The sequence below is a fragment of the Rutilus rutilus genome (assembly GCF_951802725.1).
Source record: "Rutilus rutilus genome assembly, chromosome: 19".
Lineage (NCBI taxonomy): Eukaryota > Metazoa > Chordata > Actinopteri > Cypriniformes > Leuciscidae > Rutilus > Rutilus rutilus.
The window spans coordinates 24,103,024-24,173,558 of NC_140232.1; the positions used below are offsets into that span (position 1 = coordinate 24,103,024).

General features: G+C 38.7%; 6 protein-coding genes across 8 annotated transcripts in view; 2 read left to right on the forward strand and 4 right to left on the reverse strand.

Annotated features, from left to right (window-relative positions):
• Positions 1-9,556, reverse strand: part of fhad1 (forkhead-associated (FHA) phosphopeptide binding domain 1) — a 20,802-nt gene extending 11,246 nt beyond the window's left edge. The window contains exons 1-7 of the mRNA XM_084389900.1: positions 9,458-9,556; positions 9,196-9,297; positions 8,799-9,005; positions 8,390-8,549; positions 8,201-8,295; positions 7,842-8,072; positions 6,987-7,110 (exon numbers count right to left, since the gene is read on the reverse strand). Of these exons, the coding sequence (XP_084246026.1) occupies positions 6,987-7,110; positions 7,842-8,072; positions 8,201-8,295; positions 8,390-8,549; positions 8,799-9,005; positions 9,196-9,291 (913 nt within the window). The 5' untranslated portion in view covers positions 9,292-9,297; positions 9,458-9,556. The remainder of the gene's footprint in view (positions 1-6,986; positions 7,111-7,841; positions 8,073-8,200; positions 8,296-8,389; positions 8,550-8,798; positions 9,006-9,195; positions 9,298-9,457) is intronic.
• A 3,925-nt stretch (positions 9,557-13,481) lies between these two features.
• On the reverse strand, positions 13,482-16,076 carry ela2 (elastase 2). Its single transcript, XM_084389702.1, has 8 exons — positions 15,991-16,076; positions 15,757-15,845; positions 15,513-15,610; positions 15,247-15,369; positions 14,270-14,406; positions 14,026-14,171; positions 13,741-13,893; positions 13,482-13,620 (listed from the first exon to the last, which is right to left on the reverse strand). Exons 1-8 carry the CDS (start codon positions 16,061-16,063, stop codon positions 13,603-13,605), a joined length of 837 nt encoding a protein of 278 aa, XP_084245828.1. The 5' UTR covers positions 16,064-16,076; the 3' UTR covers positions 13,482-13,602.
• A 3,153-nt stretch (positions 16,077-19,229) lies between these two features.
• ela2l (elastase 2 like) lies at positions 19,230-21,821 on the forward strand. The gene is made up of 8 exons (XM_084388748.1): positions 19,230-19,365; positions 19,561-19,649; positions 20,163-20,260; positions 20,352-20,474; positions 20,571-20,707; positions 20,797-20,942; positions 21,480-21,632; positions 21,730-21,821. The coding sequence occupies exons 1-8, from the start codon at positions 19,329-19,331 to the stop codon at positions 21,745-21,747; spliced, it is 801 nt and encodes a 266-aa protein (XP_084244874.1). The 5' UTR covers positions 19,230-19,328; the 3' UTR covers positions 21,748-21,821.
• A 375-nt stretch (positions 21,822-22,196) lies between these two features.
• alas2 (aminolevulinate, delta-, synthase 2) lies at positions 22,197-28,558 on the reverse strand. 2 transcript variants are annotated; one of them, XM_084388746.1, is made up of 11 exons: positions 28,445-28,558; positions 27,396-27,557; positions 27,035-27,205; positions 26,187-26,264; positions 25,628-25,850; positions 25,228-25,412; positions 24,867-25,046; positions 24,010-24,174; positions 23,619-23,887; positions 23,359-23,521; positions 22,197-22,912 (listed from the first exon to the last, which is right to left on the reverse strand). In XM_084388746.1, exons 2-11 carry the CDS (start codon positions 27,544-27,546, stop codon positions 22,746-22,748), a joined length of 1,752 nt encoding a protein of 583 aa, XP_084244872.1. In that variant the 5' UTR covers positions 27,547-27,557; positions 28,445-28,558; the 3' UTR covers positions 22,197-22,745. The 2 variants fall into 2 exon arrangements, with proteins under 2 accessions (XP_084244872.1, XP_084244873.1); XM_084388747.1 differs by lacking the exon at positions 28,445-28,558 and adding an exon at positions 27,743-27,803.
• Positions 28,559-28,724: 166 nt separating this feature from the next.
• Positions 28,725-58,818, reverse strand: itpr3 (inositol 1,4,5-trisphosphate receptor, type 3). 2 transcript variants are annotated; one of them, XM_084388900.1, is made up of 59 exons: positions 58,402-58,818; positions 57,329-57,399; positions 56,290-56,411; positions 55,996-56,082; positions 53,928-54,086; positions 52,599-52,697; positions 52,238-52,321; positions 51,866-52,012; positions 51,054-51,149; positions 50,935-50,973; positions 50,662-50,801; positions 50,450-50,549; positions 49,659-49,819; positions 49,366-49,507; positions 49,087-49,248; positions 48,735-48,907; positions 47,596-47,715; positions 47,333-47,515; positions 46,870-47,121; positions 46,293-46,437; positions 45,820-45,964; positions 45,322-45,515; positions 45,123-45,243; positions 44,579-44,633; positions 44,313-44,478; positions 43,899-44,066; positions 43,735-43,812; positions 42,870-42,989; positions 42,652-42,774; positions 42,341-42,541; positions 41,796-42,047; positions 41,462-41,587; positions 41,253-41,378; positions 40,643-40,763; positions 40,279-40,460; positions 39,811-39,959; positions 39,587-39,695; positions 38,974-39,024; positions 38,710-38,797; positions 38,325-38,500; positions 38,067-38,229; positions 37,468-37,616; positions 36,800-37,000; positions 35,497-35,607; positions 35,315-35,410; positions 35,132-35,233; positions 34,683-34,769; positions 34,497-34,577; positions 33,698-33,890; positions 33,435-33,557; positions 33,120-33,292; positions 32,864-33,028; positions 31,999-32,188; positions 31,760-31,840; positions 31,545-31,666; positions 31,293-31,458; positions 30,479-30,639; positions 30,136-30,297; positions 28,725-30,031 (listed from the first exon to the last, which is right to left on the reverse strand). In XM_084388900.1, the coding sequence occupies exons 1-59, from the start codon at positions 58,491-58,493 to the stop codon at positions 29,909-29,911; spliced, it is 7,974 nt and encodes a 2,657-aa protein (XP_084245026.1). In that variant the 5' UTR covers positions 58,494-58,818; the 3' UTR covers positions 28,725-29,908. The 2 variants fall into 2 exon arrangements, with proteins under 2 accessions (XP_084245026.1, XP_084245027.1); XM_084388901.1 differs by lacking the exon at positions 38,974-39,024.
• A 7,663-nt stretch (positions 58,819-66,481) lies between these two features.
• gpr37l1b (G protein-coupled receptor 37 like 1b) lies at positions 66,482-70,174 on the forward strand. Its single transcript, XM_084389191.1, has 2 exons — positions 66,482-67,287; positions 68,174-70,174. The coding sequence occupies exons 1-2, from the start codon at positions 66,661-66,663 to the stop codon at positions 69,014-69,016; spliced, it is 1,470 nt and encodes a 489-aa protein (XP_084245317.1). The 5' UTR covers positions 66,482-66,660; the 3' UTR covers positions 69,017-70,174.
• Positions 70,175-70,535: the final 361 nt, after the last annotated feature.

Here is a 70,535-nt window from a genome sequence, read left to right on the forward strand (position 1 = left end):
CTGTCTCTACTGTGGGAAGCCGGATCACTTTCGCTCGTCTTGCCCTGAGCTTTCGGGAAAAGTGCAGTCCCGTCCAGGAGGGGGAGTACTGTGACGGGAGCAACTCTTACTCCCACAACTACTACCACGTGCCTGCAGATTCCAGTCAAGATTTCTTGGGGACATCAACATCACCACACCCTGCAGGCTCTCGTGGACTCCGGTGCTGCTGGGAACTTCATGGATTCCTCCCTAGCTAGTGACCTTCATCTCCCTGTAACCAACCTGGACGTCCCTCTCACTGTGACTGCCCTTGATGGAAGACCCTTAGGTAAAGGTACCGTTGACAGTATTACTACTCCTCTTCTGTTGTCAGTGGGTGAAAGACATCATGAGAAGGTCCAGTTCAACCTCATTCAATCTCCTGAGTTCCCTGTTGTGCTTGGTTTTCCCTGGTTGTATCACCATAGTCCCCATATCAACTGGTCTTCAGGAACTGTGGTTGAGTGGGGCCCTAATTGCCAAGCTACCTGTCTTCTCTCCAGAGTCTCCCCCTGTGCTCCTAAGTCTCTTGGTCCTCTCGAGTTGTCCCGAGTCCCCTCTGAGTATCATGACCTGAGTGAGGTTTTCAGTAAGAAGAGAGCCACATCACTGCCACCTCACAGACCTTACGATTGTGCGATTGATCTTCTTCCAGGGGCCTTCCCTCCACGTGGTAGAATCTTCTCCCTCTCATCTGCTGAGACCAAATCCATGGAGGAATATATCACAGCCTCCTTAGAAGCTGGAATCATTCGTTCATCATCTTCTCCTGCTGGAGCTGGATTCTTTTTCGTTGGTAAAAAAGATGGCGGTCTCCGACCCTGCATCGATTACCGTGGGCTAAACAAGGTGACTGTGAGAAACCGATATCCTTTACCACTAATGTCTTCAGCCTTTGAGTTGCTTCAGGGGGCAACAATTTTCACCAAGCTAGACCTTCGCAATGCCTACCATTTGGTTCGGATCCGAGAGGGGGATGAGTGGAAGACCGCTTTTAACACTCCAACAGGACATTATGAGTACTTGGTCATGCCCTTTGGATTAACCAATGCTCCAGCTGTCTTCCAGGCACTCATCAACGACGTCCTGAGGGATATGTTGAACAGGTCTGTCTTTGTTTATCTGGATGATATCCTCGTGTTCTCCAAGTCCCTACATGAGCATGTTCATCATGTCAGACTCGTTCTCCAGCGTCTTCTGGACAATCACCTTTTTGTGAAGCCGGAGAAGTGTGAATTTCATGTTTCCGAGGTGTCCTTTTTGGGATTCATCCTGTCCAAGGGAAATCTTTGTATGGATCCCAAGAAGACTCTAGCTGTACGTGACTGGTCTCAACCCACCTCTGTCAAGGAGGTCCAGCGCTTCCTTGGATTTGCTAATTTCTACAGGAAATTCATTAGAGGATTCAGTTCAGTGGTTGCACCACTGACCAACCTAACCAAGAAGCGATCGGGTCCTTTTGTCTGGTCTCCAGAAGCTGAGCGGGCCTTTCAAGCTCTGAAGGTGAGGTTTATTTCAGCTCCAGTACTTACCTTACCTGACCCTTGTCTCCCTTTTGTTGTTGAAGTAGATGCTTCGGATGTGGCAGTGGGTGCGGTCCTCTCCCAACGTCTTGCAGATGGCAAACTCCACCCTTGCGCCTTCCTCTCCTCTCGTCTCTCTCCTGCTGAAAGGAATTATGATGTGGGTGATAGGGAGCTTCTGGCGATCAAGATGGCCTTGGAGGAGTGGCGGCATTGGCTTGAGGGGGCCCAGCACCCTTTCCTGGTTTGGACGGACCATAAAAATTTGGAATATGTGCAGAAGGCCAGGCGTCTCAACCCTCGACAGGCAAGGTGGGCCCTTTTCTTCAATCGTTTCAATTTTGTGCTCTCTTATCGTCCTGGCTCTAAGAATCAGAAGCCAGATGCTCTGTCCAGACTCTTCCAGAACACTGACCATGAAAACACCCCGGCAACAATCCTTCCGGATTCCAAGATTGTGGCTCCTGTGAAATGGGGAATTGAGACGCTGGTACGACAAGCCCAGAGGATGGAGCCAGATCCTGGTAATGGTCCTTCGGGACGACTTTTTGTTCCAACCTCTGTACGCACACAAGTTCTACAATGGGGACATTCCTCCCAGTTGACTAACCATCCAGGCACAGGTAGGACGTTGGAGTTTTTGAAGAGGCGGTTCTGGTGGCCCAGGATGAATACTGATGTCAAGTCCTTTGTTGCTGCTTGTCCTGTTTGTGCCCAAAACAAGAGCCCCCACACCCGCCCCCATGGCCTGCTTCACCCCTTGCCCATACCCAAACGGCCCTGGTCCCACATCTCCATGGACTTCATTACGGGACTTCCCCCCTCCCAGGGTCATACGGTCATTTTAGTTGTTGTGGACCGTTTTTCCAAAGCCTGCCGTTTTATTCCCTTACCCAAACTCCCCTCCGCTCAAGAGACTGCTGAGCTTGTGTGCCAGCAGGTTTTCAGAACATTTGGCCTCCCTCTAGACATTGTCTCGGATCGTGGGCCCCAATTCACTTCTCGGTTCTGGAGAGCCTTTTGTAAACTGATTGGGGCTGATGTCAGTCTCTCTTCTGGCTTTCATCCAGAGTCAAATGGTCAAACGGAGAGGCTCAACCAAGACCTCGAGACCACCCTCCGATGCCTGGCCTCCACCAACCCTTCATCTTGGAGCAGGTATGTCATTTGGGCAGAATACGCTCATAACACCCTGTGTTGCTCTTCTACAGGTCTCTCGCCCTTTGAGTGCCAGTTTGGGTTTCGACCTCCACTGTTCCCAGACCAAGAGGCAGATGTTGGGGTTCCTTCAGCCCAGAACTTCGTCCGGCGGTGCAGATCTGTCTGGCGTAAGGTCCGGTCGGCTCTTCAAAGGTCTACAAGACAATACCAGCTTCAGTCCAACCGCCGTCGCAGACTTGCTCCACTACTACGCCCTGGGCAAAGAGTCTGGCTGTCGACACGAGATCTTCCCCTGCGGGTGGAGTCCCGCAAGCTGGCGCCTCGGTTTGTGGGTCCCTTCAAGGTCTTGAGGAGAATTAATCCTGTCTCCTACCGTCTTCAACTTCCCCGGGCCATGCGGATTAACCCTACATTCCACGTCTCCCGTCTTCGACCTGTTGTCACCAGCCCACTAGCGCCTGCAACAAGACCACCACCGCCCCCTAGAATCATCGATGGTGAGCCGGTTTTCACGATTAACCGCCTCTTGGATTCCCGCCGAGTTCAACGAGGTCTTCAATATCTGGTGGACTGGGCGCCTGAAGGCCCAGAAGAACGATCCTGGGTCCCAGCTCGAGATACATTTACATTTACATTTATTCATTTAGCTGACGCTTTTATCCAAAGCGACTTACAATTGCTATATATGTCAGAGGTCGCATGCCTCTGGAGCAACTAGGGGTTAAGTGTCTTGCTCAGGGACACATTGGTGTCTCACAGTGGATTCGAACCCGGGTCTCTCACACCAAAGGCATGTGTCTTATCCATTGCGCCACACCACCCCATGTAGATATTGTAGATGAGATATTCTGGACCCAGACCTCATCAAAGACTTCCATCAGAGACATCCTGATCGCCCCAGAAGGAACGTCAGGAGACGTTCGTAGGAGGGGGGGTCCTGTCATGAATTATGTGACTGTTGTTCCTTTTTTGGCCATGTGAGGTCCTCAGGGTTTTTGTTTGATGCCTGTCACATGTTCAGATCACATGTTCTCATTATTGATTTGTTAGTTTCACCTGAGCCTTGTTAAGTTGCCTATTTAAACCCCCTGTTGTCTTGAGTTCTTTGCTCAGTCTTGAGTTGACACTGGTGCAGTCCTGTAGACTAAACCTTTCCGTGTGTTTTTCCCTGTGATTGTTTGCCTGTTACTGACCTTGCCTACCTGTTTCTCGGATTACGAGTTTGCCTGCTGCTTTTGGATTGTTCTCTGTTTCTGACTGATTTTGGATTTTGGACTTTGCCTGGATTGTGACTTTGGATTTTTGCCTGTTCCCTGTTGGATTCCTTAGCCCTGCTTTTCAAATAAAGACCTTGAACTGAGTTAACGTGTCTCTGCATTTTGAGTCTCAACACACCACCTTGTGGCACCGAGGTAGAGCTCCCACCTGCTACGCCGGAGACCCGGGTTCGATTCCCAGTTGATAATAATAATAATAATAATTAATTACATTTATATAGCGCTTTTCTAGGTAGGCCTACTCAAAGCGCTTTTGAGCCTTACATTATGTACTTGAAAGAAGTCTTTATGCTCACCAAGGCTGCATTTATTAAATAAAAAAATATACACTAAAACTACAGTATTTATTTCTATTATAATTTCAAATATTATTTCAATTTAAAAGAACTGCTTTTTTTTATTTGAATTTCTTCCTGTGATGGCAAAGCTGAATTTTCAGCAGCCATTACTCCAGTCTTCAATGTCACATGATCTTTCAGAAATGTTTCAGTTATGATGATCTGGTGCTCAAATTTTTGTATTATTAAGTTGGCTTGAGAAAGCCAACTTACTGATATTGTACTTAAACTTATTATTATTATTATTCTTCTGTGAAAAACTGTTGACTCAAACTCGTCCTAGAGCTTTAACTCTACATACTCCAAACTCGGCTCAGACACTCAAACTGATCTGAAGTTAGTTGCTTTATCTTTTCAGACTGATCGGACTTACGGTTTTCCTACAAATGACGATCAAAACTCGGAAAAACTCCCATTGACTTACATTGGGGAGTTCTAAAAAATTCAAATCCAGATTCAAACTCACCAACCGACAAAAATTCAAATCTAAACACCTTGAAGACTAAACCAAACTGCCGTTCTATATATATTAGCCAATGAAACTCATTTAAACTAATAAACTCTAATCTCATACACTTATAAACTAATTAACTTAAATTTAATAACTAATTAACTAATAAACTCATGAATTCATAGACTTATGAACTCTTAAACTCATAAATTAATAAACTCTGAACTCTAAACTCATTTAAACTTATAAACTCTAAACTCAAAAACTCGTACACTTATAAACTCATCAGTTTATTCACTTATAAACTCTAAACTCATAAACTCTGAGTGTGTGTGTGTGTGTGTCTGAGTGAGTGAGTGTGTGAGCGAGGTAGTCTGTGAGTGTGTGTGTGTGTGTGTGTGTGTGTGTGTGTGTGTGTGTATCTATCTAACTTATTTATCTATCTATCTCTCTGTCATAAACTTCAAACTACTTTAAACTTTAAACCAATTTAAACTTCTTAAGTTTAAAGCTCCCAGCTCCCAAGCAACTCCATAGCAACCAAACTTGAGTACCCTAGCAACCGTTTTGCAAGACCTATATCTCTGTATCAGAACATCGTATAGAGATGAGGTTTGGCTCTTTTGACTCATGCTAGCAAACAGCACTTCCAACATGCTACATATGCTAGCAGTGAATAGCTACATGCTAATAGCGATTAGTTAAGTGTTAAATCATGCCAAGATCATGCTAAGAACTCTATAAAAACTCCATAGTAACCATCTGTGACAACTACCAACCACCTAGTAACACCATATCAACCGCCCTGAATACCATAGCAACCCCCCAGAACACCCTAGCAACCGCCTAGCAACCACCCAAAAGACCCTAGCAACCACCCAGAACACCGTAGCAACCACCCAAAAGACCCTAGCAACCACCCAAAACACCCTAGCAACCGCCTAGCAACCACCCAAAAGACCCTAGCAACCACCCAAAACACCCTAGCAACCGCCTAGCAACCACCCAAAAGACCCAAGCAACCACCAGAAATATCCTATCAACCGCCTAGCAACCACCCAAAAGACCCTAGCAACCACCAGAAATATCCTAGCAACCGCCTAGCAACCACCCAGAATATCCTAGCAACCACCCAAAACAGCCTAGCAACCACCCAGAACACCCTAGCAACCGCCTAGCAACCACCCAAAAGACCCTAGCAACCGCCTAGCAACCACCCAGAACACCCTAGCAACCACCCAAAAGACCCTAGCAACCACCCAAAAGACCCTAGCAACCGCCTAGCAACCACCCAAAACACCATAGCAACACCATAGCAACCACCCAGAACACCCTAGCAACTGCCTAGCAACCACCCAGAACACCCTAGCAACCACCCAAAATACCCTAGCAACTGCCTAGCAACCACCTAAAAGACCCTAGCAACCACCGAAAATACCCTAGCAACCGCCTAGCAACCACCCAAAAGACCATAACAACCACCCAAAAGACCCTAGCAACCACCCAAAATATCCTAGCAACCGCCTAGCAACCACCCAGAATACCCTAGCAACCACCCAAAATATCCTAGCAACCGCCTAGCAACCACCCAGAACACCCTAGCAACCACCCAAAAGACCCTAGCAACCAACCAAAATATCCTAGCAACTGCCTAGCAACCACCCAGAACACCCTAGCAACCACCTAAAATACCCTAGCAACCGCCTAGCAACCACCCAGAACACCATAGTAACCACCCAAAATACCCTAGCAACCACCCAAAACATCCTAGTAACCACTCATAACACCCTAGCAACCGCCTAGCAACCACCCAGAACACCCTAGCAACCGCCCAAAATACCCTCGCAACACCATAGCAACCACCCATAACATCCTAGCAACCGCCCAGCAAAAAAACGTTCTCCTCCAAACTTTCTCAAGCCAACTTAAAGTTTGTCTCGACGAACTTTCGCATCTAGTTAATGTTGAAAACAGTTCTGCTGCTTAAACTGTGATACACTTTTTCAGGATTCTTTGATGAATAGAAAGCTCAAAAGAACAGCATAGAACAGTAGTGTGTTTATATTAAAAGAAGTATAAAAATAATTCTATTGTATATACTTACAATTGTACTTTTATACAAATGGATATATAATAATAATAATATAATCATAATATAATAATACAGTAATATGAATGACTCACATATATCACCCCTATAATATCATCATCATACCTGTAGAGGAATTATTTTCATTCCTCAGTTTATTCATCTGTTCTGATAGACTACGTATCTTCTGATCTCTCTCTGTAACAGCCTGTCCGAGCATCTCTCCTGAACGTCCCTGAAGTTCCAGCATCTACATCCATTAAAGAGATAAAGCTTACAAAAATGCACGGCAGTTAATTATTAAATAGCACATGAAAGATTTCCAAGGGATTTTCGAGAGAGAATAAATAGGGCCTAGCTTTATAAAATAAATGTGTCTCTCTTAAATTGAATCTTGAAACAAAAAATAAATAATGAAACTTGAAACATTACAGTCAAAAATGGGTATTTTTGCTACAGAGTGGATGCTTTCTCAAGGACCAGTGGCCTTCTGGATAAGACATCAGCATATGGCACTGGAGATTGTGAGTTCAAGTCCCACTAGGGTCATTGCCGTTTTTATAAGAGATTTCCTGTTTCTTTTTTGAGATGGAGACAATGCATGAAGTTTTCTGTGATCGCATTCTAGTCCTGTAGCATAAAATTGGGGCTCTTAATCCCAGACTTACCCAATGTAAATGTTTACTGTCTTGCCATATGAATTAAGTTGTAACTCAAATGGCACGAAAAAGGGCACTTTATTTTTGTTGTATCATGAAATCCAACCTGCAGCCTTTGTATTTGTACATGACTATGAATCTACTGCTAGCAATTAGTTGCAGAAGACTGAAATAATCTAGGTTAGTACTATTCTTGAACTCCTTCAAAATAGGTGAGACTTGAAGTCACAATCCCCTGTTCCTGAGGCTGATGCTTCATCTATTACATAAACCAGTCATAAAGCAGTAAATAATGTAAAGTGAAATGTAACAAAGCAGACACCTGCTCCTTTAGCTGCTGTATCTGATCTTTCTTCTCTTTGATGTCACTCTCCAGGCAGCGAAGTCTGTGTGTGACATCTGGATCACCCTGCGTCTTCTGAGACAGCTGGAGCTTCAGAGCTGACACTTCCTCCTTCAGGGCCATGATCACATCATCCTTCCTGTGGGACTCATCCTCAAAGCACACAGACACACGAACGTGTCCCTCTCCGGGCCAATGCAACCTCTCCTCCTAAGAAAGATCACAGTTATCAGTGTATTGTTCAAGCCTTTTAGCCCTGTGAGATGGCATAACAACAGCATGGATGGTCCAGTGAGCAAACGGACACTAAGGTTTTTTTAACAGGATGTTACACTCACCTCCTCCATTGGCAAGGAGTTAATGCTTTGAGAATTGTGAGGTTGTGTCTTACTTCTTAGATAACATCCTTTTCCTGTATTACCACTCCAGCTTCCTGCAAAAATAAATAAATAAAATGTATTCAGTTTGAAATAAACTAGGTAACAACGTTTTTTACTTGTGTGCTATAATAAGATTTTAACTGCTACCTGGTCTGCTGGACTGGGTTTTGCGATCAGGTGTATTTGGACCCCGTTTAGACCCAGCGCTCATGGGGCGAGGTCTGGTGGGAGGCTGGGGTGAAACAGAAGGGGTACGAGCTCGTACCCAGGCCTGGGGAATGGGAGACTGGGCAGCCAGAAGAGGAAACTGTTTGGGAGTAAGGCCAAAAAAAGTATTTTATTAAATATTAGATTGTTATTTATTTATCATTATTTAATATAAACTTGAATCAGTACATTACAGGTTTACGATAATGAATTTTCTGTGTCTTTGAACTTTAACTTAAGTCAATATAAAATGCTACAGAAACAAAACAGATATAAAAAGACACATAAACATAAACAAAAAGACACAATGTAATTTCTCTTATCCGTTCAAACACATCAAAAATTTTACTGATTTCTCGCTGTCAGTGGAGAGCTCATAGGTTGATCCTCCATAGCCAAAGTGAAGCTGGTCTCCCGGAGAGAGGCGCACAGTGGCATTGTGTATCCGGCAGTCATTGACGTAGGTCCCGTGGGCAGAGTTCAAGTCACGAATAACATAGCAGCTGTCCGCTTCACACCAGTCAATAGTGGCATGACACTCATCCACCCCACTATTCTGAGTAGATGAGATGAGACACACAAAAACATTCTAGTGACGTGTCTCGTTGGAGTCAGAATGTCATATCCACTATCAGATCATCATCTCATCATCAGGATATATAATTAAATGTTGAATCAATAACCCTGTGAACTGACATAAGTGGACACACCTGGGAAAGAAATAAAGTTTAGGTCTAATACAGTACCTGCAGACAGAGGTCAGAGTCTTTGTGTCTTCCTATAGTAGTTCTTTTAGGCTGGAGTTTAAATACCCAGTTTAGAGTTTTGAGGTAACCCCTCATTTCAACCTGAAGTGCAGAGAAAACTATTCAATTGGCATTCAACCGGTACTGAATTTCTATGTATCTGTGTCTTTTTTTTAAACCTATGTTACTTGACCGCAGTACATAATAGGCACCAGCATTTTTTTAAACTGTAGATTGCAATGATTGTGTCTTGACAACTCACCAGTACGAGTTTTCATCTGCATTCGTCCAAACTGTGTACGACCCTGCTGCTCATGGGCATATTTCTTGCTGTCTCTAAATAGGTTGTGTACGAGTGTCATAGTAACGTCAAAAGAGCAGAGCCCCGCCTTCAACACAGCGTGCTCTGGTGCAAGTCCGTTCTGTCTGGGTGAGCAGACGTCAATCTTCCACCGTGGAAACTTTCGAGACGCGCTGGTGCTTGAAGGTTGTCATTTTGTCAAAATAAATAGAATGTTGTATTTAAGTCCTTCGTTTAAAATATATAGGCCTATTTTATGCACTTATTATTTTATTTCTAAATTTCGTTTTATTCTAACATTACTTTGTATTGGTTATCACATCAGGTTGGTTCGACTAGTTAAATAACATTTTGTCAGTAACAGTGAGCTTGGCTAATTTTCTGTCGCGCGAAAGCGAATGTATTTTGGCGATGCGAGGTAACGTATAGCCTAATCACGTTTTAAACTAAATACAACATTTGTGAATATTTATGAATTGAGCTAAAACCCCAAGTGGACCTCTAGGCTGAAAAATCGTCAATGCAAGAATGTGAGAAAATAAATATTTTCTGGTCCCGTTTGAATTGTGCCATGAATGTGAACATATGTTGTCTGTGAATTTTTTATATAATTTTTCATGTTACGAGTTTGACAGTATATTGTATGATTCTTTGGCTAGCAGTTGTGGAAAAGACATAACGAGAAAGACTACATGTCGCCTATGTGACGTCACCCCATAACACATTTTCCCTCCACTTGTCAAATCACGGTGCTAATGCTGCGATAATCTATGGAGACAGATCGAGATGCCTGTGTGTTTTGTACCCAAATGTCACCATTCAAACAAAATGGGCAGTTCTTTCTTCAGATCCCCGCGTCGAAAGCAGCGAAGAGTTGTAGTCCACAAAGTGCTCTGCTCTCACACAAAGTCTAACCGTATCAAACTTCTACCCGCTAAATTGTAGCATTCTTCACACGAAAAATTATATTAAAAATTCTATAGAGCTGGTAAGTCCCGCCCCTTCCGCTAACCCCACTGGACCTCTAGGCTGTAAAATCGTCAATGCAAGTGAATGTGAGAAAATAATTATTTTCTGGTCCCATTTGAATTTTGCGATGAATGTGAACATATATGTTGTCTGTGAATTTTTTATATAATTTTTCGTGTGAAAAATATGATAAATGAACATCACTAATATTAATACCTTTCATTTTTGAACTGTTGTATAAAATCAATGTCACATTTGCAATCGTGTGGATATTAGATTAATGTGATCAACATTATAATGTTAATTTAACATCTCTATTTTTAGTGTTTATCTTAAATTAGACATGGACACCACCGTCTCCAGCACAAACACCACCGTCTCCGGCACAGACACCAACGTCTCCTCCGGCAGGGACACCAACGTCTCCGGCACGGACACCACCGTCTCTGGCACGGACACCACCGTATCCGGCAGGGACACCAATGACTGGCACGGACAACTCCGTGTCCGGCACGGACACCATCGTCTCCGGCATGGACACCAACGTGTCCGGCACGGACACCACCGTCTCCGGCAGGGACACCAACGTCTCCGGTACGGATACTAACGCCTCCTGCACGGGAACCAACGTCTCCGGCATGGATACCCCCGTCTGTGGCACGGACACCAACGTCTCCGGAAAGGACCCCACCGTATCTGGCACGGACAACACTGTCTCCGGAAAGGACACTGGCACCGACACCACCGTCTCTGGAAAGGACACCAGCACCGACACCACCGTCTCTGGAAAGGACACCACCGTCTTTGGCACGGACACCACCGCCTCCAGAAAGGACACCAACGTCTCCGGAACGGACACCATCATCTCCGACACGGACACCAACGTCTCTGGAAAGGACACCACCATCTCCGACACGGACACCAATGTCTCCAGAAAGGACACCACCGTCTCCGGCACGGACACCAGCGTCTCTTGAAAGGACACCACCGTCTCCGGCACAGACACCGGCATGGACACCAACGTCTCCGGAAAGGACACCACCGCCTCCAGCACGGACACTGGCACGGACACCAACGTCTCCGAAAAGGACACCACCATCACCGGCACGGACACGTGAGAGAGCTTCAAAGACGGCCGTTGTCACGGTCTTGCGACCAAAGATAGCCTGCGATAATTTTATGACAGGGTCAGAAATGCATGATCAGGCTTGTTTGAGATGCGCCTCAACTGAAATGTAACGGCAGTGAGGGGAGGAGTGAAAAAAGTGCAGGCAAGATGGACAGTTCTCTCTTCTCGTAGTGGAACTGACACCTACGAGATCAAAGGCGGATATTGCGGGATTCACGCTCATGCGCCGTGTGAATGATAAACTGGACGTAATTTAAGTTCTGTTGCTTTTATATGAAAATAAATATAATGATTAAGACACCCAAAGTCCATCCATCCATCCATCTTCTTCCGCTTATCCGGGGCCGGGTCGCGGGGGCAGCAGTCTAAGCAGGGATGGCCAGACTTCCCTCTCCCTAGACACTTCCTCCAGCTCTTCCGGGGGGACACCGAGGCGTTCCCAGGCCAGCCGGGAGACATAGTCCCTCCAACGTGTCCTAGGTCTCCCCCGGGGTCTCCTTCCGGTGGGACATGCCTGGAACACCTTCCCGGGAAGGCATCCAGGAGGCATCCGGTAAAGATGCCCGAGCCACCTCAGCTGGCCCCTCTCGATGTGGAGGAGCAGCAGCTCTACTCTGAGCTCCTCCCGAATGACCGAGCTTCTCACCCAACCTCTAAGCCTAAGGGATCGCACAGCCACCCTGCGTGAAAATGGTTGTGCGTGAAAATCCCAGTAACTGAGCAGATTGTGAAATACTCAGACCGGCCCGTCTGGCACCAACAACCATGCCACGCTCAAAATTGCTTAAATCACCTTTCTTTCCCATTCTGACATTCAGTTTGGAGTTCAAGAGATTGTCTTGACCAGGACCACACCCCTAAATGCATTGAAGCAACTGCCATGTGATTGGTTGATTAGATAATTGCATTAATGAGAAATTGAACAGGTGTTCCTAATAATCCTTTAGGTGAGTGTATATATAATATATATATATTATAAATATGAAAACAATCAAATAACCCATACAGAGGTCGGACTCTTAGAGAGTTTGGGAATATTCACACATAATTTACACACATAAAAACATGATATCACAGTTTTAAAATCAAACAAAGAGAACAAACATCGGTTTGTTTAAACCAATGAACATTACGTTGTGTCGTCAGTAAGTCGTTTCCCGTCCCGTCGTGCTTTCGATCAGCGCAGTCGGTGGAGAGCAACAGCGCTGGACTGCAGAATCCGACACGTCCGCCTTGCGGTCGCGAGATTTTTTTGACATACCTCAGCATGACATCAGAGCAAGGCGGACCGCACTCGGACACATTTCTAACCGGCATGCAACTCGCGGTGATCACCGGTGATCGGTTCTAAGCAGATTTTGCTCATCTCAAACAAGCCTATCATCTCACAGTGTGTTTGCTGCTACGATACATCTACTTACTAATTATCCAATAAAAATGCAACATGAAATTGCATCTTGATGAACTCGACATGGCGCTAAAACTTAAAACTACCTCAAGCTCCAAACTTTGCATGCCAAGTTGGCCTCTTTTCCCTAGCCATGACCGCATCCATGTTCTCCTCTTTCGCTTCCTCCTCGTTTTTTTCAGTGCGATTCATATTGCTCTATTTTGTTTACCACTAGCGCATTCTGATGATCATCATAAAGTCTACATACATGTCATACCCAAGTTTATTACATCCATGTCGTACAGTGTGATTTGTAATGATCTTATAAGATTGCCGAAATCGCACAGTCTGCAGGCAAAGCGCTAGAGCAATGTTTACCTCGGCATTTGTAACTAACATTATACACCATAAACCCACAGCACTTTAGCCGATGCATTATCTAAATTAGATATTTAATTGGAAACATATATTGATTAGGCCAATAAAAACATAACCACAACAAGAAGAGGTTTTTATTTTTTTTACTTCTTTAAAGGCAATTAGACAAGAATTTTGAATTGTTGTTGTTGTTTTTGATGATGATGATGATGATTTTGAAGTAACCACACCTTCCACACTTTAATAAGAGGTCATCACCTGAAAAATAAGAGGCCATATAAGTATCTAATATGTCTTAAATTTATGTCAACAGGATATGTAAAAAAAAAAAGATGGTGTGTGCTCAGAAAAAGACCAACAGTTTTGTAGTGTACTCACGTTACTGATCCAGGAACTGTAGCCAGACACACGGGTGAAAACGGAGGGCTTCTTGGGGTAGTTGCAGCCCAAGCTGGAGCCAAAACTCACAATGCCGTGAACATCCCAGGTGCCGTCACTTCTCTGGCAGTTCAGAGGGCCACCAGAATCACCCTGCGCGAGTGAGTAACAAAAGTTTACATTATTAGGGTGCATTTTCACACATACTGGTTATAATGAAATATCAAAATATAAACACAATGACAGCGTCTATAAATAAATAAATAAAGTGTGCATCAAACCCACATTGCAGCTGGACACAACTCCATCTCCACCAGCGCACACCATGAGGTTGGTCACGAGGTTGCCCCACCAGTCAGACCTAGTGCAGGTAGCGTAGTCCACAACTGGGAGCATAGCCTGCTGCATGACATCAGCAATGGGACCATTGGCTGAAAAAAAAAAAGAGAAAGCAAAACGTGTTTTTTTTTTTTTTTTTTTTTTTGCTTAAAATTATAAGAAAATAGCATTGCAGTGGACAGGCACATACTCCAGAGGCGTCCCCAGCCAGTGACGTAACAGGAGAAGTTGTGAGGCAGGATGCTGCCAGAAGTAGGCAGGCAAGCAGGGGAGATCTTGTCGCTGAAAGTCACTGAAGTCGACAGCTTGATCAGGGCAATGTCATTGCTGAGGAACACACAAATGCATCAAAAACACTCTTAGTTTAGACATATCGTCCTGGTCAAAAGTTGAGAATAATTACGATTGAAAGAAGTCTCTTATGCTCACCAAGGCTGCATTTATTTGATAAAAAATTCAGTAAAAACAGTGATATTGTGAAATATTATTACAATTTAAGATGTATTTTATTATTTTAAAATGTAATTTATTCCTGTGATGGCAAAGCTGAATATTCAGCATCATTACTCCAGTCTTCAGTGTCACATGATCCTTCAGAAATCATTCAAATATGTTGATTTGGTGCTCAAGAAACATTTATTATTATTATCAACGTTGAACAGGGTTTGCTGCTTAATATTTTTGTGGAATCTGTGATACACTACCATTGAAAGTTTGGGGTAAGAAAGAAATTAATACTTTTATTCAGCAAGAACACAAATGTATCAAAAGTGATGCAAGAGTGTTGCAAAAGATTTTAAATAAATGCTGTTCTTTTGAAGAATCCTGAAAAATGTATCATGATGTATTCATGAAAAATGTATTCCACACAAAAAAACACCAAATCAGCATTTTAAAATTATTTCTGAAGGATCATGTGACACTGAAGACTGGAGTAACGAAACTGAAAATTCAGCTTTGACATCACAAGAATAAGTTACATTTTAAAATATATTCAAATAGGAAAGAGTTATTTTAAATTGTAATTATATTTCACAATATTACAGTTTATACTGTGTTATTGATCAAATAAATACAGCCTTTGTGAGCAATAAGAGACTTCCTTCAAAAACATTTAAAAAAAAACATTTGACCTGTAGTGTACATTAAAATTAGATAAGGACCAACCGGATATTGTAGGAGTCCCAGTTCTCGTGCACAATAATCCTGGCAGGAGAGATGGCGAGAGAGCCGGACTCACTGCTGAGTGCCAGGTTGTGCTTGCCCAGGTAGACTCTGTAAGTTCGGCTGCTGCTTGGCAAAAGTTTAAGACATAGTTTTAGTCCTTCTCACAATGCAAATTAAGGAGACATTCATTACATTCCTTAAATGCCAGCTAGAGCAGTGCAGCGTTATGTTTCATGCTGCCTATTGTGACAGAAAGAGCAGTGTACCCAATGCAGTGAGCAGCGGTCAAGACCCAGTCCTTGGCGATCAGGGTGCCACCACAGGTGTGATAAAAGCTGGAGCCACTCTGGTACTGGAGAGACACCTGAAATGTTGAGGAGGTAATGAGTGTTGAACCGGAGCTCTTTTCAGAGCATTTAGTCATACAGTCAAAATTATAATAAAAATAGCATTGCTGTAATTACTATTTGATTTTAGGATGAGATTACTGAACCGTAGCATTCACAATACCTGCCATGGCCAGCTGTTTGGTTTAACATCAGTTCCACCCACCACTCTCGAGGCGAGAGGTTTATAGGTGGGCTGCCCACATCCGTAGGCTGTTTCAAGACAACACACAATGATAAATTACAATGCATGTGAATGTGAATTGTGCAAGATATCCCTGCTTTTTCCAATGCTTAGGAACCCAAGAGAATTTCTGAACTCTTTTTAGAGTTTAGAGTAGACAAATGATCATCTTACCGCCAGCAATGAACAGAGCCAAGATCAGATATATCATGATGCCTGATTTCAGTGGCTGCAAGCGAATACCCATGACTTATATACAGTAACTAGGGTTGCCAGATAGCCCAATTTCACAGTTTCCCATGGAATTGGGCTACTTTTAATCTGTTGCCACAGGTTGATTTTTTTCTCCCCAGCAGGTTAAAGGTTTATTTGACTGAAATGCTTGTATTGAGATATTTTACCCATTTTACATTCTAACAATGATACAACTAGATTATGAATTTTGTGTGGAAGCGCACTAGAAGGGAGCTCCTTTATGAAAACAGACTGTTTATGATTACTACTATATAATGATTTTCTATCTGCATCTATATAATGCATATAGTGACTGTAAAGTATGCATTTTAGGGATGGTAGTGGCATAGTTTTCATATTTGGGATAGGATCATTGGGTTTGTTTTGGGCTACTTTTGATTGGCTATTAGACTAGTTATCATGCAGACCTGGCAACCCTGACAGCAACTAACCTGGACAGCAAAATAGGCTAGTTACAATTCCTGCAGCAATGCACCGATAGCATTTCCAGTATCATTTAACCTTGTAGATAAATTTCCCAAAATATCAGTTATCTTACAGGTTTTATGAATGTGGCCTGTGAAATGCACAGATGTGATACAGAAATCCCTTGCCAAAGCCAGATGGCTTTTTGTGCTTCACATAAAGTTTTTTTTTTTACTATTAACTGAACAATTAATATACATGTAAAGGGTAAAGGGTATACATTAAAAAAAATGTAAAGGGTCATGTCTTTTGGATTGGGTCTTGATCTGAAGTCGTAAGAATTCAAAGAAGAGAAAAAAAGATTATTCTGCAGTCAGACTAAATGTGAGAACAGACCGTCAACATGTTAATCAACTGCAAAATTATTTTTAACTGATTAGATCATACCTTGTGAAATATTTAGTTCAAGGTGTAACTACTTCTGAATAGTTTTTCTCTAAAGCAATCATTCATGCCAAAAGAGTAAGTTTGTGCTCTTGGCTTTTCTAGTTGTTGGAGGTAAGAAGTCTTAAAGACTGATAATATAGTTTTTTTATTTATGGTAACCACAAGGAGAGTAGTATAATTATTAATTATCATGCACATGCTTAGGGGTCAATGCCAAATTAGAGTGTTCATAATTAAGAAAATGAAGAATCTTTTCAAAGGAGATTTTAAACTAAAACCTAGTGTAGAACATGTGTCAAGTTCTTAAAAATGTACTCATTCTATTTAATTTTTTAATTTTTTTATGTTTCAATTTAATGACTCGTGGAGTAACCATCAGGTAAAAGGTCTTAAATACATAAATGTACACATTTTAATTAAAATTTTCACTTTTATTTTTTTTATAAAAAAATATTTTATATATTAAAAAAACAAGTTTAACTAGGGATGTAGAAATCAAGTGAAGGGGGTGCAGAATTACAATAGGTAATTAAGAAATTAAAGAGCCCCACATATGACAAGCAGGAAAAAAAAATATGTAAAAATTTATAATACAATTATAATACAAATTTGTAATTTGTCGGCACGTTTTACTAATTCATTTTAAGTAAATCATGTGCACAATATGATAATTTGTTCCCTCGTTTTACTAAAATCATGATTACGTTGTAATAATTTGTTCTCTTGTTTTAGTTAAATCAAAATGAGATAATGAATTATTTCAACGTAGCCACGACCACAAATTAATTAGTTATGGGAACAAATTCTTAATTTATAGCCACAATTTAACTAAAATGAGTGAACTACTGTAATTAGTAAATTTCTAATCAGCCAATCCCATGTCAGCAACTCAATACTTTCAGGCATGTAGACATGGTCAAGATGATCTGCTGAAGTTCAAACTGAGCATTAGTATGGGGAAGAAAAGTGATTCACATGGCATGGTTGTTGGTGCCAGACGGGCCGGTCTGAGTATTTCAGAAACTGCTGATCTACTGGGATTTTAATGCACAACCATCTCTAGAGATTGGTCCCAAAAAGAGAAGATCTCCAGTGAGTGGCAGTTCTGTGGATGAAAATGTCTTGTTGATGCCAGAGGTCAGAGGAGAATGGCTAGACTGGTTTGAGCTGATAGAAAGGAAACAGTAACTCAAATAACCACTCGCTACAACAGAGATCTGCAGAAGAGCATCTCTGAACACACAACCTTGAAGGAGACGGGGTCAAGCAGCAGAAGAACACACTGGGTGCCACTCCTGTCAGCCGAGAACAAGAAACTGAGGCTACAATTCACATCGGCTCACCAAAATTGGACAATAGAAGATTGGAAAAATAGTAATTCAGTAGTATAATAGTATAATGTTTGAGAGAAACATTATTCAATAAAAACTCAAAGTGTGCATTTGCGGTTGAGCCAATCTCGATCTGTATAAAAAAAAATAAAAAAAAAGTCCTTGTTTATTCAACACCAGTACCATGTACTTATGTATCCTAATTTTTATGTTATGTTAGTAATGACATCGCCCTGATCAAACTGGAGAGTCCCGTCACCCCAAGTAACACTATAACACCTGCATGTCTTCCTACGGATGGGTATATTCTGCCCCACAATGCTCCCTGTGTGGCCATTGAGCCTTTGCCCCTTTTATCGCTAATAGTATAGTGCCCTTTCGGTTGTATTGCATTGGCCCCCCGAAATGCAACTTTACACCTGCCCCAGCAGAGGTCTGTGCACACCTCTGACCGATAGTATTTTCATTACCTTTTGACTTTGTAGATAAACGTCCCAAAATATCAGTTATCTTGTGGTACTGCATGTGAAAGCGGCCTGTGAAATGCACAGATGACATCCTGATATAAACAATAACACCTTGTGCACAAAGCCCGTGCTTAACAAATATACATTTCATAACATATTAGAATTTTTTAGCTGAATCTTGTGAGAGGAAATTAGCTATTAACAAGAATTTATAACAAACATAGAGGCCTATATAAATAAATTAGCAGTTAATAATATCATGTCTTTTCGGTTTGGTCTTCAACTAAATACATTTATCCAAAGAAATGGTGAAAATAAAGTGGCAAACTGTATAAAAGGTGGTTCTGAAATGAAATGAAATGTGAGAACGTAACAAATGTTCAAGGTGTTAATCAATAGCAAAAATGACTTTAAATGATTTGATTATTTGCGGTGAAATATCAAGGTCAAAGTGTATCAAGTGGGGCTATTTTATTTGTTTTTCCTAAAGCAGTCAAGGACATTCGTTCCAAACGATTGCTTAACCGTGGTCATACATTACGCTGAAAGTGATGTGGTGAGTATATAAGCCACAGCAGAGAGGGCAAACGTTGAAGATACATCCACGATGAAGTTTCTGGTCTTTGCTGTTCTGGTTGTTGGAGGTAAGAATCCTTTCAAAACTGATAATATATAGTAGTACTATTTTTAGGGTCTGGTAATGCCATGCAGCATCATTATTAATTTTTATTCAAATGATTAAAACTTTTTATTTATTTTTATAATATTTAAAAACATGTTTAATTAATTTAAATATTTATTGCAATCAAAAAAGCATGACGTGTTATGTTTTACCTCAGCTTACGGATGTGGGCTGCCCACCTTCCCTCCTATTGTGACGAGGGTTGTGGGCGGTGTGGATGTCCGTCCGCACAGCTGGCCCTGGCAGGTAGATGCACATTCAATTCATTTTTTAATAGAAATGTTGACTGAAACTTTTGACAAAACATTTTAAAATCAGCACACTTGCTCCCACAAAAAAAAATCATATGTATATATATATATGTGTTTGTGTGTGTGTGTGTGTGTGTGTGTGTGTGTGTATGCGTGAACAAACAAATAAACGTTCCTCAAAAGCCTGATGTATCATATTTGATACATTTTAACATAATTTCTTTTTAAATTATGTATGGATAATCAGGTAAATCTAAGTTGCTTCAGTCTAGTGAATGTTCATCTTTCAGTTATTTACTTGACCTGAAGAGGGACGTTTTTGGAATTGTACTAAAAGGCTATTACTAAACTATCAATCAGACAACAGAAGGCATGTAGTAGATTGTGTCCAACAGGTGTTTCAGCAAAGTTTTTAGAGGCCTTAGAAATGTATTGGGTTCATATTTGCCGACTTACAAACAAAAGGACACAAGGAAGTCAACTGACCCCTGTTCTGTTCTTCACCCAGGTCTCCCTCCAGTACCAGAGTGGTAGTAGCTGGTACCACACTTGTGGAGGCAGCCTTATTTCCAATGAGTGGGTTCTGACTGCTGCTCACTGCATCAGGTTAGTCTGAGGAATAGGCTGATGATCTTAAACATGGCATTACTTACCACTTGTTTCTGAAATGCTTTGTTTTTCTCTTGTGGCCTTGCAGCAGTAGCAGAACTTACAGGGTGTTTCTGGGAAAACATAACCTGAAGGAGGAGGACAACGGATCTCTCGCCATTTCTCCTAGCAAGATCATTGTCCATGAGGACTGGAATTCCTTCAGAATCCGGTACTTGGGCCAAAAGACTCCTCACAAAGAACAGATTTAAACAATTTAGTAATGAGTGCAATGAGATTTAGTTTTAATGTTGTCTCTGGACCGCAGTAATGACATCGCCCTGATCAAACTGGAGAGTCCTGTCACCACTAGTGAAACTATCACACCTGCATGTCTTCCTACGGATGGCGATGTTCTGCCCCACAATGCTCCCTGCTACGTCACTGGCTGGGGACGTCTCTACAGTAAGTAACGCTAATGGATATGGATCATGTTGTGTTGAACTGAGACAGGCAACACAATCACAGAAAATGTTTCTTCTTTTCTTCTCTAGCCAATGGACCTATTGCTGATATCCTTCAGCAGGCTCTCCTGCCTGTGGTGGATTACGCCACCTGCTCCAAGTCTGACTGGTGGGGCTCTCAGGTCACACAAAGCATGGTCTGCGCTGGTGGAGATGGTGTTGTTGCTGGATGTAATGTAAGGAGATCCTTGTGACTTACATATAGCCTACTGTGCAGTACACGCGTTAAAGCTGGAATACACTACATGAAATCTGAACAAATTTTTAAAACGCTAGGCATCATCACTTGCTGACTTCGTAATGAGAAAAACTGAGTGACTGAGGATCACACCCTACCAGACCTTCAGGTCGTTCTGAACATAGTCATGCAGAAACATGGAGATAAATGGCAGATGAAGTTTTGAAATCGGCTCAAGATATCCAATATGTTTTGATATCCTCCGTCCAGACAGAATCAGTGTGAAGCTAAAAAATGAAATCGGAGTCTTTGCCCGTAATACACTACGTGATTTTCTATTAAAACAATCAACGCCCTGACTTTCGGCAACTAACGTTGATTCGTCCAGACTGTAAATCAGGGCAAAAAGCTGACCAAAAGTCATGTAGTGTATTGCAGCCTTTCATTTCATACATAAAGTAAAAGACATGACGAAATGTTCAATAAATGTAAAGGATATTTTCATCAAAAGACAAAAACAATTGTAACACAACAGGGCGACTCTGGTGGCCCCCTGAACTGTGCTGCTAGCGACGGCACTTGGGAGGTTCATGGTATTGTGAGCTTTGGTTCAGGCCTGAGCTGCAACTATTCCAAGAAGCCCACCGTTTTCACTCGTGTGAGCGCCTACATTGACTGGATCAGCAAGGTAAGTGTTTTACATTAACAAACACGCTAAATAACTTGTCATTATGGAAAATACTGTAATACAATTGAAAATCTTTTCCCTTTTTAATCTCTTACAGAACATGGCCAGCTATTAAAGATCAAACTGAAAAATGGGATTTGTATCATCGATGTTTTGAACAATAAAAAGTATTAAACGACACATAAGAAAGTTGTGTAATGTATTTGCACTATAAGTAAATTTTTTCATTATTTATAACATTATAAATACACGAATGAAATGCACTAGTAATTTCAGTACAAATTTCTTGTCAGTGGTGTTTGTCAAAATTATGAGATCTCGTAGCTCAGTAAGTCACATTTCCAATAGAGTCCGGCAGGTGGCAGTGTGGTGTTTCATTTTGATTGGGTCCCATCCAAGACGATTTTATATGGTTTTAATTTTAAGTCACAGTTGACCATCGTTTGTTAGTGTTTTGCAAATGTTCTTCAGGCATAAAATTAAACATAAAAATTCATAGTACAAAATATATACTGCTTTTTGGGGTTTTTGTAACCAAGTGGTTGTAAGTAGTTATCAGAGGCATTTTGTTTAAACTGACCATATTTATTGATTTTTTTTTTTCATTCATGAATTTGAGTGCAAGAGAATAAAACGGCCCAAAACAGGAAGGGGATATGTGGCATAGTCGCAGTGTAAGCTGTTATTAAACATGATCTTTCATGCATATGTATAGCCAACATACAATAACATCTTGGGGTATTATTGAAAATCATGATTGAGATTCATATATTCAATAATAGTAAACTACCAAAAAGTGCCCGTGTGCAGGTTTGCGGTCATGCAGAGGGGACACACAGTTAATGTGGAATTCAGTCAAGTCTTAATATCTCATTTTAGTGGTACACTTATGAATGTGAAAACAAATTCTTCTTGCATCATTAACAGTCACAGCAAACAATACATAAACACTACTTTTGCCACAAACATTGCTTTATATGATTTAGGACATTTTGAGCACCCTCTACATTTATTTTATATACCATGAAAATATTCTAGATTGGAAGAGGATTTTCTTGAAGATTCAATCAAATCTGATGAATCAGATCTTCATCTTGGTCTGTTGAAACTCATTCACTGTGCAGCCACAGTGATGTACCTCGGCTCCATGTTACCAAAGTAGGACTTCTCCCACTCGCTCATGAGGTCAAAATGGAGAGGCCGATCACAGAAGGTGCATGAGGCCATAGCCGGTCCATTCAGCGGAAGTCCAACCTCCTGCCAGACATCCAACAGTTTCTCTGTCCAACATAAAATATGATTAAAAATACATATGTGAATCATATTCAGTGTAAAATGAAACCACGTCTGGGGACATCCCTATGACAATGGCAGATGTCGTGTAACAAATTAAATTAAGATCAGAGTGTTACGAAAACCTATTTGAAAACTAAACTGCTATTCTGTATAGTGGCCCCAGCATTATAGAAATTAAACTATAGACCTTATTCAGGTGTGAAAGCGAAGCTTCCGCTTTGGCATCCGCCGTAAAAAGCTGTATAAAGCTCCTCGATCACTTATCATTTTGGATAACTCGTGTTGCCTGTAGTTTTTTGTCATCTGAAATTCCTTGAAAATATATTTTTGCATTGTTTCGTGAGCAGAACATTATGTCTATCCCTCACAGCCTCGCTTTCATTCCCGTTTAAAAATTCCTGTGAATAAGGTCTATCGCATGACCACTCACCCACAAAGTAGTTCATCATAATGGGGTTGTGGAAAGGAGAAGGAGCCAACCGCAGTAGCTCCTCCCCACGAGGCACTGTCGGGTAATTTATGGCCTGCACATAGATGTTGTGTTTCTCCAGCAGAACATCACACACCTTGGAGTTTTTCGCTGCATTTCCAACCTGAAATATTAGATTTAAAGTTCAAACATTTATACTTGTGCGGACCAAGTCTGAGGGGTGGTTTATACATATACAATTAAACTAATCAAACACTGACCCGTATAGGAATGATGTGGCTGGGGCAGTTGACCACAGGCAGCCCAGCGTCCAGCAGCAGCTGTCTCATGAGTTTGACGTTTCTCTGATGGGCTCTACGCAAGGCCTGGCCCTCTGCGCTCTTCAGCACTCGCACCGATTCCAGAGCCCCCGCCAGCACCATGGGAGGCAATGAGGTAGTGAAGATAAACCCGGCGGCGAACGAGCGCACAGTGTCCACCAGGGCGGCAGTGCTGGCTATGTACCCTCCCACACATCCAAATGCCTTGCCTACAGATATTTCAAACAATGTAACCATCTTGATGAAAAGGATCAGGGCAAGAACACAGGTGAATGACATTGACTAGTACTGGATAAAATCATCCACTTGACATTGACTGCATCTGTCTTACCCAGAGTTCCAGAGACAATATCGATCTTGTGCATGATGTTGTCTCTCTCTCCTACACCTGCTCCATGAGCCCCATACAGTCCGACAGCATGGACTTCATCCACAAAAGTCAGAGCACCATATTTGTGTGCTACGTCACACAGTTCTTCTAGAGGGCAAATTGCACCTGAGAAACAAATTGAGATTGTCATTCATTCAGCTGTATTTAGTTGAATCAGTATTACTGACTGATGCAGCATCAGGCAAAAGCAATAGATTTCAGTTACAGATGGAGAGTAGAAATGCACTATAATCAGTTTGCCATGATTCATTTATTCCATGAGCCAAAGAGTCTGATAAAAGGGTGGTTGCCAAGAAAAAGTGAGTAGTATTTGGCTGGTCATGTGATCTCAAAATGGCCGCCCCAATAAGGCTCCATGTAAAATAAAACAGTATAAGGCTACTGATGAGTGGGATCTTCATTTTATGTGAGTGTACATGATACTATATAATTTATTTTTAATAAGGAAAGAAAATTCTGAGTGCACTTGTTTTCAATTAATGTACTTTTTTTTTAGCATCACTAATTAATGATACAAAAGTAACCCAGCAGTTTATTATAGATGCTTCATTTTACATTTCTGCATTTGGAAGATGGTTTTATCCAAATAAGCTTACATTGCATTCCAGTTTTACACCGTATCGGTACATGTTTTCCATGGGAATCGAACCTATGACATTGGCGTTGGTTTTTTTGTCAGATTTTGCTATTTTGAATTGGAATTATAGCCTATATTTTTCATGATTCATGCAGAATTCATCATTTTGATACTAGGAAACAAACTCTTTTGAATCAATTGTGTGATTTCTTCTACTCACCATCCATTGAATGCACAGTCTCAAAAGCCACGATTTTAGGTGTGAGTGGATCTGAGCGGCTGAGTAGTTCCTCCAGGTGACCGGCATCATTGTGTCGGAAAATGAAACGTTTAGCCCCACTGTTCCGGATGCCCTGGATCATGGAGGCGTGATTGCCCATGTCTGAGTAAATCTCACACCCTTTGCAGAGAAAATACATTTTTAGAGGAATTTCAGAAGATACACTACCGTTTAAAAGTTTGGGGTCAGTAAGATTTGATTGTATTATTATTATTGAAATATAGTCAATATAAAACCTAAATTCCTTAATTAATTCACACATTCATTAAGCAAAGGCAGTTCATTCTGTTTTGTTTGATACCTGGGAGCATTTTAGCCAAAGTAAAAAGGGTGGAATCATTGGCAACAAAGCAGGAAGAAAAGACTAGTGCTCCATCTTTCAGGTGTAAACGGGCCAGCTCACTCTCCAGGGCCACGTGATAGTTACTCGTCCCAGAGATATTTCGGGTTCCACCTGCTCCTGCACCATGCCTCTCCAAAGCCTCTCTGAGATACAATGAAAGTTGTGATCAACCAGTTAGCTTTAGCAGCCATACTATATGTATATCCAAAAGCAAACAATTAGAAACAATCCTACAGTATATTTGAAAATGTATAGTTTAAGTTAGCGTCCTTTGCCCAAACCTTCATTTGTTCTTTCTCTACGTATAATAACAAATGATGGCAAACATTTGTTTCATTGTCTGTTTTATGTTACTGACCTTATGGCCTTGACAACTCTGGGATGTCGGCTCATGCCCAGGTAATCATTACTGCACCATACAGACACCTGGGAACCCAAGCGTCCAGGGATGGAGTAGTCCTCAGCAAAAGGGAAAACCTCTGCAAAACGGTTCACCGTCTTAAAGATGCGGTAGGTATGGTCATTCATCTTTTCCACAATCTTCTGAGTGAAGAAGTCATCGTAGTTGAAACTGGCTGTGGCTGAATTATTTAAAGAGTAATTACCACAGTCAATAAGTGAGGAAGAAAGGCAGGAATGAAAGAAGATTGACACTAAGTGCTGCAGAATATACAGTATATATTAAACAACAGTCTTGGATCAATTTGATAACTTGCCTTTTACTCACCATCCAGTATTCCTAATTATGTCATATTATCATTCCATTATTCCATTAGGTCAGTTATAAAAACAGATATTTTCAGTTTTGGCAGTCTAATCAAACTATGAAACAAAAATTTGATGTTGAATATAATACTGCAGATTTAGTAGTATACCATTGTACTGTAAATCATTAAGGAAAATGCGGCCAGACTCACCAAAATTGTCCTGGAGAAGGTGTGTAGGACCAGAGGACTGGTGACTTTGCAAGCCACTGAACATCGAGCTCATTAAACCTGGAGAAAACAAGGCATCAGTTTGTCAGAAATTCATCAAACAAACACAAAATCCAGTTTCTTCGCTCTGTTTTCACACTGAAATCACTTTAACATGCAAAGTGTAGTCCCAGACTAAAATGCATGTTTGAGCTGTTTTAACTGAAAGCAACTTGCCGTAGTTTTGTCCCAAGATGCACACCAGTAATGTTTTTTTATAAGGCACGTTTATAAAAGCTACTTAAACGTCCTAATTGAACTAAGGCCTAATCCTGGCTTAATCTAAGCCTGGTCTGTGAAACCAGGCCTAAGTGTTTTGCATTTAATGCCACTGTTTAAATCTTGTCTTTTCTTTAAATTACAGGCTATGCAGTATAAACTATATGCGCAGTGCTTCAAAAACCAAAAACTACAATTTTCCAATTACGGTAGGTATTATTTTGTAGTACACATGCGGCTGTGTGAAGTTTAATCTGTAATGTGATTGTCTGAAGACTAGCTTTTGTTACATCAGCAGTCTGAGTCATCATCTGCCTGCTATTCACAGCTGAGGAGTCTCTCAAACTGGAGTTAAATGGTGCAAATTGCAGAGAGGAGAATCCTCTCCAAGCTGCATGCTATTATGTAAAATGCATCCAACCGCTGCATGATACCACTCAGACAAAAGAGCCTCTTCAGCAGTGACTCATTATACTGTGGTGGCAAAAAGAGACATGCAGGCAAATAAGATGCTAAAAGACATCAATCAGTCATTCAGTCTATGAATCTATCACACAGAGTTCTTTTTTTACCTGTGGTGTCTTGATTCTCTAGATTAGGCTGAACATCCTCTTGTACTTGAGGACTTGCTTTGACCAGTCCAATCTTCGAGGAAACGAAAGGACAGCTTTGGGACATGGAGATCGCCACCTGAGTCGCTGTGGTCGCCAGTTGTCGCTTTGGCTCCTTGTGAGGGACCAGGCCTGAACACAATAAGTAGACCTACATGAATGTGTCTATCTGGGTGCTGATTTAGAATAGGCCTACTTGGTCATTGTACATCAAATTTGAATTACAGAATATTATAAATATGGAAAATTATTGTCATTATTGTATCTGGTATAGTAAACATTACAATGATACACTATAGAAAATATAGAAAACAACAGCTACCATTTCCCTCAGAGGATTGGGTGGCTTTTACAGAGATCTGGCGGACAATGATCGGACATCGGTCAGCCAAGCCGAGGTAAGCTGCCACATTCCTTAGAGAAGGGCCTGGAGTGGACTTCAGGAATGGGCAGTGATGCAGAAAAGCAGACATTGTTTTAACAGCTGTAAACAATGGAAAAGATGTTGGTCAGTGGGACGAATATTTTCAAAATGACTTTAGCCTATTAGATTCAAAGGAAAGAGGGCCAGCTAAAAATAATGATTAGGCTATAAAATATTAATATGTAATATGTCACCCTCAAGTGACCCTATCCCAAATTTCGAGCAGTGGATGTGTGGGCGGGCACCTGGGCGCGGCCGATAGCGCTCCTTATCTGGAACGCGCAGACTCACGCTTTTCACGGCACGCCGTTCTAAGAGTTAAAAGCTGACGTCATATATATTGATAAAGGCTAGATTATACTTACCGAGAAGTTTCAACCATATTACAATGGCCCAAAACAACAACAAAGAAAAAATTTAAACAAACTAATTTCACTCATATTACATTATTATTTATAATAATAACAATAACGACATTGTTGTTAATATAATGATAATCAGCATAATACTAGGCTAATAATAATAACAACAACAACTTAATTTTATATTATGTGAAATAGGCTAATATAATAATATGCTATAAAACCACACACACAATTCCTTTTACCTATTTATCTTTCTAGGTATAGTTGTTGTTGAAAGACCTAATATGTAGTGTCTTTGTTTAATATTCCTGTGGCTGAGGTAACATTCAAAATCACTTATGAGCATCAATGGATCAGAAAAAAAACATTTTCTATTTTTTTTTATATATATAAATTAAGGCTTGACAATTAACTTTATAGCCTTATTTGAGACTGATCATGTCTTTTGAAATAATGTAATTTACAGAATTTTAATTTCCAGAAGGTGACGTTATACTTGTAAAGCCTTTGTTGTAAAATTATGCGACACAGATTGTTCCCATTTTAAATATTGAGTTAATATTGCGGAAAACATTAGCCTACCTGTTGACCTGCACTGAGGACGAACTTCTGAACGGCGCACGACACTCAAACGAACAGCGAAGGAATAGAGCCCGTCAGTCACTCTGCTCACACCCTAATACTGCGAACTGTGCTGACAGAAGGATGTAATCTCACACAAGTCAAGTCAATGGACACAACTGCACTATACCGACTACAAATTACTTTTACTTTGGGAAAAGAATAAAAAAATCGTAGTATTGTGTATAATTAGTTTATTTTACTGTCCTTTACCGTTTAATAATCTTGAGACACAAGAGGTGAAATGGCCGAATGTTTTATTTTGTATTTTGTGCAAACTTGGTGAGGCTCATATCAACATAAACAATATTAGTATAAATTGAGAATTATTTGGAATCAATAGTACAACCAATTAATTACACACTGGCTGTTAATAATAAGGCCGAAATACAAGTATGTTCCAGCATTCTTTTTGTGGCCATAAAAATCCACTTGATTTATAAGTCTTAGTCTGGGGCTAGTTGCATAACCATAACCATTATGTTAAGACTGAGTCTTAAGAGCTAGTATGAACAACTAGCAGTTAGTTAGGAGTATTCAGTCTTACTTTTGGGTTTCAAATTAGACCAATATACATTTTTAAGTTATAAACAGTCTTAAAGAAAAAGAACTGATGACTAACTATGACTAGTCTTAGCAGTTTATGCAACCGGCCCTCGGTTGCACAATGATTAAATAGACCCATATATAGATATACATGCATTATGTCTATTAAAACCATTAGGATGTCCGGAAAACTGATAAATAAGAAGTTGCTATTTTCCTGAGCAAAAGTTATGTTTTTTTAAGTCATTTTTAGGCACTTGTGACTTTTAGAATTAAAGCTGTATGAAATTTAACCATGGTTCTATACATTATTCCATTTATACAACACAGATTTATCTATATTAACATGTTAGCATTCATCATAATGTGGTTAAGACAGATCATGATATTACCCAAATCATCTCATATACAGTACATATCAAGCCAGGCGCATGAAGCTCATCCCTATAAATACAGCATGTGCACTCTCATCAGTGCATCTTAAAATGAACCATTTGACGATATTAACATACAATTATTCATGGTCTAAAACACATCAGCCTCACTTACAGTAATGCTACATGTATCCATACATCCAACAATGTTTTTGAAGATAAGCTATCAAACATATAAAAAAAAAAAAAAATGCTCTTAAAAAAAAGAAAAAGAAATAAAAACTTCATACTTTAAATAGAGAAAATGTGTGCATACTAAGAACTTTAGGTAATCAGCCCCTCAAAGAATGACTATTGAGTCAAGTAGTGCTTTTGTGGGTGTGTAGATCCAATCCGTCAATCCGTTTCAACAGTTGAACGCAACTTTTCCACATTGAGAAGTACACCAGCATCACATGATTACATTATTGCTTCTATAAAGTCACTGCAAGGTTAGATGGAGGAATTAGGCCTTGTAGACCTGATGATTTCCTCCAGCAGCACTAGGAGGCAGAGGCATCCCAGCGTTTGAGCCAGACTGTACATCCACAAAACCCATCCGCTGCCTTCTCTTCCTCTGCTCTGTCATCTAAATCAACCCATACACAACCATTATTTTATATGCTTGAGAATAATCTGAGAAATTAACAGCTTATTGTATAGTGCTGACTAAAGCTACATTGAGACATGTACCTGTTCTTTTAACTCTGTTAACTGGCTTGTGAGGTTCAAGACCACTTTCATGGTGGAGGTGAGCCTATCCTGCAGGTTCCTCATCTCATTCTGTTCTCCATCTCCCTCCGTTACAACTAGAGACATGGCCTGCATGCGTGGGAACCAATCCAGGTTCTTATTCTAACAAGAGGCGACAACAAGTCTGAATCAAAACCATTGCAAGGTGAATAAGAAAAATATAAAATTAATAAATACTATAATAGTAATCAAATAGAACTAAAATGACACTGGTAATAGTTATTAATACGTTGAGTGTGAGCGTTATCCAATCAGCTGGAGCTTTCCATTGTTTTAAATGTACCTTTATCATATGGGCCACGTAGCTCTCCGGGCCAGTGTAATCGGTCTTGTTTTTCTCCCGTACCAGCACAATGAAATAGAGGTAGTTCCAGATGTTGTGCTCCAATTTAATGTGTTCCTCGAACGACACGGTCTTGTTATCAAACTTGTCCCTCTCGAGACCTGTTGAAATACAAATATAGAGCAACTGCTTTATATAAAATTGCTTTATATTTGGGTGACTTTTATAAAGACTGTCAAGTACTACTTGGGTCATATTTAAAAAAAAAAACATATATATATTTTATATAAGGAGCATTGAGGTATTTAGTGCATCATGACATTTCAGGACAGTTTAGCATATTTTACCCCCCAAATCCATATCATAACAAAAATCAGTGTTGCATTGCAGTAATTATGCAAAAATGGGGTGGAAATGTGCTTAATTTTCATAAAAATAATGTCGCAATGCAAAAAGAAAAAATCTTTAGGGTCCTAAAAATAGGCTTCAAAAAATGATATACTATACTACTATTCAAAGGTTTGGGGTCAGTAAGATTTATTTATTTATTTAATAATGCAATTGTTTACAACATTGAAAATAATAAGAAACCAAATCAGTATATTAGAATGATTTCTGAAGGATCATGTGACACTGAAACCTGGAGTAATTATGCTGAAAATTCACCTTTGCCATCACAGGAATAAATTGAAATTTGATTTAACAAAATGTATATATATATATTTATATATAATAAACTTGGATTTTTCTCTCAGACAAGCAGTCACATTATCAGGCTGTAGCAATAACATGTATTTATCCATTGATTTCCTACCACAAATGAAACAGGTGGTCTTCAGTATCTCCTCTTTCTTCTGTTTTTCACTACGCAGGTCAGCGAAGGTGTCAATAATCACACCGAATATCAAGTTGAGAACAATAATGATGACAATGAAGTAGAAGAGAAGGTCATACACTACACGAGCAGGGAACAAAGGCTCCTGTAAGATGAACAACATAGCGTCAGTTGGGTTAGATTTTGTATTCAAATGTGCACATATTTAATTATGGTTGTGGGTCTCCATACATTCTTAGAGGGTTTGCGCAGAACATCTCCTACACCTCCTCCATTCCTCAGCCCATGATTCAGCACCGTAACGATACACATGAGGAGAGTGTCACATGCTCTCTCTGTGTTGTCTTCATCTTCTGCAAAGCCATACAAAAAAAATCATCACAGCCGAGTTCTGATGCCAGTACAATAATGATTAAATATTGTTTTGTTTTTAATGTTCTACTCACCCTCTGATGGTGCAATCATCCCAGTTTCCTCTGTGCAGTCCAATCCGTCTGCACTGCAGCTGCTCATGGAGTTATCTCTACCTGCTCAGAGGACAAATTACACCATAAAGCCTGTCAAAGTGGCATCAATGAATAATAAATGGTATATTTTAGTTCAAATTCATTATAAATGCTGGACTTGATCCTTTTCTGCAACATCTGTTTGGCTAAAAACTATTCGGATGGTGCATGCAATTTACCTGTATCTGGGCTAGCAAGCCTGTCCACTTCCATGATGAAGTCATTCCTGAGGAAGAGGAAGCCCACGATGGAGAACAGATAGACCAGGATGATGGCCAAGACAGCGGTGAGGAGAATAGAGCGGCCGTTACGTGTCACACTCTTGATGACGTTAAACAGAGTCTCCTCGCGGTAGATCAGATCAAACAACTGAAGGGGGTAAAAGAGGAACAAGAGGGGAAGTAGAGGATCAGTCTTTTAGTCGTAAACAATCATGTTACGCCACAGTTTCACAATTTGTTTCAAATGTATTCTGTTTCTACTGGCAAGTACAGCATCTCAGTTTTATTTATTCACCAAAAGTAGATTTTTTTGGCAATCAGCAATGCAAAAAGCAAACAAATAAAAAAGCTAGTTTATACTACCTTTCAAAAGCTTAGGGTTGGTAAGATTTTTTAATGTTTTAGAAAGAAATCCAAGTGAAATGCTTTATTTATGTTTTGTTTAATATTACTACCATTTAAAAATAGCTGAATTTTCAGCAGCCATTCATCATCCAGTCTTCAGTGTTACATGATTCTTCAGAAGTCATTCTAATATGCTGATTTGGTGCCCAAGAATAATTTATTATTATTACAGTATCACAGTTGAAAACAAATGTGCTGCTTAATATTTTGTGGAAACCATACTTTTCCCCCAGGATTCTTTGATGAATCCTCAATCCTCAACCACATTTATTTGAAAGGATCATTTTTAACACTGTAAATGTCTTTTGATCAATTTAACGCATCCTTGCAAAATGAAAGTATTCATTTCTTTGAGGAAAAAAAAATTCGTAATGACCCCAAACTTTTGAACGGTGGTAAAATAAGTTGACACACCCACCAATATGCTGTAGAAGAGCTCGTTGACAAACAGCCCCAGTGTGCTGGTTAACACATAGGCCAAGTGGTACAGGAACTCTACATCCATTACCATGGCTTTGTAGCCCATGATGAAGGTGCCATTGTTTCCCACAAAGCTCACCACAAACACTATCTTATTGATGAGCTGGTTAAAAAGAGAAAGAGGCACATTTTTAATGAAATCAGTTCACTTTGATTTAAGCAAACATACAGTAATATGTATTTCTAAGACTTACATTTAGAGCGCCCAGCAGCATAAGAGTTGGCCCGATGCCGAAGTGATAAATGCAGCGCAGGGTGATGGCGACAGTGAGGGACTGGAACCCATAGCGCCTGGATAACAGGCCCAAAACAGCCAATCCAGCGAAACACCAGAACAGCATAATCAGCAACGAAGAGTCTATGCTGCCTGGAGGCACAAAAGCAATTTACAAAGCCAACTGTTGGTCCAATAGTTGTGTGCTTTGAAACTTATGCAAAATGTAGCATTTATTAATATAAAACAATCAATATTCTATAGCTACCAACAGGTAATGCACACATGAACATACCAGGGCGACCAGAGTCATGTGGGTAGAACAAAGCGATAATAAGATTGATGAACACAGCCAGATTGAACGATATGGTGCCCCAGAGAGACATTCGGCGAGAGAACCAGTACAGCACTGGCATGCCTAAAACACACAAACATCTCACTAAACCTGGTGTAAAGCTCCTTGCTCATGCACATATTTGTAGACATTTGTACTACCATTATTTGGGGTGTCAGGTCTTTAGACACTAAGCCACACCACACCTCAGGCCCAATACTTACTGCGAAGTTTTTTCTGCCATTCCATCTCGTTGTGCAGGAAGGAGGTCTGCTCGAAGAAGTGTGTGACCTTGCTGCCTTGCTCATCCTGCTCTGTGGTGGTAAACACACGGAACTTTGAATCCTCCGTCAGGAATTCGCAGATAGGGTGAACAGGAAACACTATCTGCTCCATGCTGCGGTCCTCCCGCACAATCTGCAAGTGACATACCGATTATTTCACAACTTCTCAAAATTACAGATTCATATTGATCACATTAAAGGTTAACCAGTACCATAAAATGTAATTGGTGACATTAGTAGAGCACAAATTACAATTCGGACAGACACAAAACAATAACAAAAGCACTAAGTAGAGTTCGTCAATGACGACTGCCTGATGGCCCGGGGCTAGCTTAAAAGACGCTTGGGACACTGGGTTTATCATTTGCGTGTTTTTAAGCCTTGCCAATTGAAACATTCAAGTGCAAGAAGTCGAGAACTTGAGCGCACTTTATGAGAAGTTTTGTACAGTACAGTAATATACAGTATTGGGATCAATGTGTTGTCCTGCTGCTGTCTGTTTTTAATGTTAATCAAACAACAAATCATTCTTGACTGAATAACTTTTGTAACTTTAATAAGGATTAATCTTTATTTAATTTAAACAGTGAAGATTATATGCAGTGTTATTTTACATTTGATTAATTAATTCGATTTCTGTACCTGAAAACTAGACCTACCTGAAAAACTTTATTTATTTGTGATACAAACTGTGTGTATACACAGACACACATTTATGTTTTTTTTGTTTTTTTATTACCTCAATCTGAGCAGTTTGATGGTCATAGTGCTCTAATGGATCCTCCTGTTGCTCCTCCTGCTGCTGCTTGTTCAAGTTGAGCTGCAATAAAAACAAGCAAAAACTCAAAAACAGAAAATTCCAGACAAATGCATTTTCTAGAAAATATTACAAATCTGCTTCATAAAAGTACAGTCCATAAGTTACCATAGAGGAGATGCTTTCCTCTTCTTCCTCTTTTGTCTTCTTTGGTGGTTTAAGCAGTGTGATGAGTGATTTGTTGTGTCGTGCAAGCTGCAAAAAAAAAAAAAAGTAATATTAAATTATTAATAAATAAACAATTACATTTCCAAATTTTATATATATATAAAAATATAGAATAAATTATATATAATAAAAAAAATGCTTAAAAAAAAAGTTATTATTAAAAACAATGAAATTAATACATTTACAAAAATATTTAAAAATCAAACACACACATACATACACACTTTTATAAAAATATTAATATAAATATATAATAAATTAAAAATTAAAAATCAGCTCTGCACATCAGGTATTGGAATAAGTAAGACAAAACAAAAATAATCAGTAGCGGTATCAGTTAAAACTATTCTCAAAATACAACAGTATGACATCATGATGCAGTGGTCCACCTGTAGAGCCAGGATGTAGATGTTGTGTCCAACTTCCCGTGGGGATACTTCTCCTAACTCACAATCATTCTCTTGCTGATAAGCCTTTTTTATCACCTCCACCTAAAGACATACAACACAGAACTGTTAAAATATTATTTCTACACTTCATACACTTAATACACATGACATAGCCAGACTGACCAGTTCTCGGGGTCGAAGGTTAAACAGGATCCTCTCTGCATTCTCACTGTCATGACGACTTTCCATCAAAGCGAGGAGCAGCTTAGAGGCATTGTCCTGACAATAATCGCATATTTAGTTATAGAGAGTTATGAAAATTATTTTTATGATTAAAGCAGAGACTGAGTTTGCATCATCTTCACCTTGAGCTGGAGCACCAACTCCATACGGTAACGACAGAGAGGACTGATATCATTCAGAATCAAGGCTGTGATGATGTCAATGCCATTGCACTCGTGAGAGACAATGCATGTCTTTAGAGACACAAAAAAGGGGTTTCATGAAACACAATTTTTTACAGAATTAAACACAACGTTTTGCAGATAATTTGACTCAGTCAACAAAAATGATTAAAAAAAAAACTATCAGCTTGTGTGTGTTTTAATGCATGGTCAGTAAAGCTCTTTCATATCTCCGGTTTCGGTTTTGCATATTAATGATTCATTTTATAAATAAGTACTTAAAAGGATAAATTTCATTTTCACGCCGTATATCCCTCTTTCTTTTTTGGACCACAAAAGGAGAATTATTTTTTTATTTTTGAAAAATGTCCCGCTCGCACTCATCTATATAATGTCAGTGAATAGTGACCAGCATCAAGCTTATTAAAAAAGATGCAAAAGTATCAGAATGATCCCATGTGACACGTGCTGTTTATTCTAAGTGTTCTGGGGGTATACAATAGGGTTTGGTGAAAAACAAACCGAAATATAATATATTATTTAATCAAAATCCTGGCCATTTGTCTTCTTCTCTACTGCACATTCATGTGACTCTGTTAGCACCACAGTGCACTCTGACTCACCCAGAAAAAGCACACAAGTTGTAAGAAATCAAGATTAATAAAACACAACATGAAATACGATGTATTACAAATATCTGTGTATTTTCTTCACTGAATTGAATATCTCCAGACTGGAAATCTGGTTGTCAGATGTCAATCAGAATAACAGTTGACAGATAAGAATGTGATAACTTCTTGGTGCGACGAACACAACGGATATATTCACAGCAGAGAAGTACGTACATGGATTGGATTTCTCACAACTTTTGTGGTTTTTCTGGGTAAGTCAGAGTTTTCGTTAAATAATACATTAAATTTCAGTTTGTTTTTTACCAAACCCTATCGTATACACCCAGAATACTTGGAATATGCGACACGTCGCATTGGACTATTCTTTGATACTCGTGCTATTCTCTGCGATTATATGGACGCACACGAGGGGGAAATCTTTTTTTTTATTCTTCTTTTGTGGTCCAAAAAAAAAAAAGAAGGGCATATGGCATTAGAACACCACCAGGGCGGGTAAATGATGACTTCATTTTCATTTTAGGTTGAACTATGCTTTTAAGTACTAATTAAGCACCTTCTCAGCCATGGATTAATAAAAGCATATATGGCCAAAAATGTTTTTATATAAAATAAATCCAGTATTAGCAACTGACCTGGTTCTCTTGGCATGGTCCCTGGCAATACTCTGTGAGGGTCTCCAGGGTCTGTGTGATCAGCTCCACGTTGTTCTCATTGATGTAAAGGCCCAGAAGACCCAGCCCTCCTGTTGTACTGCCACACATGATGTCCAGAAATTGGAGTGTCTCACACACCAGGTTATAGTTTGTTTTATTGTTCTGACAGCGAAGAAAATTCTAGAGCAAAAAATAGGCAATTTTTAACTGAACAAACAGTATAATTAAATGGCATGTAAAATAATAGTAAAACAATACTACATTTTTTATTATTTAAATGATTTATTAAGTAATACTTCATACTAAAAAGACACACCATAAAAATGGGGTTAATCATTAATGTACAGTTGGGTCCAAAAGCCTGAGACTACACTGAACATTTGAGATTATTTTTTAATCCAAATCTGGGAATAAACAAAGTTATAGGACATTGTAGTACAAAATTAAGAAATATAAAAAATTATTCACCATTTCTAGGTAACTAAACTATTTTTGACCCTGAGCATGTAAACTACTTTGCTCTAAAGGTCCAATTTCCAGATTCCACTGAAGCACAAGACTCTCTTTGGATCATTCTCTAATCATCCTAGATGACATGATCATCTGATCTGATTCTAAATTGATTGTTAATCTGGGGTTGTTCAGACCTGAAGGTCCTGATTATGGTTCTCACAGAGCAGCTGTAGAAAGCGCAGGATGGGTTTCATGATGGTGACAGAGGGGCCCATTTCTGTTTCTACTTCCTGCTGCTCAGGTTGATATGAATACTCTGATTGGCCAAAGGAAGGTACTCCACCTGAAGGAAACCACTGTTAGAGCCAGCAATGTATGTAGATTGACGGTACGGATCCACTTGTCTGTGCGACACTTCTGTCGCGCCGCACTCAACTTTATTCCAATGGGTGACGTCAAGCGACTTTAACGCGCCCGCAAAGCATCCCGGGAAGGCGGCACTGCATTGGAAAAATGCCCATCTTTATGCAAATGAATCCGTTAAACGCGACGCGACTATCCAATAGAAGAAGAGCACATGGAGACTAGGGGAAATCATGAGCCGCTGGCTCAAAACCACACCCATAGCGGTAAACTTGAGGAACGCCCATCAACGTACAAATGAGGGGAGGCGTCGCGACACCACGCTTCAGTCATGTCTCAAAAGTGGATCCGTACCGTCACTTGTTTCATTTATTAGAAATGCATATTGAATAAATCAGATGTCGCATTCAAATTATTTTTTTTAAATTACCTGTCTCTTGATCTTTGTCATCTTTGGCTTTATTGGTCATTTCCCCCACATTCACAGAGATGGAGGATTTGACGTCCATCTGTGCATTCTTCATGCGGTCATTCAGCACTTTAAAAAACTTCTCTGACTTGTTGTCTCCCATCATGAGTTTGTAGAAGGAGTTCTGTTATAAATATGCACAGGAAACAATTTACATAGAATAATGGGTACAATTTGTATGACTATAGCTAAATATTTTTATGACTAAGGCTACCCTACCTGAATCTCTGTGTTGCCTCCTTCTAGCAGACAGATGGCGAGCTGAATGCTCTCCTGGAAGATCTTCTCGTTCTTACTGCTGGTCACGAGGTCTGTGAAAAGTTTGGTGCCACCTTCTTTGTCCAGACGACACTGTAATGTTGCGACTGCCAGCCAGTCTCTCTCTCCCTCTCCACCTTAACATACACAGACACCATCATTTTACACAAAACATATGTAAGTCCAAAAGAATGTTTGTGCTGATCAATCAAAAGTCAGCACTCTAGCTCGTGTGATATTTGTTAATTCTATCCATTTTTCATTCATTTAGTTCCTTTAATATTTAATTGTAAATTTAAAGTTTAGAATATAAATGTAAACTTTAAAAGCATTTTTTAAAAATTACCTCCTCCGTGTTCAACAAGCTCTGCTTTTATGTTCTTTTTGTTGTTGTAGAGGTAATTCTGGAGTAACACCTTTCTTAAGGCAAAGCCCTGCAAAAGACAGCATTGATTTAATAGATGCTCACTGTTCACACACACCCTTACCCATCTAAACAGGGGCTTCCTTTTGATATTCATTGTGAAATTAAACCAATAACAATCACTACAGAAAACAAATTCTAGCCCAAAAATAAACCAGAAGGTTTTGTTTTTGGTTTTTTGCTAACCTCTGGAGATAGCACAAATGAACATTCTTGGTTAAGAACGGTCCACAGCATCTGCAGAAAATAATTTCCACCCATTCCTTAATTTGCTAAATCAAAAGATAAACTTCAAGTTATGCAATTCCTTTAGGGGAAGGTTTTCTCCATGTAAAATGTGCAGTAACAGTGTCTTCATGTCTCTAAATGTTACTGATTATTTAAGAATATACCTTAAATCTTATCTTACTTAGTATAAAATAGATTATAAGGTTTATTCTATTACATTTAATATATAAAATATACCATTAGAATATTAAGCAAAATTAAGAATATATATTTTGTTTTCATTTTTAAAATAGGATAATTTACATTTGAATGAGAAATTATTAATTACACTGTGATATAATTAGTATTATTATCGGTAACATTTTACGATAAGGTCTCATTTGTTAACATTAGTTAATGCATTAAACAAACTAGCAATAAGCAATATATTCGTACAACATTTATTAACGTTTGATAATGTTAGTTAATAAAAACTTTCATGTAGAAGTATTGTTCATGTTAACTGATGTAGTTAACTAATGTTAACAAATGAAAACTTATTGTAAAGTGCAACCTTATTATCTAATCTCACCTTCTCGTCAAAGTTCAGATCACGAATGAGCATTTCCTGTAGAGTTCTGAGGACTTTGATACAGAGCTTCTCATCTGAATTCATGAGGGCCTTTGTGTGTTGGATCAATCTGCACAGAGTAAGAGGAGTGAGATGATGAAGGCACACACACTTACAAACAGTAATATTGCATGATGCAGTATAATCTCTGTTTATTTGACTGATCCCAAACAGTTTAGACTCACTTAGATATGAAGCCTCCTGATTCACAGCGAGCTCGAGCATCTGTGCCTTCCAGGAACAACAGCTCAGGCTGGTGCAGCACATCCACCAGCACTGACAGCTCTGCATTAACCAACGGCATCACGCGCATCTCCAGTGTGTTAATGATATCCTGACAGCAGTGTTATAGAAACATTAATACATGCATTCATACACTATTGTTGATAGAAATAAGACCCAAACAAACTATTCAAGCATGAATTGTGTTGAATGCTTTACAGTCCAGTGGTGTCATACAAATTTTTTGAAGGTGCTCAAGGCAAGAGCGTAGTGTAAGATGGCCACAGTATTTTTTTTATACAAACACCTACCTGGCAACTTAATTTGTGAAAGATACAAATGATTTATTTTGGAAGTCACATGTCTCCAAAATCTGAAGTAGTTTGAATGGGCATGATGCTTCTTTTTCAGACACACGCACGCACACACACCTGTAGTTTCTCAATGATGTTTTTGTAGTCCCAGGGGTTGGTGGGAACAGCAGCCCGTGTGAGGCGTGACAGGTTTTTGCTGTTTTGGCTGGAGCGGGACAGTGTGAGGGCGTTACTGTGACTCAACATTATGTTGACGTGAGCCTCCAACTCCACTGGCAGAGGGATGGAGCGACCTTTTGCTGTATGGACAGTCAGGTAAACAAATAAATTGTCTCGTCATACTTTAAAATCCTTTACTGTATATGAGAACTGAAACTCCTGCCACAATTTAGGCTTGTAAAATCCATTTTAAATCATTTTCTTTCTTTGTTTTTTTCTCCCTTAAAATTTAACTATTGTCTTATTAAACAGGTTGACCTACTCGTCACTGCCAAAGTTCGGATGCATGACTCTACTTGGACTTTTTGTTGTGGCTGCAGCCAGGGACAATCTAACAGACGCATAGTAGACTGCAGCAGCTGTTTTACAGTGGTGTGATGAGCCTGAATGAGACAGAAGAAAGAGAAAATGAGAAAGAGAAAGAGATTAGGAAAATTAAATGTGATCTGATGAAATGCCGGAAAAGTATTTTTTATGTGACACCATGATATATCAATAGACAATATATCTGTTGTCATATTTATCTTATTAGTCCTTCTGCAAAGTTATCTACTAATCTACTAATAATCATGCATTTTATTTAGAGGCGCCTTTCAAAACACTCAATGACACCTTAATTAATGACATAAAATACAAGACAAAAATAACTCTGATAAAGTCAGATTTACACTACTGTTCAAAAGTTTAGGGTCAGTAAGATTTTTTTTTTTTAAAGAAATTAATACTTTTATTCAGCAAGGAAGCATTAAATTGATCAAAAGTGACAGTAAAGACATTTATGTGTTTGGGCCCTAATAATCTGTGGAACACACAATGAATAAAAGTGGATGTGGCAGAGAACAGAAATAAGACTAAGACAGATGATGCCTCACCTCTGTGCTGGTGCTGTTCTCTGAGAAGGGAGAGCTGAAGAAGGCAGTTACAGTGTCTAAAACCACCTGAATCACGTACTTCTCCAGCACAGGGTCTGACATGCGTTTCTCACGGTTGGAGCACACCTGGAGTTCAAATTAAACCAAGATAAATTAACGCCACTCAGTAAAGCACATCTTATCCAGCATCAGTGGTACAATGGACTCACCCTGGCCATATCTACAGTGAAGCTGTCAAACAGCTTCCAGATGTGGTTGCTGGTGTAGATCTCTTTCATCTCCACTTCTGTGTCTACATAGCAGTGGTTCACAAAGTTTACATAGGCAATTTTCACCTGCACAACACAGAGGAGATTCCCGATTTTTCTGATTCATAACATGCAACAGGCTTTGGCTTTTGTTTGCAAAAATGTTCATGCTATAAATTCTACTGTAATCAATGAATTGACTCTTGCAACACAGCAAACAAAAACTGGGAGGTTGAACATAATCCTTCCAGCCAAAAGAAGAGCTTTCATTTCACGTCAGCCATCATGTGATTACCTCTGTGATACAGTCCTCATGTGTGATTACTTTCACCATGTCCTCTAGGGGCAGCAGAGATGTGCACTTGATCTCGGTGTAGACGTTTTTGCCCTCCGCGCATGCAGCCAGTAGCTCAACCAGAGAAATATGGTACCGTAGAGGGCTGTCGTCCTTCACTCCTTCGCGCGACTGTGTCATCAGATCCACCATGGTGTCGAAAGATGTGTCATCGTTGTAGAAGACTACCACATCATCGCCTGCACTTGTAAGCTAATGGTGAAAACAGATGTCATCTGACTGTATCTACCACTAGTTGGACTGAATTGACATTTCCTTAAAATCATTATATAAATGAGAAATCTAACAAAATACATTGTGAAAAAACAGTAAGCACCTTGTATAACATACCAACCCATTAAATAAATAAAAAACCCTACAACAAATGGTCTCCAAAATATATCCATTTTAATTCAGCACTGGGTTTTTTTATTTTGTTTATGGTTCAAATGAATACATACTGTACAATAATTCAAGGTTGCTTTATTTTAGTCACAATCACAAACCTCAGTCATGATCATGTCTTGACATTTCTTCACATATTTTCCCTCGGCCTTAATGATGGTGTGCAGAAAGTTGAGGTACTGAATGTGCCGGCCATGTGTGGCGAGGCAATGGATAAAATGATGCAGCACAGACTCACTGATCTCAGAACAGAGCTGGAAATTATTACTGAAAATGTTCTGCATTGTTTCTGCCTCTAGGAGCTGAGAGAGAGAAAACAAAAAAACAGAGAACAAACACACAATGAACAAACATGATAAACACATTTGGGTATTTCAAGATGGGTTTTTTATCCTCCATGCTTTTCACTCACCCCAGGTGTGAGAAAGAGGTGGAGGTGTTTATGGAGGAGAGTCTGATTCTCCAGATTCCCTGTGCAGAACTTCTGCAGGAACAGATGCGTGTACTTGATGATCTCCAGCATTTTGGTGTCATTCTGTTAACAGAAAAACATTCAGGTGTTTAGGGACAAGATCAAGACCTTACTTAAGATCTACTACAGATTTTATCTGCTTTAAAAAGACCACAAACCCGATCATAGGAGATCTGCAACAAGTCCAGCATAACTTTGTGGGCGCCCATGTTCTTCAACAGCCTTTGTTGCTTCTTAAATACACCTGAACTGCACATTTTATTCAAACGCTCTAGAATCTGGAGATAAGATAGAAGATTTAAATATTGTTTTCCATCCAGCTATGCCATTATTTTGCATACACATTTATATATACAGTATATTAAATACAAAATATATATAAAACATATGTAATTGTGTATACAAAAGTCTTTAATAATATAATATAATATAAAGTTTGGGGTAAGTAAATTATTCCAACGTTTATGATAAGTCTCTTATCCTGACCAAGGCTGCATTTTTTTGATCAGTAAAAACAAAACAAAAACAGTAATATTGTGAAATATTATTACAATTTTAAACAACTTTTCACTATTTTAATATATTTTTAAATGTGATCTATTCTAAATTTAAGCTGAATTTTCACCAGCCTTTACTCCAGTCTTTAGTGTCATATGATCCTTCTGAAATTGTTCTAAAATGCTTATTATTATTATCAATGTTGGAAACAGTTGTGCTGCTTAATATTTTTGTGGAAATCATGATAAGTTTTTTAAGGATTCTTTGGTGAATAGAAAGTTAAAAAGAACAGCATTTATTTGAGATAGAAATCTTTTGTAACATTATAAATGGCTTTACTGTTACTTTCGATCAATTTAATGCATTCTTGCTGAATAAAAGTATTAATTTCTTTTTCAAAAAAAATTTGTTTTACTGACCCCAAACTTTTGAATGGTGGTATAATATAACGTTTCAGACTGTTGGTTCCCACTGTAATAATATAATATATTATTTATAAACAGAGAAATAAACCGAGAACATTACCTCTTTGACATTCTGGTAGCTTTCATTGCTCTTTTCAACCCTCTGTTTCTTTGTATCTGTCTCCTCGTCTGGAGACACCTGCATGAAAAAGAAAAGAAAAATGAGCTACTTTCACCTAATTATTCTATTATACACAATCCCACATCCCCCAGTGCATGACTCACCGGTGCAGCCTCTTTTTTGTCTTTCTTATCTTTCTTCCCATCTCCCCCAGAACTACCTTTTTTAATGACCCAAAGCTCAGACTTCTCCACCATGGTGCGTAGAAGATCCAGATCTCGTTTTATGTGTTTGTAGTTGTCAACATCCTGAGTTGAAATGAGGAGCTGGACCTGAAGAAAACAAACATAGCAGGATAAAGAACTGACATCAGCAATTGTGATCTTAAAAACTGATTTTTTTTTTTTTTTACTTTTGTAGCAATGGAATTGTAATTGGCACATAAAATGTGAATTGTATGGTTGCACATCTGAGAATAGGCTTTACCTGCAGATGTTTGACCTGAGGGTGTCTAGGCACATCTTTTTACCAATAAAAGCAAGTTGTTTGTATATGTTTGAGTGGGCTGTACACTCTACCTGTTTAAAGGTGTGGAGGACTTCTTGTCTTTGACTGAAATGCTTGAAGAGCAACTGCAAGGCCCCAGAAACCAACGGAGGGTAGTCGTGCATAATGAGGTGGATCAGAACACGCAGAAACATTCGCCCCCCTTCATCGTCCACTTCCAGAATGCTGTTTCCTTTACTGTACGGTCAGAGGTCAATGAGAGGTTGTAGGTCACAAGCACTGTATTAACTTTGATGAATTGTAATGTGAAAATATAATTAATTGTTCATTAACACACCCAATTCCAAACATGGCCTCTGCCTGCTCTCCAATGTGCTGGAGGTTGATGGAAGCTTTTAAATTATTCAAAAAAATAAAAAAATAATTAGAACGCACAATTAGAGAGCAAATTCAAGTATGACTACTACTAATCTAAATTTAATACGATTTAAAATGGTCATCCATTAAAGGTGAAGTGTGTTATTTCTGCGCCACTAGCACTAACAAATGGAACTACAAATGTCAAATAATTTGTCCAAAATACACACTAATAGATGTCTTGCATAGTAAGTGACAGGAGAATTCCACACTTCATCTTTAAGGAATTCATTTTAAGAATCAAGAAATTATGAAACATTGCCACTCTCACCAGAACGAAGCTCTGAGACAAACACAACAGTGAAAAATAGAATAGAGGGATTAGTTCACAGAAGAATGGAAGAATTGTTGCTATGTTGTTATTTGATTATAATGTTATTTCATAGATTGTTATTTGATTAGCAGGTAGGTTCTGACATTCATCCAACAGTTTCATTTGGTACATTTGTCTAAACATCAGTTACCCTCATGCTCCGTATGATGTGTTGCATCCGCATCACCCATTGGATAGACATCCACAAACTCCTTCTTGAAGACGGAGAGTAGAAAGGAAAGCCGATAGTCCAGGCGCACACTGAGGATGAACTGCACAAAACCAGAAGTTTTAGATCTTGCCAGCACTGACAGCACAAAGCTGTTGCCAACTTCTTCGACAGCATCTACCTGTAATATCTCCAGGATCTTCAGTTTGGTGTCCATGACAGTTATGTCCTGGGTGTCAATGCTATCTTTACTGCCAGCCTGGCTGTCTAGAGCACCAGGGCGACCAGGGCCCGAGAAAAGGGACGGTTTCCTGTTTAGCACCATGGTGGACATCATCTGACCCATGCCATGAATAGAGCGCCTGACGTTCTTACCTAAGAAGAATGATTTATGAGTTTTGACACTGGAATTCTAGCAAGTTTAATTCTGTCATTGTGAATACAACACAAATTATCAATTTATTCACAAAAAAAAAAGGATTAAATTAAACTTTAGGAGACAAATTATATAACTTCAATAACAATGCACTTCAGCTAATAATCATTATTTTAGTATTTTTTTTGTAAAATAATGAGAAAAAGTAGAAAAGTATGAGAAAAAAATAGTCATCATCTGGAGCCTTGTGTTCATCTGAACCACACAAGATATTGAATTGTTTTCTTGTTCTTGAATACTAACCACTTCCATCATCACTAAACAGTGGGTTGATCGTAGCATTACTTGGAGTGCAGTCTATGATTCCCAGAAGAGTACGAGTTAACCTAAGGAGCTCAAAAAAACTGTAGAACCCAAAGTAGATGAGATGTCTTGCCAAGCTCACCACCTACAAACAATGTAAATAAAGCAAATATTTTAATGTGATTTGGAAATATTAGTATCAAATATGTAACATATACATGTTTCACAGACAGTTTATCATCTGCAAAAATTGCTTGACATCCAGCTTTCCCTCTCTGGACGTAAAGGGTGGAGCTTGAAGGTCCAGCCACACCATAACCCTACCCATAACCCAATCCCTAAACCTTGTCTTAGGTCCAGCTACACCCATTACATCCAGAGAGGGGGGGCTGGATGTAATTTTGCTTTGCAGGGAGGTGAGCACCACTTGTGTCATCTTGACCATTCATTTTAATAACAATATGCAACTGTACCTCATATGTTAGCTTGTTTTTCTCCTCATTGGCAAATGGCAGGTCATCAATGAGAACATTGTTGAGGTACTCTTCCATAAAAGCCATTGTATTGGCAAACTTGTTCTTTTTATTGTCTCGTGAGTAGTCCAGGTGAGAGTCATAACTATAACATAAAACAGCAAACACCATGATTACACTTTCTATTTAAAATTCCTGACAAAAAATGTATCACAGTTTCCACTAAAATATTAAGCAGGACTACTGTTTTCAGTAGTAATAAGAATAATAAGATAATAATAAGAAATGTTTCTTGAGCACAAAATCAGCATATTAGAATGATTTCTGAAGGATCATTTGACACTGAAGACTGGAGTAATGATGCTGAAAAAATCACCATCACAGGAATAAACTACATTACATTAAAATACAAAACAGTTATTTTAAAATGTAATAATATTTCACAAAATTACTGTATTTACTGTCATTTTGATAAAATAAATGCAATCTTGGTAAGCATAAGAGACTAAAAGTATGCTTTAAAAAATACACAATAGCAAGTCATATATAATGTGATTGTGTGGGTATGTGAACACACTCTTTGATGCTGATAGAGGTGGGGATCTCGGCCCACAAGCGAGCAAACTTGATGGGTGTCACAAGCTCCTGAGGGTCACGGTCGACGTGTGCATGTAGCATGAGTCTACAGAAAGACGCCCGTAGGTCAAAGGGAAGAGCCTCATCCATCATACAGAGGGAAATCAGCTCCACATCCAGCTGCTTTGAGATCTCATCTATGGCCAGATACTGACGATCGAAACACATTCGTGCAAATAGTTTGAGCTGATACCTGGGGCAAAAAAAAAAAAAAACATTAAAACAATTTGTATGGATGTAAGTAGAAGATACATTTTTTTTACAATAATTGTCCAGCAATGTTGTTATAATTAAAAATCTTCTTCTGTTATTTCCACGTCTGTCAATTTTTATATAGTACAATCAGTTAAAAAAAATTTGTATACGTTTTATTGACAACAGTAGTTATTTCCCTTCTCAAGTACCTGTAATATGTCAGCACATTTTCGTCATGCACATTCCCTTGGCGGGCCTCTTGGGCAAGCTGTCGAATGCTCTTCTCATGGATCTCATTTTCCTTCTCAGACCAGATCAGCCAAACTTCATCCTCCTCTCCAAATTCTTCCATGTACTCAGAGGTATGCTGTGTGTCCTTAGCGGCTCGACGCCTTCACAAACACATACAAAAAGTATTCACACAAGCACATAACCCAAGACAGACACACGTCGTGGTTTTTTGTAGACTTACTCGGTTTTCATGAGAATATCCTGGTTCTTGGCATCCAGCACGCATTTACAGATCAGCTCTTGAGTAACTGGGATCGCTACATTATTGGACACACACAAGTCTGACAGATAGTCCAGAAACCTGGAAACCAAAACAAACAACATGTAACAAGCATTTACAGACAATCAGATCTTGTCATCCAGATTTTGTCATCCATGTGCTCGCAATTATGTTATTTTAACATGTCATCCATGTGCTCCCCACCCTCCCAAATATTTGTAATCAAATTACTAAGCAACCACAGAATGGAATCAGGCAAAATAGCATCTAACATTTTTAGTTTTTGTACTTGGAGCCCCGCAAGACCCATATCTAAATAATATACAGATGCGGCTTATATGTCACGTTTTCGCTCGTAATTTTATGAAACATGCTCCTATCTTGGAAAATGCACGTAATTATTTACAGCAGATTATCAGGATTAAAATGAGTCCAAAATCAACATAATTCATTTTGATTACATTCATGCTATCACCACAAAATTTTATCCAGATGCAGTTCACATGTAGGGGAACTTTACCAAAAAAAAAGAATTGTCCTCCTACCTTATTTCCTTCCTGAGTTATTGCATGTCAAATAAGAAAGATATGTAAAATTATAATAAATAATTTTGTTTCGTCTTTTATCAGCAGTTTCTCATCATGAGAATGTCCAAATGTAATGAATTATTTTGCCCTAAAAAATTTCTAAAATGTTATCTATCAAACAATACCTACCTTTTCACTTTCCTTTGCAATATATTTGGAGTTATGAGTCTTTACTTTTGTGTATGTCACTCAGAAAAAAACAACTCTAAAAATGCCTCCAGGGCATAAAGGGTTAAAGGTTCCTATTTTTGTTTTGGAGGTCTCCTACAATAGATTGCATTAAAAGCATTAAAGGTTTCCGCCAGTCTGCTCTGCTTTGATTGGTCAGACGGCCCAGTCTGTGATTGGTCTACTGCTTACAGTGCATGTCAGAAACAAAACGCTTATAACCAAATCTGAATTTCAGCTCCAGAGGCTTCCTCAGCACTTAAGTGCAAACAGTAACGATAGCGTAGTTTTTTTCTGTTAGTGGATTTCCAGTTCTGTGAGAAGGTTGGTGATGGAAACACTAACCTGGGCTCCCTGTTCTTACGGACCAGACTGACAAAGGTCTCCACCTCGGTTTTAGTGATGTGTTTTTCCAGCAGTTTGCGGTTGTTGTGTAGCAGGGCTGTGATGGTGTCCTCAGCCAAAATATCATAGCCAATCTGTGACTGCATCATTCCAAACTGCTTGGCTATGTGCTCCTATAAGGCACAAGAGAAAAATGGCTCATAAAATGAAGAACGGCCTATCTTTGAATGCTGTCTAGAGGCTTTCTCTAGTGTGACAGAAACTCTGAATGCCATTTAACCATGTAAACATTCAACATCACTGCTTTTTGTAATATGTGTTACAACCCCTTTGTTAGTATGAACTGGAGTACCTGATTCTTACGATAGTCTTCCTGTGAGTGACGCAGCACCCTGTAGCACAGTCTGAGCATGTACTGATAGGGGGCGTATTTCTGGTCAGACAACTCCTCTAATGTCAGCAGAGGAGGCTCGGTGCCCCTCTGTTTAAATGGTGCTTTAATGATCCCAAATATCTAAGCAGAAAAATAGACAGCAAGATTGGTTTGAGGAGTATGAGCATAAGATAATTTACTAAACAATACATTTCAACTGTAGGCACGCCATATATTTCAAATTGTTGAAAAGCAGACCTGTTTAAGAATGTTCTGCTCTCTCATAAGTTTCTGTCTCTCTCGGTTGGCCTTGTTCATCGTCACTTCCAGGGCAGGCTGGCCATTATTAGACTGATCGACGACAAAGAAAACCACATCCTCCAGCAGTTTAATGGCATACCTGAGCACAGAGGACACACAAAACTCTGACAACAGGTTTACATTACAAGTGTTTAAAAAAGTAAATCCACAGCAAGGATCCAGAACAAAGTATAAAATCTCAGGCTGAGACTCTGGTTTGTTGCTTACAGTATGTGTCATGTAAACTCTACCTTCTGTCATTAGGACTGGGAAAACCAGAGTTGAACTTGTCGACTACGGTGCTCAACATGAGGCTGGCATCATTGGCAAAGTCTAGATCTCTAATCTCCATGACTGGCACAGAGACGATGGCAAAGGCTTCTTTGTCCTCTTTAGTGGGGCAGGTGCCCAGCTAGCAGAAGGAGAGGACATACAGTATATATATGCATCCTTGCATTCAGACAGTAACCAAATGTATAATGCTACACAAGTTTTCTATTGCAAATAAGTGCTGTTCTTTTGAAATTTCCATTCATTTAAGAATCCTGTGAAAAATGTAACATGGTTTTCAAAAAAATATTAAGCAACATAAATGTTTTCTACAATAAAAATAAGAAGAAATTTTACTTGAGCACCAGCATATTAGAATGATTTCTGAAGGATCATGTGACAGTGAAGACTGGAGTAATGATGCTGAAAATTTACCTTTGAAGTCTCAAATGTATATAAAAAAATGTTTTTACTGACAACAAACTTTTAAACTGTAGTGTAATACAATTAATAAAATAATACAAATTGTGATATAACATAGTTAGCAAATGCAGAGTAAAAAAAAAAACCTTCCATAAATAAATGAATAAATGAATAAAAATGAAAGCTGTAGTAAAACAAATGATTTATGTTTTAATTATACCCGTTTTAAAATTGAGTTAATGAATGAAGTCAGAATTAAATGTTTCAGATATAAATATATGCAGAATTCTTGACATGAAGTAGTTATGGTCAAATAGATTGTACTATAGGTACTGAAATAGTTTTTCACCATTAATCGAATGGGCCTCTCCTCATCGATATCAATGGGAATGTTGGTGCTTTGGATCCAAGTGTTTGTGCACAGGTGACGGAATCGAACATAAGAATTTCTGTTGGCAGTCGAGAAGATGAATATTTAGGGGGTAAATCAAGAGAAGTCCTTCTACCCACAGAATGCAACAAGACAAATAGAGAGAGAAAGTAAAGCATATAATTAAATACCTTGGCACAAATGAATCAGTCTTCTGCAATGTGGTGGGGTCCAGCTCAAACAGAGAGGCTATGTCATTCCCATGAGGCACTGCTACAAGCTTGTATTTTATCCTTTCTCCAAGGCTTCTCTTGATACGGCTACTGTCCACCTATGGACAAAGTACCAGTGACACACTCATTTTTTTTTAACAACTCCTAATTAAAGTTTTACCAGAAAGCTTTTTCCATCAGTGTTATCATGCCATATAGCAACAAGTCATACAGAAAATGCCATTTACCAACCTCTATATCATTGATGTTTTCTTTGTAGCCTGGGTTCTCCTGCAACACAAATAAATCAATAAATAATTTTAATATTTTTAAACCATATATCAGATTTCTATAAATGTGAAGGGTTTTACCTCAGCAGCAAGATAATTTCCTGTGGCCAAGTGTTTGAATCGGTAGAGGCTGTTCCAGTGTCCTGCTCCTCCACGACATGGATCATGGTGAACCACCTACAACAAACAAGCAAACAATCATCATGTCATTATGAAAGCACCTTTCCACCTCAAAATAAAATTATTATTATTATTTTTTTAATAATTAATCCTTCATATTATATAAAAGATTGAGACAACAGACTTCTACACGTATCATATTGCATATTGCAACATAATACATAATACGTTGCAACGTCTACACGTAACATATTGCAACACATTGCATGCTATATGATACATACATAAAAGTATAAGAAAATAATAAATAATAAACAGTTATTATATTAACTTTGAATACATCTATTTTGAATACATTACTAAATATAACAAATATATTTGTATGTATGTATGTATGTATGTATATATATATATATATGAAGAGTTCAGATGCAAAAGCCTCTAAGTGCCATCTGAAAATGTCTTCTAGAATGGTCATTTTTATCAAGCTCGTATACTTAAGTTCTGTAATTTCACTTAAATGACAATTAATAGGTAATTTTCATCGCCATTTAAGTGAAATTACTGAACTTAAATATACGAGCTTGATAAAAATGATCATTCTAGAAGAAAATTTCAGATGGCACTTAGAGGCTTTTGCATCTGAACTCTTCATATATATATATATATATATATATATGTCTTCTGAGTTTCAGCCCCTACACACTTCCAAATCTAAATCCTACCATTAAGTGCAGAAAATCTACTAAATTAATGAATGAGGTTACTCTTACCTCCACCTCCCATAATGCATTGGAGCTGGTGGCTGAAGTAGCAGACTGACGCAGAGTTGTGCGCAGGAACACATGGAGTTTTGCCTTGTACTCATCACAGGTCAGAAACTTCTCCTGTTCTGCGTGGAAGAGTCTCACCACATCTCCCTATGCATGAACAGAACAGTCATCCGTGACTTTTATTATGAAATGTCAACATAACTGGCTTGCTTTGGATATATAGCATAAAACTTGATAAAAATGTGGCTACGATGTATGCAAAAGTCGAAGGTCCCACATGTGTGAACATGCAATAGTATTTATTTTAAAAGCAAGCAAAATAACAGCGTGGCTTAACTACAGCACAGGTTTGTATGTGTCCATTGCACTTACTCCCTTAAGGACTTCATCTTTGTGGTCACTGAACATCATAAACAGATTGATCTTCCAGCTGGTGTTGCTGTTCACTGAGTTGATCTGTAGGTGGCAGTCTTACATTATAAAAAGACAATGGCACGCAGCACTCATTTCAGCTTATTCATTTTTCTTACTTTTCTTTACAGAGCCATCACTAATCTCAGACAACAAATACATGTTGGAGATGGCTGCAACAGCATGTCTCAAGTTAAACCACAAGTAAATGTTTCTAATAATCATCTGGACTGCTTACAATCACCCACAATCCCTCGGGTCTACTTCACAGTCATGTTGACAAAGAAAGGCAAACTGATCACGTTTTCTTGAACATGCCCACCTCTTTGCACCCTGGGTGATCAGGAAGCTCATAACTACTGGCATGGAGAGGCTGTCCAGCATTTACAGGATTCATGATCACCTTATCTCCAACTACCACCTGAAACGGAGTACAAACAATTCAGTGAGAGACTTAATATGACTGTCATGGCCGCAGATATCTGAAAAGCAAATATGTACATCTCTATCAGTTTACACAAGGGGGAAGCAATCTACAAACATTTAAACACGGATTAGCCGGGTAAACCTGTTTAAATGTGTAAGAGGATCATTTGCATGCATTTACCTAACTTTGTGAGCTTGTATGTGGGCTATGTGCATGGAGTATTTGTGTCAATATTTGTATAGACTATGATATGTAATTAGGTTTGCAGGTAAATGCAAATGCCTTTAAAGAACAAAGGTGTTTGTGTATAATGTGTCATGGTTATATTGCACCCAAAAAACCACATAAAAAAACAAAATATTTTGCATAAAGAAAGTGGAGCTTGTTTGAAAAGATCATTTAGATTTTTTTTGCATTGAATTTGTGATATTTTCATGACAATTAGGTACATATTCCCTTCAAATTCGGATTAAAACTCATCCAGCTTATTTATTTTGAGTCTCACTACTCTCTAAGACTTTCATTTAATAATCAGTATTATTATGGTGTAGGGCCTCCTTTTGCTGCCAATACAGCATCAATTGGTCTTGGGAATGACATATACAAGTCCATCACAGTGGCCAGAGGGATTTTGAGCCATTCCTTTTCCTGAAGAGTGGCCGGGTCACTATGTGATGCTGCTGGAGGGCAACCTTTTCTGATGCTAGACGTGCACCAACAATCTGTCTTCTTTTGAACTCTGATATGTCTCCCATTATCTTGAGTGGATTGCAATATTGTATATACAGCTGTGCTATTGCTCTGCTAATTCAATCTTCACAGTCCGGACCGCTCTTACTGAATCAGTGAAGATTGGTCACCAGGCCACGAATATATAGGTGTGAAACGTCCAACACTATATTGGCCAGTGTTTCAGTTTCATTGTCCAACCACTGTAAATGCTTAATTGAAATAATTCATATATTTTTATAGTGGTATATTATTTTGTGTGTATATTTTAGACAGTGGTGGTGGGTAGGGCTTAATTGTAATGGAAATAATGTCATAATGCAAAAAAAATATTCAAAAAATATTCAACTTTATGCAAATCTCTTGGTTTTTTAATGAGATTTTGGAGTAAAATATGACCCAGACATGTTCTTGACAAGTTTCATGAGATTCACCCGTATAGCTTGTTAATATTGTGTGACTGTTGAGTAGATTGTATATGTATGTGTTAATTACATTGTCTCCATTAGCTCTGAGTTTCCAGAAAGGCTGAATAAAAAGCCAGGAGCCCTCATTCCCCGTCCCATCAAGAGTGACACGCATAGCGTTCTTCTCCAGCAACGCTGGGAGACGCTTATTCACCGTCAAATACTTGTTACTCTTCATGTGTAGGAGCTGAAAACACAATAGACATTTATTAGAATAAACATTTCTATTCTGTATACTCTTTTTATTAAATACAAAATGGACAGTTCAGGATTGCGAGAGCCACACAAGTTGTCACTAATACAATATGTTACTTGGAAAAAATTATAATTCACCACTGGCAATATGAGCTTTGAATAAAACTTGGCTGCCTATGCGGTAAACAGATGAAAAAAAAAATGAAATCTGTGATACCTAAATATATAAAACCGAGAAAAAGGGCTGTTGTCTTTCCTTTCGCCAAATAAGTAGGAAATAGGTAGTAAACCTTCAACAGCCATAATGCACTGGGTACGTTGCCGTCCAAGGCCACTCCCAGTCAGCTAAGGATACTCTTGACCAGCTTGAAATACCACCTTGATGCTTAAGTAGGAAATCCTTCTGAGCAAACTTTTAATCACAATGTCGACATGTATAGTTCCCAGGTACAAGAATTCAAAGAGTAAATGTTTGGCGGGATTGAGTTATATTCGGTTTCCAGTGAAGGATCCAAAAGTGTTGTAGGCAGTGGCTAATGGCAGCAAAGAATCGTAAATATGGAGAGAACACCTCATTGTTTGTATCCTCCATTTCAAACAGGATGACCACAAAAAGTATTTGAGCTCAAACGGGATAGCTCAATATGATAAATGAGTTTGGTCAAAAGTAATCTAAAAGTTACCTTAAATGTGTAATGAAATGGATTACTTTATTAACTATGTTATTTGGAATCAGTGATTGATTACAATTAGTAAGTAATCTACCCTAACTTTTAGATTACTTTTGACTAAACTCATTTATCAAATTGATTTGAATAGGATAATATAGTACCATATTTATATAAAAAGTCTGTCAATACAACTGTCCATGGGCAGGGATAAAAAAAAAGAGTTTTTTTTACGAAAGCCGGCAAACTTATTTTACGGCAAACTTATGCAAACAAGAGTGTTGGCTGGATTTCTAAGCAGAAGCTGTAACCCACAGGAATCACAGGGTATGGGAAGCTCTTTTTTATTTTAGGATACCCTATAGTATCAGGAAAAGGGCCTGTTTCCTATAGTGCGGCATAACTGTTGGCACATTATCTGTAACTGACGTCACTAACAGGGAGGAAACACATTTCTTTTTGCCTTTTCTGACTCAGATAAAGATGCGCGGGTATAGTTGTGACTCCATTAACAAACTCTGCATGTTAGTTTGACTTTTTCTGCCTTTAAAAGTCAACATAAAATCGAAAGTGACCTTTATGTTAATTAATACACAAACTGTGCAAAATTCATTCATTTTCGGCTGACGTTACCAACCCAACTCCTCTTGTATACATACGTACAGCACCATCTCCAGACAAATAGACTGACCCATTCTTATCCGGACCACCAATTTTCAAGATCCAGTCAATTCCCAATACAAACATTTAAATCCAGCTGTACTTATTTCCACTGTAAAATGCATCATATTACATAAGCATGTGGACTTGAACCTTTGGGGGGGGGTTTAGTTACAAAGTCACATAACTCTTTTTAGAGTCCATAGTAGGTGTTGCGCCTTGAAACGCCTTGAATGAAATGCATGATTACTTTGGGTAACTAGGATAACTCCTAATCTTTTGTTTCTAGAAACAAGGTTTATGGCACATAATTGCACAATTCTGACATTTACTTCTCTATAAAAGGGCTTAAATGGTTTTAAGCTTAGGTCTGACAATCTGGACCAGAGTGCTGTTTGATAGAGCTTAACTCCTGGTTTTGAAGGTTTTACTATAATAATTAAACGGGGTAATGATGTCCTGAAGAAATGTATCCATATATGGAGAAAAACATACTTTCACACATTTACAATTTTTACAAACACATTGACTGATAATTAACAGGTATTATTTTTACCAAATGTGAGTTCCTACCTGAATGACGCTGCCGTATTTCACCACATCCCCGTGAACCTTCTTGTTCTCAGCCTCATTCTGTTTTTGTTCCAAATTAGCTGCATGCTTTGGTACGAGCAAAAACAATACAAAAACATTATAATTAATAACAAGGAAATGCAAGCAGCTCGAAGTCTCAAATTTCAAAGTATGTAATGCATCCAAGCATGAATGATGAATACATCAAATTCTTCTTTGCTTACAGCTGTAATTAAAAACCAAAGGCAGGTTCTTCTCCATGATCTAAATTCATTCGAATTGTTTGTAACTTACTTGCAATTTCTGAAGAAGCACCATATCTCCAATCTTATCCTTCTCATGTTTTGCTTGTTTAGCCTTCCAGAATTGTTTCTGGGCAGAATATCGGTTCATGGGATAAACCTTAAAGAGGCAATCTAGATCAAACAGAACAATTAAATAACATTTGTATCAGCCAATTAATTTCTTATGTGTGGCTGTTTTTGGAGAATGTGATTCAAACACTTCGTAGACACTGTTCTTGTGGGAAGAATTTTGGGAAAGTAACAAAGAATATTGACATTTTACTTTCATAGAAAACAGAGAATAAATTCTTTTGTATTCATTAATTTGATCTCAACTAAACTTCTGAATCACCTGCAGATCAGACCAACGATGGTTTAAGGGTTTGGTGGGTTTATGGTTAGAGGTTATCTCTCTGCATCATGACCCAGATAGTACAACATACAGTATAAATAGCAGCTTGCTAAACAGCTTGTATCACACCAAAGAGGGTTATTTCACAAAATGACTGACTACAATGTTCATAAACTACAATGACTGAAATGTTTCTTTGGCAGCTTACTGAAATTAATAAATGTAAATTGAAGTTGAAAAATTATCAAATACAAATAAATGAAAGTGAAATAGAACTAAATTAAACTTAAAATATAAAAATAAAAGCTAATTCAAAATTTTACATTAGAAATTGTATCAAAATAAAACATGTAAATGAAATATTGATTTGAGTTGGAAAAGTCAACTCATTTCACGCACAAAACAAATGGCCTAGCAACAAGAAAAACACTGCAATAATATTACAATATTCCTTTATATATCATTATTATTAATAATCTTAACAATCTAAGTTTTTATAGATACAAGTTAGGTAGCATATTTAGCTCAAATGTAACATGTCTTACTCTTTTTAAGGTCTCTCAAACTTCTAGCTATTAGTCAAAGGTTGTACGTGCAACTGACCAGTCAGAATCAAGACTTCCAAAGAGCTATGCAATAATTATTCTAGAGGTACATTAAGCTGTGTGAAAGATTATTTAAAAAAAAAAAAAAATACCTCTGAATTTTTTGGGAGGGTTGTCTAGATCTCCACTAGCTGGCTCCACGACACAACGGTCATCCACCAGCCTGGGAAGGTAAACACACACACAGAGTCATCTCAATAAATCAATTCTTCAAAAGCCTTTGAGAGGCACATCAGTATCAGTGGTCATAAAGAATTATGGGTCACAAATTCTAGAAGAGCTTCATTCCTAGCCTGGAGTGTGAATGCCCTTGTTTCTAGACACTTGTGGAGGACATCCTGCTAAATATTTTAAAATATTAAGTCCAAAACGCTCTGCAAAGATGCTTTAAAGGTCTAATTATATTATTTATCCATTATATTTGGCAATATCCCAAGGGTAACCTGCATCTAACTATAGCAGCCTTTGAGGGTTTCTAAGAAACAGGCTAAAACATGTTTAGGTTGCCAGGCCAGTTCAATAAGACACTCAGTCTATCAATCAGAATGACTGAAATAGCCCAAGGAAAAACTGGATGCCTCTGAATGCGGTTTCAGAGAGCCATTCCTGCATAACATTTGCCTCATCTATTCCATCTATTTGTTCTTGCATCTGGCTTGTATCCAAAACAGGGGTGGTATTTCCTCCTGACATTAAAACAATAGTAATGGTTTGGGCTGAAAAGTTCATACAATGAGAATAACACTAAACAAGTTTTTTTTTTTTTTTTTTTCATGACTAACAGCTAGGCTTCATTGTATATTTCAATTTTAAATTGTGCTTATATATATGATTCACAATCTAGGCTGTTAACTTACTCTGCAACTTAACTGCACACCTGTGTGCAGCTCTTTCTCTTTGCAAACCATAAACTCTAACACATCAAAGCGAAGTGTAAAAGTAGTACAACCAACCAGCAGACAAAAAGAACAAAGCTTGCAATCTCAAGACTAGAAATACAATTTTATTTAACAAACAAATAGATTGGTGTGAAATTAAATTTCAAATTGATGGCTATGGTTTACTGCATTTCAACTGAACATGTAAACTGTGTTTGGTGCAGGGTCTTGGGCTGAGGTGAAGGCAGGCAGGCAGGAAGACAGAGAAGTCAATGAAAGACACTTACCCCAGTGTGCTTATAAAACCATTGACAGTTCCTTCTGCATACAGCGAGACAATGTCCCCTATATGCAGAAAACTGGACGCTGAATCAGACATCTTTGCTGTTTAAAGCGCGCTGCAGTGTGGATGCTTCAGTTTGATCTTTAGAAGTCGGACACTTTTCTTACAGACGCTTCCTGATACAGCGGGTGTAGGCACGAGCTTCACCCACAGTTGAAGTGTAAATGCATCTCGGTAGAGTTGAGAATCACGCAAAGGAAAAACAACTGCAAAAGTTTAATCCCTGGTTGGATGTGCCACTGGGTATATAGAACACAGAGGTCCGACAAGGAGAATTGAGTTGTTGTTGGAGTTTTGCGGCGTACCTGAGGACGAGGTCATAGTGCTTCAAACCAGGAAGCACGCGCAACTTTGTCAAGTCAAAACACGCCTGTTACAGGGGAGGGCACCGCGTGGAAGAAAACAGAAGACGAGAGCGAGACTCGCTAACACCCTCTCGACACTGCAAGCGAGCGACTTGACAGAAGAGAAAGCTCACAAGTAAAACAATGAATGAGTACAGAGAGCTTCATATAGGCTATTATCTAGCCTATCCTATATTGTTATTATTGTTCGCGTAACCCTAGTGCTGCTCGCGTGGCTGTCAACACATTTTTTGTTTGTTTTTAGGAAATTTCAATTAAATGAATGTAGCCTACTATATTTTAGATCGATATTGTTTTTATGGTACTAAATTATACTTATGGAGTATGATCCATTTATAGCTAACCACTTTTTGACCTGAAAATGACATTTCCAACTTAAACTGTGTAAATCTTGAATGCTTTGAAGCACAGACTTAAAGGCAGGGTAGGCAATTTATTTTATAAACACTTTTTTGTTATACTTGTTGAAACTCTATTCACATCCTGAAAGCAATCAATAATAGAAGTGGTCTAAATTTTAAAACATTTAGCCTACATATATCTTCTGTGTAGGCCTATGTCTCAGAACCAAAAATGTTCATCCAATCATTGCATTCGGTCAGAATGCAATGATAGGATGTCCTACCTGTCTATGTGTATTTCATCACGTCATCAGCGCGTTCCGTCAGCCACCAAGCGCCAAAAACAAACAGCAGCCGCCTTTTATAGTTCCTACTGAACCAAAACAATGAGCTTATGCTGCGTTCACACCATGTCATAACCTTAATTATGAGAGTTGGCAACACACGACGTTCTACCCGGAGATGTTCATGTCCTCAGACTCAGATTAGCGTTTCTATGTTGTCAACACTATCAATGGTAAAATAAATCTGCTGCAGTCAAGTGGTACAAGTAAGAGCTCTGTAAGTTGTTTACGTTCATTGTTGTAATGTTATGTGGTTTGAGATATGAGGTAATTTAACAATGTCTCTTGTGACATTTAGCAGAATCTGCTGTGTGCGTTCATGTGCTTTGAAGGAGGTGTGGCTTTAGAGAGAGCCCTGCATGGGCCAAAAACTCCAGCCCTAACCCGGCCTCAGCCCGACAACAGCTGCAGTTTTTCAGCCCAAACCCGACCCGACCCGAGACCAACATCAATATCACTTTATGTTCTCTCTGACGCGCGCTCTTTGATGCGCGCTCTCTGATGCTACACGCAAACACACGCACGTCACACGCTACTAAAAGGCAAACTTTTATTATAGGCCTGAAACATCATGCCCAATCATGCCCACAAATATTCAACAGACTGTCCATTAGAGAGAAGCATAAGCATGCAGTAGAGAATATAGCGCTATGGGATCCAACCGCAAAAATGAGTAAATAAACGGCTTACCTTTCTTTGCTTTTAAGTAACTGAAGAACAATGTTCAAAACAATGTTCGAAAATGAAGAACTCTTCGCCAACTGGCTAATGTTAAATAATATTAATACAACTTCTCCCTGATCCTCTGCATGGTCAACTGTCACCTGTTAATGCACGTGAGTGACGCGTGCGTAGGCTATATGCGTATTGCGTTTGTGTTGCTTAGGCGATGTATAATATTTATAATATAATAAATATAACAATATTTCATACACGCTATGTGACGTGTGCTCTGCACGTATATTATGGGCACAATGAAAGGAGAGAAGCTAAATAAGCCAGAGTCTGACCCGAGCCCGATCTGTAAAAAATTATTATTTTTTAATTTATTTTTGCATTCACATTGAAAGTGCCAAAACCTTTACCCAATTTTAAACCATTCTGATGAAGTAAAGAATGTGAACAAACAAAACGTAAACATTTTCGGACCGAACAGCACCAGAGGGTTAATGTATGGTTGCAGGTTTAAATAAAAAGTAATTTTTTAGTTAAAATAGTAAAAATACATAAATAATTTGTACATGTAGCGTTTTTTTATTTATTTCTCGGCACAATACACCAATAAATAAATAGATAAAATGAGTTTTATTAGATGCCTTTCATGTGATAACATTAACTATTTATGTATATAAATCTCTAGATCTCTTTAAAGGAACACGCCGACTTTTTGGGACTTTAGCTTATTCACCGTATCCCCCAGAGTTAAAGGGCCCCTATTATGGATTTTTGAAAATTACCATACATGTAGTGTGTAACATAGCTCTAAGTGAATGAAAACATCTTGCCAAGTTTTAAATCTAAAAGTGTACCGCATATAAAGTTATTGTCTTTCAAAAGTAAGAGTCGACTCCGAGTCAAATAAATGAATTGTTTTTCAAATGAGTCAAAAGCCGTTTCGTTGTGACGTCAAGACGAAACATTAGCATATTGCCCGCCCACTTATTGCGTGCGCAGACACCAGGGAAAACTTGAACCTCAAACCGGTAGCTGATTCCTGTGGATACTGGATAGCATCATGTCGAGAGGTAAAGACAGTTTTTTTCCACTGCCCAAGGACGAGCATGTGAAGAATCAGTGGTTAAAATTCATCTTTACCATGATATCACAGCAGTATGATCTTAAACTTTTTCTGTGTTCCCTTTATTTCACTGACGACTGCTTCTCAAATCTCGGAGTTCAATGCAGGATTCGCAAACCCCTTGCTCTTGAAAGATGGTGTTCAAAATACTTAGTTTTGAGTTTTATATTTTGTAGGTCTGCTGCTAACTGTCTAACTCACGTTATCACTGTCTTCCTTAAATACTTCTGCTAATCAGTTTGTGGGCCACTATTACCTAAAACTGTGTATATTAATGCAGATCGTCTGTCGTTCTCACTAGTTTGAGGAAAGATCAATCATGGAGCAAGATGATTTTTTCGTTTTACCAACGTTTATGTTACACCAGTCATTCACATCAGTCATTCACTCTAGAGCTCGCTAATGTATACTTTGCATACATTGATACAGTTTCCACGTGTTCACCGCAATATATTACAAAAATACTCTGTAAATAAATTAGTACAAGTAAAATAATCAGTTTGTTGATGGACATGCACTTGTTCATGCTGATAGTGAGGAATTACAGTTGCAACATCTCATAATGTACCTCAAACTGAGTAGGGTATCACTGAGAAACGTCCCGCTCAAGTTGTCCTTGCAATGGAGGTTCGGGTTGAATAACTAGTTCTTCCAGTTTCATCATCGGACTCGCGTTCGCATTGATATGTTAAAATCAACGTCATTGTTCGTTACTGTCTTTAGTTTACGGTGTAGGAAGCCTCAGAACAACTGACATTGTAATGCAATAGGCGTTTTTGTTTTCGACGTGCGCGCTGTACGCGGTAAACCAATCACAACAGACTGAGCTGTCTGGCCAATCAGAGCAGAGTAGCTCGCTGAAAGGAGGGATTTAGAGAAATTGATTCATTTGACGAGTCTTTTGAGAATCATTGAAAATGTGGTGATGTGCAAATGTATATTATGAGAAAATTAAACAGTTTTTTGACCTTTGATACATGTAAACCTGTTGTAGGAGACTCCAAAACAACATTAGGAAACTTTAAAATAGCATAATAAGGGCACTTTAAATAAGTCCACACATACCTTTTTCATCTCCGGGCGTGCCGTAACAATGTCTGACGCACCCACCGCTAGCCTAGGTTAGCACAAAGACTGGAGGTAAATGGCTCCAGCTAGCATACTGCTCCCAATAAGTGACAAAATAACGCCAACATTTTCCTATTTACATGTTGTGATTTGTATAGTCACAGCGTGTACAAATAACAAGATCACATGAGACACAGCCATCTTCTAACCGTATACTGGGAACTATATATTACGGTTAGAAGATGGCTGTGTCTCATGTGACCTTGTTATTTGACCTTATTTAACTCGGTGAATAAGCTAAAGTCCCAAAAAGTCGGCGTGTTCCTTTAACAGATATCATGTTGATTGAGATTAAACACAGTTATATTTATGTTTTATGCATCTAGATAGATAGATAGATAGATATTTGAAAAGGTCTACTAGTGTTATGTTATAACAAAGATAACAAATGAGAACTCAATGGAGGCACAGGCCTCTATAAAAACAGGCCCGCCCAACCTCTCATTTTAAAAACTAGAACTAAATTTCCTGTTTCAGTTCACAAGACAAAACATGGTATTTAGCTACACAATACAAGGGGCACCTGGTTTAAATATGGATGCACAACCTAATTTTGTTATAATTTTGAAAGGTCAGTTCAACTTCTGCAGTAATTGTGTTGTCATATCAGTTTGATTTCTTTGTGCGTAATAACAATAAAAGCTTCATGAATATAATATTATCAGTATTATTTAATGCTTTAGCTGTATATTCTTGGACTTAAATGTAGTACTGACAGTTACTGTATAAACAGGCAACAAGAGAGTTTCACACATTGATGTGTTGTGGTTTATGCTGAGAGGTTTTAGATTCACAACTGAGAAAGGTGCAATCAATGTTTCCATTCATTTATGCTTGAAAACAAGGTCACAGTATGTCAAGTTGGTATATAAAATCGTTATTCACAAAATGGAGCTATGGAAACGCCGGCATCAGTAAGAAAAAGTACACACAAATCTGCGACATGCAAAATCACATCTTTGTACTGCATGTGTACTTGCTCTAAATATTGAGCTGAGTTTCTACGTATTCAAAATGGATGTCCAGGCAAATTTGTATTCAAATCAAGCTTCAGGAAAGATGGGATGCAATTGTGGCAGGATTTGCATTGCGGTGGCTGGCACTGAAAGTCAATTAGAAGTTTATCATGACTTCCCCACTCTCTCTCTCTCTCCTCATCTCTCCTCAACCCCATATTTTTGATTAAAATGTGAAAACTCTACTCGAGTAATTACTGGCATATTTTGGGAATGTAGGCACACAATGGTTATTACACAAATGAAAAATGTTCCTGGAGCCAAAGAATCCGAGCAGCATCATCTCAAATCAGGATTCATATTTGCAAAGCTTTTAACTTTACAGTTATTTAAAATGCAAAAAGAGTAAACAAACATGAGACTGACTCTTTTCTAATTAGCACTTCAGACAGTGAATACATCATGTGTAACCGCAACAAAGTCTCTTACACCATAGAAGATTTTCTTTTTCTAGCCTTAGTTATGGCCTCATTTGGAAATATTCTTATATTCACTGTTATCTTCAAGCCCAGTATTTTACAGGCTCCATTGGCTTGTTAAATCTCGCTTTTAGGTCAAATCTCCCTATATGGGCAAGTTCATGGGTCAAATCTCCCTATATGGGCAAGTTCATGGGTCAAATCTCCCTAAATGGGCAAGTTCATAGATAGATTTTGGTTGACAGCATATTAATGACTCTCAACAGACAGTCAGGTGAGTCTGGGGAAACTTGAACAAGCTGAACTGCATAATTCAAATACTCACCAATAAAAAAAAAATAACAACTGAGAGTAGCAAAGACAAAAAGGTGTGATCACTTAGGAAATGTGTGTATTTTAAGCATTATATGCTAACACATGATCTAAAGATCCTCAAGCTCTAGTTTGTTCCTCATATCCTTATTGACACAGGGAGATGTCTACAACGCCTCAGCCCACTTATCAAACAAGAGGAAAGCTTCCTTACCGCAAAAAAAAAAAAAGCCCTCTGTCAATTTTTAGAACATCAATTTGTTGTTAAGTTCTAAAATGTTGTCATGTTTTTTCATTTCTTATTGGAGAAGCATTTCCCCCCCAGATATCAATCACTACACATTTCCTGTAAATGTAGTAGAGTAAAAGGCCAGAATTTTTTTTCTAGAACTCCCTCCTCACAGTAACCACTAATGATTCAGACCTCATTAGTGTTATATGACATTTCCTGTTGGTTTCATAGCACTTAGATTTTATGTTTATGGTTTTGCAGTTCCTACATCAAAACCCTATAATGTTTTGTGATGTAATTGCATGTCATTATGCTAATATTATTGTCTAAATAAATAATTATTTTGACAATGTTAATATATGCACCTAAAGCTTTTCTGTAAAGCTCCTATTTAATATATATATATAATATATTTATTATTATTGCTGTGCACGCCTAACTCTTTTTGACAGATGTGCAAGCTTGCTAACATTTTGGGAATGTTTTGTTAAAAGTCTTAGATGCTCTTTGCTTTTTTATATGCACATGTGTGAGTGTAGAGCTGAGAGATAATATCTTTCATATAGCTAATCCATTCTCCACCCATACCCACAAAATGCATAAATGTGCCACTCCTTCCTGTTTCAGTAATATCGCTGCCTATGAAGCATCAAGTTTAGCAGTCATGTATGCTGCGACTCCAATGTGCAAATGTTCTGTGTGATGACACTTATACATGTTACATTTACAATTATTTACAGTCACAGTTACATTAGCAGTAGCCTATTCATGTGAACTATTGGCTGAGCAGCCACTGAGAACAAATACCACAGAGAATAATATGAGTAAAATCAGCTATTTCTGTTGTAATTGTATATCTAAAGCCTAAATGAGCAAATAATCTTGAGCTGACCAACGGTTTTTTGCATGTGAATATCATTGGTAACCTAATGGATTTCGGTATTAGGCATATTTAAAAATGAATGAATGATGTCATGCAAATACATTATGCACAAACCAAAAGGGAAGAGGTGGAAGAAATTCACACTCAAGTTGTTGGCGTTATATTATAGCAACATATGCAAACTGTTTTACTCCAACAAAAGGATTTTGAAAATGTGTATCTGGAACATTTGGCACACAGTGCATTTGACTGTGTTCATTTAACATGGACAACACATTTTAATGCTTGTTGTGGCCTCACTGGCCTGAGAAGTGTTAGTGCGTAAACTATGGTCATTTTGCAAACTGCGCCCTCCCTAGAACAAAACAGGAACTGCATCACAAAATGCATTTTTCAGCCTGAATGAAATGTGTCCATACGATACAGAGTTTATATCGCAAAGGAATGATTCACCCAAAAATGACAATTCTGTCATTAATTACGTAAATTCTGTCATAGCTCCAAACCCGTAAGATTTCCGTTTAACTTCAGAACTCAAAAGAAAAACTTTTTGATGAAATCTGAGTGCTTTCTGTTCTTCCATTGACTGACAGCTACACAACTGAGACCTTGACGCTTCAAAAAGTTCATAAGATTCGATCTGTTCATCATACAAATCGATCGTGTCTCTTCAGAAAATTTGGACTAAACCGCTCAATTCACATGGATTAGTTTTACAATCTCTTTGTGAACTTTTCTGAGCATCAAAGTGGTAGTTGTGTAGCTGACTATGGAGGGACCGAAAACTCAGATTTTATCAAAAAGATGAATGAACTAAAGTCTTACGGGTTTGGAACGACATGAGGTTGACAGAATTTTCATTTTTGATCTCTTTAACAGATAACATGTTGATTGAGATTAAACACAAAATTATATTTATGTTTTATGCATCTAGATAGATAGATAGATAGATAGATAGATAGATAGATAGATAGATAGATAGATAGATTCATTTGTAGTCTCTTGAATTCACTACATCCTTGACCATTGTGCAGTAAATAATAATTATAGTGAAATTTTAGTGCTTTAAAACATAATTTTGATGCCAGCAGAGGGCAATCACACCCATCAGTCAGTGAGGGACAACAGCAAAAGGGGGTGTGACTCCATAGACCCCTATTGAGAGGGAGCAGCCATCCATAGCTTTGCTAAGAGAGCTGCTCTGTGCCAACAGGATTGCAGAAAACAGAGCCTTTTGGCACAAGGGATCCCAAACTGCAGCAGTGCCTTCACCAGGGTCCACACTTTAGCCTCTGCAGTCTGTTTTAGGTGCTGATTGTAAAGTAGTTTCCTCTTATTTGTATATTACTGGACTTTGAATTGAAGATGGGGATGAGAGATTATAAACTGATTTATTTTATGACTCTGGCTTTGCTTTTGAGTGCTTGGGCTTCAGATGAAAAAAGAGGAAGGCCAGGGCATAAAGAGCAAAACAAGACATCTTTAGGAGAGGATAGTTTTGATCAAGATGATTCACAAGAAAGCACGCAGCAAGAAGAAGTCCTTACTGTGGAAGATGAAGATAAAGGATCCATGGACACACAAACTACAAGTCATTTGCCCTTCACAGATGTGACCAATTCTTCACTGGCTGAAACTGGAAACAGCACTGACATGACTGCTGAACATGTCCCTAGTAGCAATCCAACAAAAAGGAGCATCACAAAAATCCACAATCCTTTGTTTCCAGTCACTGACAGCTCTTACAGCGCCTATGGGATTCTCTTTCTGGCTTTTGTGGTGTTTGCCTTTGGCATCGTGGGTAATCTGGCGGTAATGTGCATTGTTTGGCAAAATTACTTTATGAGGAGCGCTTGGAACTACTTTCTTGCGAGTCTGGCTTTTTGGGATTTTCTGGTGTTGTGCTTCTGTTTGCCTGTGGTGGTCTTTAACGAACTCACCAATAAGAGACTGCTGGGGGATTTCTCCTGCAGAGTTGTGCCTTACATAGAGGTGAGGCCCAAGTCTTAAGTTTACTTATAATTGTGATCATTTTCACATGGTCTAATTTACCTGAAAAATTTAAAAGCGTCCAAAGATTAGCCAGTGCCAGAGACACTATTAGCTCTGGATTACTAACACTACAAACCATGTAACCTAACCTTTTATCTTTAACTTCTATGTTTTCATATAACATGCAGAATGAACAATTATAAACACCCAAGTAGAAGATATCTAAAAATCCTTAAAAATCTTTATGCACATCTATGATTATTATTTATAATTATAATCAAAACATATGTACCGCTGTTTGGATTTAAATAGGCAAATGCTTAAGAGTTAATGATTGAATCATTATTGCAGTGATTATTATGTTTGTAGCATGTTATATGTTGGGCCAACAGGTCTTCTAACCCTAATTGATGGAGCGTGTAGCTTTTCATTTCTTAAACCACCATGTAGAAAGACGTATCACGGCCATATTTCTGGATGACAATGTCAAGATTCAGGCTCAAACTGTGAAAGAATGGTTGAGAAGGAGCATGAAGAATCATTTTCACACATTAATTGGCACCTCTCAGTCCAGACCTTAAATTCATTGAAAGTCTTTGGGATGTGCTGGAGTAGACTTTACAGAGTGCTTGACTCTTGCATTGTCAATACAAGATCTTGACCAAAAATGCACCTCTTGATGGAAATACCATCACAACATTTATTTGCAACATTAAGTGCATCCGTTTTTGGTCAAGATCCAAAATAATTATCGCCTTATTGGTATTGAAGAAAATTTTTATCTGGGTGCATCCCTACTAATTCATTTCGAATGTATCTCATGAATAAAATAATGGAAAACACAAACATCTATTATAACAATAATGCTTTTTTGCACGCTCTCCAGGTAACATCTCTTGGTGTGACAACCTTCAGTCTGTGTGCTTTGGGCATTGACCGTTTCTACGCTGCAACAAGCTCCCTGCCAAAGGCCCGGCGAGTTGAGCGCTGTCAGAAGGTCCTGGCCAAGCTGGCCGTGGTGTGGATTGGCTCCATGGTGCTTGCAGCTCCTGAGCTGCTCCTGTGGCAGCTGCATCAGGTGACTTCACCTACTCTGGGTGACCAAGTGGACACCTGCATCATGAGTCCATATCCAGATCTCCCTGAATCCATCTATTCTCTCATTATCAACTACCACGACGCACGCATGTGGTGGTACTTTGGCTGTTACTTCTGTCTACCCGTTGTCTTCACCCTGCTCTGTCAACTGGCCACCTGTCACGTGTCCGGCGGGAGCGGAAGTTCTCCCAAGCGGCCAGAGGAGCGATCCCTGTCCAAAAAACAAAAGCTTCATCACGCTCACCAGGTCGAACGGCAGCTCAACTGCACAGTCATGGCGCTAGCGGTGGTCTATGGTGTCTGTACGCTGCCGGAGAACGTTTGCAATCTGACCCTGGCGTACGCTCCCATCCAGGTGTCTGAGGAGGTGTCTTCTCTTCTGGCCCTCATAAACCAGTTTTTCCTGTTCTTTAAGTCGTCCGTGACACCAGTGCTGCTGCTTTGCCTGTGTAAATCTCTGGGACAGGCCTTCATGGACTGTTGCTGCTGCTGCTGTGAAGAATGCCAACCAAGCAACTCTTCATCCACCCAAAATGTCGCTGAAGGCAAGCTCAAGACCACCAATGATGTCTCCTCCATTTTTTTCGACAAAGCCAAGGACAGTTCAACCATTTTGTCTATTGGAAGTTGAGTAGGGGGATCCTATCCCTAAGTGATGACATCATGGAACCACACTTGCAACCTACCTTCTTCCCATCGTCCACAAGTGGCCATCTTTACATTTGCAGTTCTTACTGTTATGTTGGAGCAAGTTAGCTTCGTTCTGATCTGAGGCCAGTTTGCAATTCTACATGGTTTAGTAACAAGCTTAGTGGGTACAACAACATTTTCAGACAACATTTCAGATCTAAGTTCAAAGCTTGGCATCTGAAGACTAATTAATTCTTAATTATGAAAAATCTGATTTTTTCCCCCCATAATATCTCAGGATGGCTCAATGTACCTATAAAGTCTTAAATGGATAATTCACCCAATCATTTACTCACCCTCCAAACCTCTATGAATTTTCCGTCTTCTGTAGAACAAAAAATAAGATCATTTGTAAATGTAAAAAAAATAAAATAATCCATATAAAATCATAGTCAGTGGGGTTGAGTGTTGTTTTGGACCCCAATGACTTTCATTGTATGGACAAAAACAGTGAAAAAATGGAAACATACTGTACAGGTTTGGAAAAACAAAATGACGACAGAATGAACTATCCCTTTAATATATCACCATGGTCTCCACTTAAGTCATTGTAATTTTGACTTCAAATGCCCCACACTCATACTCCTACTTTTATGTACAGACAAATATCAATTTTACACATAGCTCCAAGTGTATAAATATTTAGCTAAACACTGAGATCAGAAATGCAGTGAATACTACCATATCACAAATAACACATAATCTTGTTCATATGATAGGAAAACTTCCGAAACAAAAATGTAAGGAGTATTTGTCTGTTACTCAGGCAAATGTTATTTATCACTTATTTTAATTAATGCCACTTTTTCATAACCACTGAACCATTCTTCTACATTGTTGATTGTCAACTTCTGTACTGTATATAAGCACTCAGCTGTATTAGAATGTAAATAGATCATTTTTGAAAGCAAAAACCCTGAGCAAATTAGCTTTTCAAGCCCTGTTATGTAGTATGGTAGTACGAAAATACAGAAATTGAATGGCGAATCTCGTCAAGGGACTATTGAAACTTTTGCACATAGTTGCTTTCATAAGAAAATTCTTTAAAAGTTCATAAACAGTTTATCAAACTCTATTCAATAAATGCCTTTAAATAATTGATGTTGTCTCATTCATCTTTTAAATTGCAAGAAATTGTGTCAAGAGTTGTACTAATCTCTCAAATGTCCATCAAGGCCTGAGGGAGAAGATTTGTCTTTGCAGACTTGGTTTGTTCATTCCCATAAGGTTCCTATTGTTCTGAAAAGGAGATGGAAGCTTCTACTGTGAATATCAATGCCCAGACTACGGCTGAGTTGCCAAGATACCATCTAAAAAATTCACGTGTTTTTCCAGAGTGGCCAAATGTGAACAAAAAAAACCCACTTGGATTTGTCACCTATTCTTGTCAATGTAGGAATCAAAGAATTTGTCAATAGTAGCCTACAACGTTTGTATGCTTGTCATGTTCGTCGGTGTGC

What these genes read in the sequence shown, in the direction of transcription:
- ela2 (XM_084389702.1), bottom strand. Translation starts at nt 16,063, where the DNA reads ATGGGTATTCGCTTGCAGCCACTGAAATCAGGCATCATGATATATCTG. An exon ending in ACCGCTGCTCACTGCATTGG is followed by an intron (nt 15,370 to 15,512) that starts GTACACTGCTCT and finishes TTTGCCAAGCAG; the next exon opens with CAGCCGAACTTACAGAGTCT. An exon ending in TGGCTGGGGACGCCTCTGGA is followed by an intron (nt 14,172 to 14,269) that starts GTATGTGCCTGT and finishes TTTTTTTTTCAG; the next exon opens with CCAATGGTCCCATTGCTGAT.
- ela2l (XM_084388748.1), top strand. Translation starts at nt 19,329, where the DNA reads ATGAAGTTTCTGGTCTTTGCTGTTCTGGTTGTTGGAG. An exon ending in CGCACAGCTGGCCCTGGCAG is followed by an intron (nt 19,650 to 20,162) that starts GTAGATGCACAT and finishes TTCTTCACCCAG; the next exon opens with GTCTCCCTCCAGTACCAGAG. An exon ending in TGGAATTCCTTCAGAATCCG is followed by an intron (nt 20,475 to 20,570) that starts GTACTTGGGCCA and finishes TCTGGACCGCAG; the next exon opens with TAATGACATCGCCCTGATCA.
- gpr37l1b (XM_084389191.1), top strand. Translation starts at nt 66,661, where the DNA reads ATGGGGATGAGAGATTATAAACTGATTTATTTTATGACTCTGGCTTTG. An exon ending in GAGTTGTGCCTTACATAGAG is followed by an intron (nt 67,288 to 68,173) that starts GTGAGGCCCAAG and finishes CACGCTCTCCAG; the next exon opens with GTAACATCTCTTGGTGTGAC.
- itpr3 (XM_084388900.1), bottom strand. Translation starts at nt 58,493, where the DNA reads ATGTCTGATTCAGCGTCCAGTTTTCTGCATATAGGGGACATTGTCTCG. An exon ending in GGTTTTATAAGCACACTGGG is followed by an intron (nt 57,400 to 58,401) that starts GTAAGTGTCTTT and finishes TTACCTTCCCAG; the next exon opens with GCTGGTGGATGACCGTTGTG. An exon ending in ATGGCAGAAAAAACTTCGCA is followed by an intron (nt 33,558 to 33,697) that starts GTAAGTATTGGG and finishes TGTGTGTTTTAG; the next exon opens with GCATGCCAGTGCTGTACTGG.
- alas2 (XM_084388746.1), bottom strand. Translation starts at nt 27,546, where the DNA reads ATGTCTGCTTTTCTGCATCACTGCCCATTCCTGAAGTCCACTCCAGGC. An exon ending in GACTGTGCATTCAATGGATG is followed by an intron (nt 24,175 to 24,866) that starts GTGAGTAGAAGA and finishes TTTGTTTCTCAG; the next exon opens with GTGCAATTTGCCCTCTAGAA. An exon ending in GCCACATCATTCCTATACGG is followed by an intron (nt 23,522 to 23,618) that starts GTCAGTGTTTGA and finishes CTAATATTTCAG; the next exon opens with GTTGGAAATGCAGCGAAAAA.